Raw genomic sequence first — 72089 nt, 5'->3', positions numbered from 1 at the left:
AGTTAATCTTTCTTCAAAAGGACTTTGTGGCTCTTATTGTATTGATACACTGCAGGTGGTAATTTAAAATGAGATCATCTAAGAGTCATTAAGCAAATTAATAATTGCACAGAGGATCTTCCAAATTTACACTGAAATAAGAAATCCTAGGACTTGCTTGCATATCATTTACACAATTCCTACCAGAGAGATTAAATCCCTTCCTATAGTCAAACTACTTCCCAAGAATGATTACAGAACTGAAATTGTCACCAAATTCTGCTTTCTCAGCAATTCAAAATAAAGGTTCACAAAGCACTTGGTACCTCTCAACCTTTCATTTAGTATGGTATTTAAAATGTCATTGATGTCACATTATTAGGGTATAACGTTTGATGCCATGTTGCACTAAACTCCATTTAAAAGACTATAAAAATATGCAGGGTGTCTCCTTTTGACTTTTACTACCTTGGATACAGTCATCTTGAGTGGTCTTTTAAGTAGAAGAAATCAGTGATAGCAGTAAGCTACAGGAGCTAGAAAATCAGGCAGAGACCTTTGCATTCTGATTCTCTGGATCAGAAAACAGACAAGGTAGTAGTTGAGCATATGGCAAAGCTCCAAGTGAGAAATGATGAGAGTCTGGACAGAAGCTGGAAAAAAGGGCAGAGACAAGAGAAGTAGTTAAAAAGTGACTAGCACCAGGAAGACCTATTTGTGTTTGGGAATGAAAAGAAGAAATTGAGGACAGCTATAAGCCTTTTGTTTCTAGACTGGGTAGATCAGTGATGGCGAACCTTTTGAGCTTGGCGTGTCAGCATTTTGAAAAACCCTAACTTAACTCTGGTGCCGTGTCACATATAGAAATTTTTTGATATTTGCAACCATAGTAAAACAAAGATTTATATTCTTGATATTTATTTTATATATTTAAATGCCATTTAACAAAGAAAAATCAAGCAAAAATGAGTTCGCGTATCACCTCTGACATGCGTGTCATAGGTTTGCCATCACTGGGGTAGATGGACATGCTATTCATCCTGGCATGCTGGTGGGCTAGTTTTTTCTGGGTGTGTGTGTGTGTGTGTGTGTGTGTGTGTGTGTGTGTGTTTAAAGCCTAGAATTACTGCATGAATTCAAGAAGGTCTGGGACAGTTGTCCAGAGCCAGCTCCACCAGATACCTTGTGAACAAATGTGGTTTCTTTCAACCTCAGTTCACTTTGTTTTTTTTCCCCCACTGGCCCTGGGCATATAAATTGAAACAAACTTTTCTCTAATCACAATGGTGAGATCAGAAATTTTATTTACAAGTTTGGCTCAAGGGCTCTCAAATCCAGAAGAAAGTTTAATCCTACCTAGTTTACTGATATACTTCATTTAAGTTTTGACATACAGGCCTCTATTTTATTGTGAAGTAAAAACAAAACCATCACACAAAAACATGTCATTGTTTGAGAGTCTATGAACAAGAAATGACTCAGGACAGAGTTTCCAAACTATCTATGGTGAATAATCTATTTTTGAGTAAATACATATAATGTGGTGCAAACTAATACATAAAAGTAAATTATTAAAAAATAAATATCAATTTTACTCTGCCAAATTGCTCTAAATGTTTCTAAATACTTTTGATTGCTGCCTTTATCTTATGGTGCATGGTGGCAAAGAGTTCGCAGACTTCTGGTCTTCCAAACACAGTCCAGATAACATTGGATTTCAGAACCTGAACTCAAAATGCAGCATTTAGGTAAGCACCACTGATAGAGATATGACTGGGAAAAGTACATAAAATATGCATTAGCCCTGAATCACAGCTGAGATAAGGAAATTAATCTCTAATGTCATTATTAAAAATAAATTTCCAGGCCTCACAATTTAAGGGAGAAAGTGGAAACAACTAGACTTAAAAGTTTAATTTTGACTATGTAGAAAGTTATGTTAGAGAATAGGAGTAGGAGAGATTGAAAGACAGGAGTGGGATTTCTGAGTCTAAGATTAGAAATTTGAATTTCCTGTCATGCTTTTAAATCTTCATTACAGAAAATGTTTAGAATGATGCTATTTGGAGTCTCCTAAAATACCAGATTGTGTTCTTACATAAATGATCACCTGCTCTTCTTTCCAGCTTATAATTTCACCATTGCTGCTAGAAAGTTGTCCAACAGCAAATACCTTCTCAGTCCTTCACTCAGAGTAGACCCTTTCTCACAAGCAAATATTGACCAAGTAATCACACACAGTGTACCAGAATATTTTTATTTCTAGATAGCACTTCATGGAGGAATGATGACCTGATGTAAGATTATTGATAGACACTCATTAATCCAGTATTAAAAATGTTAGAGCTAAATTTTTGACATCTCTTCTCTCATTTTGGGGAAACTGTCTTTAGTATTTGTTAAAAATGACAAGTAAAATTTAATATTGAATTGCAAAGAATTTGAATTCTTGACAGATTTAACGATTTTGACAGCACCTAATTCAAATGGAGTTTCATAAATCTTGAGGGACCATAAAGTAAAGAAACTTAAATTATTCCCTTGATAGAAGAAGATCTGAAAATAGAATAAGTGGCATTTATCTGACTTGCCAACCTTTGAAGTCTAACCATGATCACTGAAAGGCCTCTCGCAGAAGTTTCTCTTCTCAAACCATTATTATACATAGGGATCCCTGCGAAAAAGCATCATCTTTCAAGAGTGACAGCTCAAGGGGTAGTATGTATAATGAAGATATTTTAAACTAGCAATTGCAAGAGTTTAATGGAAAACTCTATGGAGAAACTGAATATTTTAGCTTAGTGTTAAAAACTGACAATAAATTTAATCCTAAATTTTGGTGTAGGCTTATTCTATGTAACCATGTATACATAATCATATATGCCCACAGTGAAGGGGATGCATATATAAGAAGATATGAGATTTTCTAGATTTAGATATAAAAATAGAGTACTGGTATTATCTTTTACTTGAAGATGGTAATTATTCTAGAAATTATGTAAATCAGTCTAAAATTAGTAATAGCACTAATAGCTAGAGTAATAATTTAAAAAATATTCCTGGCATATTTAAAGAGTAAAAGGCACTGTGTTGAAAGCTCTACATGCATTATTAGGTAGTTACTATTGCTATCCTTTATCTTAAAAAGTTAAAATATCAGTGACCTATAGCATTGTATAAGTGTAAGGTGTACAACAGGCTGATTTGATACACTTATACTGCATATTGCAATGTGATTACCACCTTACATTAGCTAACACCTCCATCACTTCACATAATTACTATTTCTTTTTTATAGTGAAAACATTTAATTTCTTAGCAACTTCAAAGCATATAATACAGTACTGTTAACTATAAGCACAGTGCTGTACATTACCTCCCCCAAAGTTATTCATTTTCTAACAGGAAGTTTGTATTCTTTGACCAAAATCTAAAATCTCCCATCCCCCCTCATTACCCCAGACGCTGGTAACCACCAATCTACTTTGTGTTTCTATAAGTTTGGCTCATTTACATACCACTTACAAATTATATCATTGCAGTATTTATATTTCTCTGTTTGACTTATCTTATTTAGCACAATGACCTCAAGGCCCATCCAATAGCAAGGCTTACTTTTTAAAAAACTACATAATATTCCACTGTGTATATAGATATATCCTTTATCCATTCAATCACTGATAGATACTTAGGTGGTTTTTCATATCATGCCTATTGTGAGTAATGCTGCAATAAACATGTAAGTTCATATATCTCTTCAGTATTCTATTTTCAGTTCCTATGTATATATACACAAAAGTGGGACTGCAGGATGATATTGTAGTTCTTTTTTATAATATATCTTTATTGTTGAAAGTATTATAGATGTCCCCTTTTACTGCCATTGACCCCTCTACCTCACTCCCACCCCAAAGGCTTATCTTTGCCTTAAGCAAGCCCTGTCCTTATTTCCTGTGCATCTATCTATATATATAAAAAGCTAAGCGACCAGCCGGTAGCTATGACGTGCACTGACCACCAGGGAGCACAATGCAGGAGCTGCCGAGTGACAGCAACTTTGCAGAGTTCCCTCTCACACTCTGGGCCCCCTCGGAGGATGTCAGGCTGCCGGTTTTGGTCGGATCCCCGCAGGCCAGGTCGAGGGACCCCACCTGCTGTAGGGACTCTGCTCACTCTGCAGATCACAGACGCCCTTCGAGCCCTGGCACCACTCCAGGTGCAGCTGGCCAGGGAGGGACCGTGGCAGGTTGGCTCCAGGGCATGTCCGGCCATCTTGCCCAATCCCACCCCACCACCACCTTCTGATTAATTTCCTTTCAATGTGCACGAATCCGTGCACCAGGTCTCTAGGGTTAATATAACTTTGAAATGACTTTGAGTATGTTTTCATATGTCTCTTGGCCTTCTATATGTCTTTTTTCAAAAATTATCTACTTAGGAAAATTGCCCTTTTTTGTTATTGGGTTGTTTATCTTCCTTTTGTTAAGTTGTATGAGTTCCATGTAAATGTTGGAGAATAAACCATTAGCAGTGATAACATTTGCAAATATGTTCTACCATGCAGTGGGCTTTCTTGTTGTTTTGTTGATGGTTTCTTTTGCTGTGCTAAAGCTTTTTATTTTGATGTAGTCACATGTGTTTATTTTCTCTTTAGTGTCCATTGCCCTGGTAGTTGTATCCATGAAGAAATTTCTTCAGCGTATGTCTGAGACTTTGCTGCCTGTGGATTTGTCTAGTATTTTTATGGTTTCCCATCTTATGTTTAAGTCCTTTATCCATTTTGAGTTTATTTTTATGTACGGTGTAAGTTGGTGGTCTAGTTTCATTTTTTTGCATGTATCTGTCCAATTTTTCCAACACCATTTATTGAAGAGACTGTCTTGACTCCATTGTATGTTCTTGCCTCTTTTATCAAATATTAATTGAGCATAGTGGTTTAGGTTGATTTCTGGGTTCTCTATTCTATTCCATTGATCTATATGTCTGTTCTTGTGCCAGTATCAGGCAGTTTTGAGAACAGTGGCTTTGTAATATACCTTGATATCTGGTATTGAGATCCCACCTACTTTGTTCTTCTTTCTCAGGATTGCTGCAGCTATTTAATGATGTTGATTCTACCAATCCATGAACACAGTATGTTTTTCCGTCCTGTTTATGTCTTCCTCTATTTCTTTTTTTCAGTGTCCTATAGTTTTCTGAGTACAGGTCTTTTACCTCCTTAATTAAGTTTATTCCTATGTATCTTAATTTTTTTGTGTGCAATGGTAAATGGAATTGTTTTTTTAGTCTCTCTTTCTGTAATTTCACTATTAGTGTATAAAAATGCCATAGAATTGACCCCTTTCAGACCCTATCTTCTAATACTATGGTTTCAGATCCCTTCTTCTATTTTTTCCCCAAGAAGCTAAATAGAAACTAGAAACACCAATCATTAAGGATATATGCACCCCTATGTTCATAGCAGCACAATTCACCATAGCTAAGATTTGGGTCCCTCCTTCTAAAGTGTGCAAGAAAGTACAAAAGAGTTAAGATTATTGGCTCTGGCTCTGGCCTGGGTAGCTCAGTTGGTTACAGGGTTATCCTGATATGTCAAGATTGTGGGCTCGATCTCCAGTCAGGACACATACAAGAAGCAACCAATGTAGTTCTTTTTTTTTTTTTTTTTTTTTTTTACTCTTTTCAAGAATCCTCTGTACTGTTTTTCATAGAAACTAAGCTTAAACTTTTTTTTTCTTTTTTTTTTCTTTTTTTGGCAGTTAAGAATATGGAGAACGAGGTTGAGTAACCTACAGAATGTCATATTGATGAGCGACAGATCAGAGATTTGGGTGTTGCTTGTTCAGCCTCAAACACCTGAGCAGTGATCAGTTATATTACACTATTCTCCCAGTAACACAAGTGATGGACTGGAATAAAGAAAGTAAAGATGTGATTTTGATTCCTGAATCCACTATCTCTAAAAGGCTCTCACTTTTCTTATCTGTTAAAGGCAATGGCTGAAATAGATTTTAAAATCCTATCCAATGTGTTCATCTTATATCAAAAACATCTCACCTAATAATAGACAAACATGTAAATTGCCCATCCCTCTGCTACACTCACCAGCCACTCAGGGGAGTATGCAAATTAACCCAACAAAGATGGTGGTTAATTTGCATATGTAGGCATGAAGTGGCGGAGCAAAGACTGAAGGCTCCAGTTGGAGCAGTAAAGACAGAAGGCTTTGGCCAGAGCAGCGAAGACAGAAGGCTCCGGCCGGAGCAAAGGCCTGGGTCCTGGGTGCTGGAGGAAAACTGGTGCCAGCAGCCAGGCAAAGGGAAAGCCTATTGCACGAATCTCTTCATGCAATGGGCCTCTAGTATACTAAATAACTATCTACAATTATTTAACCTATTGCATCCTTACCATCATGCAGCCACTGGGTGAAGCTTAATAAAATGAATGGATGCAGACTGTTTAATGCAGTCTAGCACACCATTTACAGCTACCACTAGAAAGTGATCAGAATGGATTCCCACTGAAAAGATGCTTAAGTAGCAATTTCATAAACAAATGCCAAGTTGCTGAATATATATTATACATTCTAAAGAATGTGTATTACCTGATGTGAGTCTCAGAATTATCTAAGCCTTTTCTTCAGACTTTAGAGAATAACAACAATTTTATGTCTTTCTGAATAATTGGTTCCTAAGTGCTTTGTAGCAGAAACGACACCAGTCTGGAAGTAAGAAGGATGAGTCTTTAGTTCATAAATAAAAGACCACGAGGGTACACATTGCCCATTCTGCCAAACAGAAATCATATAATTTCAAATCAAAGCATGTATTTCTCAGTATACAAACTGATTTGACTCCTAAGTCAGGACAGCAAATCCAGTTAGCCATAGAGAGTGCTGCCTTATAACAATTCCATCACAACAATTTATCTGGATGTCTTCATCCAGAGACTGGCTGGAGAGTGGCTGAGTAATGAAGGATATCTGGCAATTGGATTTAGGAAAAAAGTTTCTAGAGGAATGTTGTTTCCCATTTTGACAAGAGTTCTTTGAAACACATTACTATTAGCAAGCTGCTTCTGATTGCTGAAATAGTAGATTACAAGGAAAATATCATTTACATATTGCTGACAAATGGATAGATCCTAAAATGCATATTAAAAATAAAATTAAAAACATCAGAAATAAGACTGTAACTATATCAAGTGAATTTATTTTTTATAATTAAAGAGAGTTCATCTGCTTCCATGTTTAGTCCTTTTAATATATACCAGTTGGCCTTATTATTTTAAGACCATTCCAATCACTCTTGCACCCTGAAATATAACCTGGGGAAAATTTACTTCCTTTAACGATAAAAAGTTTTCCTTCATTTGAAGTATAATTTCTGGAAAATGGTGAACAATATTTTCCAAATAAAGGAAATCTTTCTTTGTGTGGTTTCTATGTTATCCATGACATGTCCTATCATATTAAGAAAAAGACTATTAATAATATTAATAAAACATTTTGAAATATTAAAGAATAGAATGAGAATTAAAATTAGATCTAAAAATATCTTATGTAGTAGGAGAAAGAATCAACATAAATCAATCCTCTCAACTTTATAATAGTCTCCATCTCTCACTCTTTTACTGTCTTATAATGTTAAAAAATAAGCATAAAAATAAGCATTGAGATTTAATCATACACTGGATTCTGGATAAAATTCCTCTTAAAATGTCCTAATGAAAAAGGATTTTGAATATGGAATAACCAATAGAAAAAACACATTAGTTTTGGAAATTTCGAAAGAGGAAATAAGATATACATATAAGCTTTTAAATACTAGAAAAAAATAAAATTTTAACTTTAAATTTGGCATTATTTGAGAATCTCCCATTTTAATCTCATTTCATTTTGATTTTAACATCTTAAGAATACACCTTTTATTTGTCACACATTGACATGTATTTTAATTTACCATCTACATATTTATTACACACTTAAGAAATATTGTGATCAATCTCTGAAATTACTACATGTTGTTTTATTACAGCCAAAACAAAATCAATAGCTGAAAAGTAAAGCCAAAGATGATGGAAAAAAGCGTACAATACAGGACCTTTCTTATGAAAGTTTTTTACAAAAGGGTGCAATTATTTCTGAAAAATAATGAACCCCAATCTCTTAAACCACGTGACTTTATAGGCTGATGTAGATGTCTCATTAAATAAAAAATGTTGCCCTTTAACTCATTCCCTTTACCGTATACCTCTGATCAGAGTAAATTTTCCCTCTAGAGTCCTAATGAAGATAATGTATCTCTTTGTTTATTAATTCCTTCCTAACAAACCTTGCGTGTGGGTGAAGAAAACAGAGATCTTTTGATATTATGTGATGGATAGGAAACTGGAATTAACTTACAATATTAGTTAAACCTTGTTTCTCTCACCTCACACAACCTAAAATTAATTGATAGCAAATTATAGAAACTATTCATTTCCAAATGGTTTTATTTTAAGACACTATAGAACTGTTAATAAATGTATCAAGTATTCTACCTCATGTTATTTTTTTTAATTTACACAAAAACTTGATGATTTTGTTTGACTTTGTTGTTTTTCATAAATATTTATGTGTAATATAATTTCCCATGTAAACAGGATTTTTCCTGCCCAAAGGGAGGAAAAACAATTTGTGTGTTAATTTTATCTCACTGGTTTTGTTCAGCTTCAGTAGTTGTGTATATAAAAGAAGAGATTAGATAAAGGGAAATACAAGCAACCGCTGTTGCTAATGTAAAGAATTTTAATTAGCATAATGATAATTTTGCAGCAATTCAGGTATATTCTATACCCTTGCTTTTAGTGGAAACCAGCTGCTAAATGGTTCCTGTCAGTAGTCCTTCCATATTTATTTTGTTTAGATTTTGCTGCCCCCTACAGAATAACCAAAGGCATTCATGAGCTTGGAGTGTATCTTCAACTTCAGGATGAAGCATTTCTTTTCTTCTTGAGATTCTGGTATAAATAAATTGTACATGGTAGAATTATCATTACCATTGTTTGACACATTTTGTAACACATGTGGCACTTAATCAGAATTTTTCTCTTATAATTAAAAATAGAAATAAAAAGTATTCCTTTCAATAATTCTTTGTCTTCTCTACATTAAAAAAAAGGAAAAACTATGAAGAGAAAGGTGAGCGATGCTAAAAATTTCAAATAGTAACTTAAATGTATAATCATAAAACATTTATCTGTTTTTCTATATGATAAGACATTTTATTGTCCTGAGTGTCTAATAGGTACAGTAGGCCACGAGACTGACAGGAAACTGGAAATCCTTAATGAGAAAGATATTAAATTTTACTTCAAAAAATGTAATCTACATTAAGAAAAGTTAAAGGTTTATTACAGAGAGGGATATTTCTCTGCAAAAGTCCCCCCCGAGGAGCTTGGGGTCTCACCCAGGCCTCAATCCCCAACCCAGAGCACCAAAGCTGGGAGGGGCTGCATGGCATCTGGTAGTAAAACCACTAGGACTCTGTCTGCCAAGGAGAGAATTAGAAGCCCAGGTGCTCTCTTAAAGGGCCAGTGGATAGGATCTTGCTCTCAAACATTCACCTGGGACTCTGGTAGAAGGAAGGCAACTGGGAGCATATGGGAGTCATAAAGAGAATATCTGGGTGGCTCGGCCCCAAGGAGAGATCTGTAGTATTAGCCACCGAGGTCCCTGTGTTGTGTACCTATATGGCACCACCCTCAAGTGCCATCTTCCCCTGGTAGAGCACTTCTATTCTTATAGCACTAGACTGGAGAACACGCTAATCCCACCCTCATGTACTGGGACACCACCCTGCCAAGCTTAAGTCTTACAGAAAGGTCTGTTGGCTGCACCCAAGAGGGACCCTTAGTGCACTCTTTTACTGGAGAAGCTCTTGGCGGACACTCAGTCAGGAATAGGGGGCAAGGGCTGGATGGAGGTGGGCAAAGGGGAGGGAGTATTGGGAGTATCTGTAATAGTGTCCTTCTCTGACCATCACCACACTGCTGTCTGTGTCTCTGGGTTATACATATATGTATGTTCTTTGGCTAAGCCCTTGACTGTTTTTCTAGTCCCCAATTGCCCTCTCCCCTCTGACAGCCGTCAGACTGTTCCATGTATCCATGCCTCTGTTTCTATTGTGTTTGTCAGTTTTTTGCATTTAAAAAGCTTTTATGATCAGTTTATCCATTTTTCTAACAAAGCTTATCCATATTCTGAAAAGAATATTCGAAAAGATAAATTAATGTATAGGGAATTAATTTAAAACAGTCAATGAATATGGATTAATTGGTGATTCTTTATTTTAAAAAATAAAAGCTTTAGAGTTCAGAGGACTATTTCACTTTTTGTTATATATTTGGTATTTAAAAATCCATTTTAAATTTTAATTTGTTTACAGTTAGCATACAGAAATGAATTTTTAATATTAACGTAGAGTGCAAACTTTCTGAAGTCACTTATTACTTATCATAGTTTTTCTTTAAGGAGTTTTTAAAGTTCTGTTGGTATAAAATAATGTATTTTGTGAAGAAAGTGAATTTTGCTTCTTCATTTTAAAACTGCATCTTTTATTTCTTTTACTTGCCTTGGTGATTGCAGACCTCATGTTGTTTCTAAGCATAGAACAAAGTGTTTGGTGTTTTACCACTAAATAGGTTTTTAATAGATCAGTTAAAGGGACTACTGTTATTTTCTTATTTTGCTGAGAGTTTCATCATGAATAGGTGTTAGATTATGGGTCAAGTGATTTTTTAAAAATTTAATTTGAATGTATAACAGGTATTCTTTTTAATCTTTATTTTGTTAATGTGGTGATTACTTTCATCGATTTTCAAATATTAAATCAAACTTGCCTTCCAGCAATAAAACTCATTTGGTTGTAATAAAATCTTTTAGTTATTGCTGTATATGATTTTATACTATTTAATTAGATTTTTTTGTGTACTGCATTTATAACAAATTTGTGGTTCTATTTGTCAAATTTTTATATCATGATTACACTGGGAAAAAACCTTATTAGAGAGTGTCCCCTCTTTTATTCTCTGAAACACTTTTTTATATTATTATCTTTTCTTTAATTTTTGACATAATTTTCACCAAACCATCTGGGACTCAAGTTTTAAGTAAAATTATTTAATAATTTATTTGAAATTAGCTATTCGCAATTCTAGTTCTTCTTGCATCCATTTTATTATATCACGGTTTTAAAAAAAAATTGTTGCATTTCATATGTTTCTTTTGAGTTAATAAAGCTAATGTAATCTGCATGTATTTTTCCATACGAACAACTCCTAATTTTTTCAAATATCTAGTATCAGTAATGATTTTTTTTTTATTTCTTACAGTGATTATTTGGCTTTATTAATTTTTTTTATTTTACTAATTTTTTTCTATCACATTGACTTATGTTCTTGTCATAGTTATTCCTTTATTTGAAGGGCTAATCTGTCCTTTTTTATATTCTTAACAACTCAGAACATTAATTTTTAAATGTTCATATTTTGAATGTTAACTTTCTTTCTAAGCATCTCATTAGCAGCATCCCATAAATGTTACCAAGTTTCTAACACTATATTCAGTTTGAAAGATTTTCTTCTCATGTCTGGTAGTTTTTTATAATATGTTCGAAACTGTAGCAGTTTTTGCTATTGTTAGAAAGCTTTATTACTTAGTAGAGCAGATCCGTTTTGTTTTGGAACTTCACCTTCTGGTGTGACCCTTAGTCTAGGAAGGCCATTGTAAGGTGTGGCCTTCTGTGGGTGGCCTGTATGCTCAAGATGCTCAGCAATGAGGTCCTGTCAATTATTTGGTCTGGAACTTTGACCTCCAGCTTTGTTCAAATTCTGATGCCTTTTTCAGTTCTCATCTCTGCAGTAGGCATTTCTGCTGGGCCTTACCACATCTCACCATATGCTTATGCCAGTGATGGCGAACCTTTTGAGCTCGGTGTGTCAGCATTTTGAAAAATCCGAACTTAACTCTGGTGCTGTGTCACATATAGAAATTTTTTGATATTTTCAACCCTAGTAAAACAAAGACTTATATTTTTGATATTTATTTTATATATTTAAATGCCATTTAACAAAGAAAAATCAACCAAAAAAATGAGTTTGCGTGTCACCTCTGACACGCGTGTCATAGGTTCGCCATCACTGGCTTATGCAGTTATCACCCCTTATGTCCAGGTCCCTTTCTACAGTTTCAGTTACCTGAGGCCAACCAAAACTCAGTCTGAAAATCTTAAATAAAAATTCCAGAAATAAATAATTCATACTTTTTTTTTTATTACATGCCATTCTGAGTAGAATTATGAAATCTCACCAAGCCCACTCTGTCCTGCCAGAGTTTTGTCCAGTGCATCCACACTGTATGCACTACTTGACCATTAGTCATGTAATAGGAAATTTGAGTTATCAGATCAACTGTCATAGTACTGCAGGGCATGCGTTCAAGTAACCGTTATATTACTTAATAATGCCACATTCACATAACTTTTATTACAGTATATTGTGATATAGCCATGTGCCACCTAATGACATTTCTGTTGAGGACAAATTGCATATATGACAGTGGTCCCTTAAGATTATAATGGAGCTGAATTGCCTGTAGAAATGGAAGGATATATGGTTCAGGAGGAACTTATTTTTTTTCTCTGATGGAAGCAATATATTGGGGGCTTGGCAAAAGATTTCCTCTTATTCATTGCACCTCGTATTTAGAGTAAAAACATTACATCCAAATTCGTCAGCCACTGACCTATTACAGCACAAAGGAGCCTGTTCCCCAAGTGCTACATTTTCATAGGGTCCTTACAGCCCTCTCCATCAAGCTTGATGGTCTTCAGAGTACATTGCTGTAAATTCTTTGCTGAGGTCTTAAAATTCTGTACAAGGACACAGGAGCAACCTTAACAAGTATTATGTGCCACAGCCAGCACAGTAGGCTTTCTGTCCCTATACTTTGGATGTATTTTCAGGTTGTAATTATGTAAAACATAGATAAGTTGCATTTTTTTTCCCATTAGTTCAATGCCAGCAAGAGTCCTTTGTACCCGATAAGGTCAATGAACTCAAAATCATATTTGTCAAACACCTCTTAAAAAAAAAAAAAAGAATACCTCAAAGTTCATTAATCTGACCACTGCTCCAACATTCAATAGCCAAAGCCACATTGCCAATATAATCCTCTACATTTCTTTATTTCTTTATCTTGGTTTCTTATTCCTACTGATCCTGAGGCCGCCTTTCATTCCCTATAGTCACTATTCTGGTGATCTATGCATTAACCAGCCAGTTTCTCCTTGATATTTCTAATCAATCCAGCCCACATCCCTGTTCATGGAGCAGCACTGACAGGTTCAGTGTTTTATTTCTAAACCTGTCAGAAGGAAGCAGGGGGAGGACTTGTAGGACAGTGTTTATAAAGTCTACAGTAGTGCAAATAATGTCTTAGCCTTCACATTCACTCATCACTTACTCACCAGAGCAACTTGCAGTCCTATAAGTTCCATTTAGTTAATCCACTACACAAGTATACCATTTTTTAATCGTTTATTCTATTCTAGAGGCTCAGTACACAAAATTTGTGCGTGGGGTGGGGGGGTGTTCCTCAGCCCAGCCTGCACCCTCTCCAATCTGGGACCCCTCGAGGGTGTCAGACTGCCCGTTTAAGCCAAATCCTTGTGGGATTGGGCCTAAGCAGGCAGTCGGACATCCCTCTCACATTCCAGGACTGCTGGCTCCCAACCGTTCACCTGCCTGCCTGCTTGATCACTCCCTAAACACTCCCCTGCCAGCCTGATTGATGCCTAACTGTTCCCCTGCTGGCCCAATTGCCCCTAACTGCCCTTCCTTACCAGCCTGGTCACCACCAACTGCCCTCCCTTGCCAGCCTGGTTGCCCCCAACTGCCCTCCCCTACAGACCTGGTCGCCCCCAACTGCCCTCCCCTGCAGGCCTGGTTTCCCCCAACTGCCCTCTCCTGCCAGCCATCTTGTGTTCACATGGGGGTGGCCATCGTTGACCACATGGGGGTAGCCATCTTGTGTGTTGGAGTGATGGTCAATTTTCATATTACTCTTTTATTAGATAGGATTTTTGACTGTACCTGTTCTATATTGTGTTACAGTTGTCTACAGTATTCAGTACAGCAATATGTTGTACACATTTGTAGCCTAGAAGCAATAGGCTATTCCATATAGTCTAGGTGGATATTAGGCTATTCCATCTAGGCTTGTGAAAGTGCACTCTATAATGTTCACACAATGACAAAAGCCACCTAATGATGTGTTTCTCAGAACATATCCTCACCATTAAATGATAATTGTTCTATTTTATTAGTAGTTATTGCTGCTAATCTCTTATTGTGCCTAATTTAAAAATTAAACATTATTATAGGCAAGTATGTATAGGAAAAAACAGCCTATATAGGGTTTGGTACCATTTGCAGTTTCAGGCATCACCAGAAGTTTTGAAACATATGCCTTGCATATAAGGGGACTAATGTACAGCCCAGTGGTCAGCAAACCATGGCTTGCGAGCCACATGCAGCTCTTTGGCCCCTTGAGTGTGGCTCGTCCACAAAATACCACATGTGGGTGCACATGTACAGTGTGATTGAAACTTCATGGCCCATGTGCAGAAGTCGGTTTTCGGCCTGGGTGAGTCTATTTTGAAGAAATGGCATTAGAAGAAGTGGGGGTACATTTGCTGAGGTTGACCCCTCAGATTGAGGACGTTTTTAGCAAAGGCCAGCTTAGGTGTACCCTAATTAAGTTAATAACAATGTACCTACCTATATAATTAAAGTTTAAAAAAATTTGGCTCTCAAAAGAAATTTCAATCGTTGTACTGTTTATATTTGGCTCTGTTGACTAATGAGTTTGCCTACCATTGGTATAGCCCAATCTCTATCAAACACTCTCAGTGAATCCTCATGCAGATATCTGGTGTGCACCCTCCCTCCTCCTGCTCTGAAAATTCCTCTGCTTCGCTGCCTGGAACTCCATCTTCTTCTTGAGTTCAGAGAGACTACTGCTCTGCTTGGCCTTCACATTTCATCTCTGCTGCAATAATGTGCCCCTAGGCAAAAAAGGTTGGGGCAGGTGTAGGCCGCAACTATTATCTTTCTTTTCTCTCAAGATCACAGTGGTAAGCAGTCTTGCAGCCAATGCCCAGAAATGGATATTTCATATAATTTTTTTCAGTTGTGTACTTTTTATGACAGCCTCTGCCAAGTATAGCACCAGTTCCTCTGTCAAGATCCAAGGGGAAGTCTTGTCTTTTCATGACAAGTGGCAAAATAATAATATATGTCACCTATTACCATATCAAAACAATAATATCTGGTACATATAAACTGTAATTTTATAATTCAACTCAAGGAGGCATGAAGAATGGATTTGTTGCAATAATTCATTGAAAAAATCTTTCCTGAACTCTACTGGCACGTCTTTTTGGATCCTGTCTTTCCTCCTATAAACTGGGTTGTCGCGAGAATGTTACTTAACCTCAACTTTCTCTTCAGGAGAATGATGATGGCAGAATGGGCATCGACATCATAGGGCTCTGATGAGAATTAAATACTTACTTAGTACTAATAAAATTTATAGAAATAGGGCCTATAGTTTAAACTCTCTATAAAATTTAGGTATTGTCATCATCACACAAAATGACAATGTCTGTTTTCACATCTGTAATGTAAGGAGAGTGAATTAAATTTTATCTATGGCTTATTTCTACGATATTCAGACATGCCAAGTCTAGAGTCCTCAAAACAAGTATTTCCATTATGTTGCTCTTAGAAACTGGAAAATTTCCCCTTGAACACACATAGATTTGTGTTCTGATAATAATTTTTCCAAACAAAATATATTTTTAATAAGAAAAAAATAAAAAGTGGTGCAAGTGTTGACTATAGTGATATTGAAAATGCATGTGGCACTAGTTCAGCCTAAATAACAATTTATGTTCAGCCCTAAACAGTGATGCTGAGCCAACATGCACAAACACGGGGATGACTGCCGTAAAGAAGACAAATAGACCTCCGTTTGTTAGACAAATAAAATTTTTATGAGATTCAAAATCTCTTAAACATCATTATAAATTATTTGTCATGGGCAGTTGCTTCTCTTAAGGACAGCGCAGACTAGTGGGAAAGAGAGAATATTTCATTTACTCAAAGTATATTTAGTGAGTGACTATTATATGTTATACACTCTCTATAGGCTAAATAGACAACTGTCACAAAAATAGACAAAGTCCTGGCTCTAAGAAATTTATGTTTTATAGAAGATAGACAGAAAACAAGAGATAATATAAAATGTCAGATAGTGATAATTACTCTGAAGTATCATAAGGTCAAATAAGTCATCAAATTTTATTATTTTGTTGATATTTTCCAAAATAATATCCAGAGTACTGTTACCTTCCCTAGTTCCAGAAATATACTGGCTACTTGACCTTCTATATGCATATCTAAGAAAGAAGGCAAATCAAACATTTTCAAAACAGAAATTTTGGCTCCAATCAATTGCAATTTCAGTCATTCCCCAATATAGAAAACCATTCTGCCACTTATCCAGATATAGCACATACTTCACAGTCATTCTTGATTTTTATTTTCCTCCTTCTCTATCACACATAAGCCATCAGCATTGCCTCATATCTAACTATAAAGTAAATTCCAATTCTATTCACTTTGCTCCATTTTCTCAGTGGGGTTCTAGTGCAAGAAATCAGCATTTCTGACCTGAGCTACTGCAGGGGCCACCTAATTGGTCTTGTTACCTCCACACTCAATACTTTCCAATTGTTCTCCTTAGGGCAGCCACAATGATTTGCTTAAATCAAATCGGCTCACATCACTTCCCTCCTTAAGACTCTCCAATTCTTCCTCATTGCATCTAGGATTCAAATTAAAACTATAGCTCTGGCCTATAATGTCCTACACAATCAATATTCTAACATTTAAAACTTGTTCTGTAACATGCTGTTCCCAGGCTACTAACTTTAGTCACACTGGCCTCCACCCAGGACCTCAGAAAATGTGTTTATAAGTAAAGGTGGCAATTGTTGCTATTCTCTTTGCCTATGAAGTTCTTGCTTCACACTACTGGGTCACTGGTGTTTTTCATTCGGTTCTATTCAAAATGACTACCCTGTCTTAAGCACCATGTTTAGCCTATCTATCTCGGTCAAATTACCTTGCTCACAGTTAACAAAAATTTTCATATTTATGTTTTATTTACTAAGCTTGCACCACTCTCCATTGCCCACTAGAGTGTAAGTTCTTTAATAGAAAGGGCCCAGTTTGTCTTATTTTTCAATGTTGGGATAATAAATGGCAAATAAATTCTGTTTATTAACTATATACTAGACAATATATAGGGAGAGAATTAGCATAACTTTTAAACTAGATCATTTTATGAGCAAATCTGATTTTAGATAGACCAATATGGCAGATGTGTTAGGATCCACTGTAGAGATGTAGAACAGCTCATAAGACTTCTATAAAAGTATATAATAAATGATGAATATTTGAATTATGGTAGTAATAGTGGGAATACACAGGAAGGAATCTTTTTTTTTTCTAAAATGACAAAGAAAAGGAGAATCATGAGAAATATGTTTTTTAATGCTATAGGATAGGACAATAGAACCAGTAGACTATCTCAGCTGCCTAATTGCTTTCCCCCATATACTTCCACAATTCTTTTACTGAAAATATGTAGTAAAATGTGGGTAAAACTTCATGATAAAAATGCTCAGAGTGTTTATAATACAAAGAAAAGGAAATACAACCTGAATTTCATGACATCATAGAAAAACAGGTCAGGTTTCTTGCTGGGACATCTTCAGCTGAAAAGCTACATCAGGAATTCAACCTGGTCAGACTGCAGGATGTGCGAGCAAAGCAGGCTGTGGAATTCACTTTCTGAATTAGTATTTTTGAGATTTACATGATCTGTTGGAACCTGCCATGATGACTTTTTCAACTGTTATGAGTCATTGTTAGAAAAGATTTTAATGACACTTTCTGTTTCTAGCTGTTGAGGAGACTGGGAAGTGAGCAGAGAAGCTGTGAGTTTTATCTGTGTCAGGGATACTATCTAGGAAGGCAGGGGTGAAAGATGCTCACAGAATAAAAATAGTCCTTCTTCAAGGGGCTTTTGTGATACTGACTCAGGTGAGAAATGATGAGAGCTAGAACTGAAAACTAGTGACAGTAGTCATAGAGAGGAGAGAAAGGATATGAGATATGTTTCTAAGGCAGAAGAAACCGAACTTGGAACATATTTTATCAGGGAGACCTGGCATATAAAAAAGGAACATATTTTTTTTAAAGGGACATATTTTTATTATAAATACAAACTTATACAAATATACCCACTCCAAAACTCATGTTTATAATATTTTTAAATTATACCCAGGCAGACTATCACCCCCCCCCCCACACACACACACCAAAAAAACAAACAAACAAAAACAAAAAACAACAACAACAAAAAAACCATGATAGGGCAACTATGACATAAGAAACCAAGTCAAAAATATCATACCCATATATATTCAGCTCTTTCTGGCAGCTACACTCCCCTTACCAACACACCTAACACTAAGACAAATGCTTTTGCCAATGTGTTGTGCCTCTTAGCTTTGTCAAACAATGATTACAAAAGAGATTTGTTACAAGTGGAGAAATACAATGGAAAATATCTGGTTTCCAACTATATCTTAGTTTTTAGCAAAAAAGAACTAAAGCACCAAATAAAAATAAAATTAACCTGTTTTTCTGACATTTTGAGAAAAACGTTAGAATTGAGAGAATATTACCTGAAAGTTTGAGAAATAATATCACAGCTTCTTCCTAACATCTTTACTATATCTTGGATTGTGACCACTGCTCATCTTCTGAAAATTTTCCCAAATAAAGATCATTGAAACTATTTTTTTCATAGAATTGTAAAGTGTAGTACTTTACTTGAAATGATAAGCCGAAACCGGTTTGGCTCAGTGGATAGAGCATTGGCCTGCGGACTGAAGGGTCCCAGGTTCGATTCCGGTCAAGGGCATGTACCTGGGTTGCGGGCACATCTCCAGTAGTGCAGGAGGCGGCTGATGGATGTTCCTCTCTCATTGATGTTTCTAACTCTCTATCTCTCTCTCTCTTCCTCTCTGTGAAAAATCAATAAAATATATTTTAAAAAAATGAAATGATAAAAAAATAATTAGAAAACTAAACTGTATTGGTGAAAGAGCTAGACAATAGAAAATACTAAATTGGTTAAACTAAAAAGTAAATAAATGGTAAGTGGTAATAAATAAGTTGTTTACTGACATAGGTTGAGTAGATTGAGAGTGAGAAACATTGAGTAGCTAAGAAATTAAAAGAGAAGATGCGAGATAAGAAGGAAATATTTGAGCCTGACCAGTGTTGTCCAGTGTTTGAGCATCCATCAATAAACCAGGTTGTGCCTGTGGGGTGTGTAGGAGGCAGCTGATCAATGATTCTCTCTAATCATTGATATTTCTATCTCTCTCTCTCTCCTTCTCCCTTCCTCTCTGAAATCAATAAAACTATATTTTAAAAAATGTTTTTAAAGAAGAAAATACATAAGATTTATTTTTCCAGAATAAAAAAATACATCAATACTTTACCGTTTCAAATAACAATCTCTAAAAAACAACAACTTAAAAATTCATAAAAGAGTGCAACAACTGTTTGTTCAAAATTAACAGAATATTTTTTCTTGTACAGAATGTTTCAAAAGGCTATTAGATGAAAAAGATGACCTTAAAGTGATTTTTTTTTATAAAAACTATAAGTAGGTTTATTTCTCTATATTATAGCATTATTGCTTAATTTCATTGTTTAAAAATATATTATGTAATTAAAAAGGTAAATGAACTATCATGAAGAATGGACTTAATTTGTCCATTTGTTCTATATCTCAATGCCATTTTGAAACATCTTTAATTAAGTACATGAAATGACTCATTAACATTCAGCTCTAAAAATATGTGAAGAATTACAGCATGTTGACAAAAGCTATGTAATTTATTCATTGCTACCACATCTCTTCAAAAGGCAAAAAAACGAACTGAAGAAATTATGCCTCATAAAATTTGGGGAGATAAAAGCTTCACTTTTTTAAAAAGTGTACTCAAAACAATGTCATACACAGGGATTACAGCTATACACATGTTAAAAGTTAGCACTGCTCCCATCCCAAATTACATATTGGTTAGTAGTTATAAAGAATTCACTTTATAACTCTAATTTTTATATAACCAATATTTCCAAAATGTCCAATCATTTTTATTTATTCATATAATAAATCATGAGTAAAGCTATTCCGTTCTAATTTTATAACTGAAACAACTAATTATAGAGAAACTAATAGGCAATCTTAGAATTACACATAATAAATTAATAATGGGTGCAAAAATATAATTGAAAATGCTATGCATCCATTTATGGATCACAGGTATGAAAAAAATTAGATATATGGTTTCCAGAAAACTTTGGGTACCTTAAATTAACTGAAAATTGTACTACATTTGAAAAACAATTTATTAACATTTCTATTGTAAAGTATATCATTTTTTTCCTCTCTAACAACCTACCTCGATCCAAATTTCCCTTCACACTTAGGTTAGCTATTCACTTATAGGATCTTGTCAAATATTCTTTTTCTCAGAAAAACCATAACAACTAATGGATAACTTGAAATAGAAACATGCAAGATACTACCTAAAAGATCCTTTTAAGTGTGGATGTACATAAAGGCAACAAAATTAGATGGGACTGAATTATTTGGTCAGGCTCATTTTCTATGACTCACAAAAACAGTCTTGCAGGAATGGGTCCTACTGGATTTCACAGCATTCTTGGAGGTAAAGCACTTTTTCATGTCCAAGACTTTCTGAAAATGTTCTTAAAGATCATTATATATATATGGGTAACCTAAATGTATATATTAATGAATCAAGCCACGTGTGTGTGTGTGTTACATTATGAGTGTAAAAAATGCAAAAACAGAGGAAACCAAGATGGCGGCACAGGTAAACACTGTAGTTTACTGCCTCGCACAACCACTTCAAAAATACAACTAAAAGACGGAACGGACATCATCCAGAACCACAGGAAGGCTGGCTGAGTGGAAATTCTACAACTAGAAGGAAAGAGAAAAGCATACCGAGACTCAGAGGAGGTGCAGTACAGAAGTAAAATACTAAGGTACAGAGGCGCATGCGGAGTGGGCTGACGGCTGAGGATGAGGTTGTCTTTTTCAATCAGGAGGGAGTCTCAGGCTCTGAGCTCCAGTTCCGGGTGAGTCTATGGAGACCCAGACTCATACGGGAGAAGCGGGACTGTCTGCCATCAGTTGGAACTGGAGGGCAGCTTTCTCTCAGAGGTGCTTGCAGCAATTACCAGGACACTGAGAAGCAGAGCCTCTGAGGGCAGGACTGAGAGCAGCCATAACTGCTTGCTCCGCCGTGTGGATCCTGTGGGACCCGCCCCACCCAGCCCAAGCCCTGTACAGAGACTTTTGCTGAGTAGCCTCTGGCAAAGGCTAGATTAGCACCTCCTTAGAGATCCAGGAGCGAGTGTCCCCAGTGGTCAAAGTGGGACCATCCAGTTTGCACACTTTAAAGGACACACTCAGGGGCAGACCCAGTGAGCACCAAAGCCCCATTGAAGCAAGTCTTGCCCCAGAGGGGTGTCTCCAGCACAGAAGTTCTCCCACTGCAGACATAGCTGATTCTCACAGCCAATTGGCCTGGAGGTCATTCCCTCCCAGTGTTAACTACAACAATCAAGGCTTAACTACAACAAGACTGTGCACAAAGACCACAAGGGGGTGCACCAAGAGTGTCCTCCTCAGGTAATTGGGGCTGAACCACTGGGCTCTAGAGGACACTTAGCACAGAAAACCACTTTATCAACACAGGGAAGCATAAAAAATGTGGAGACAAAGAAACGGGACACAAATGACAGAAATGGAGGAATGCAAACTACTGGATATAGAGTTCAAAACCACACTTTTAAGGTTTTTCAAGAACTTTCTCGAAGCCGCCGATAAATTTAGTAAGACCCTCGAAAAGACTGGTGAGACAGCCGATAAATGTAGTGAGATCCTCAAGAAATCTAGTCAGACCCTCGATGTTATGATAAAGGACCAACTGGAAATTAAGCATACACTGACTGAAATAGAGGATATTATACAGACTCCCAACAGCAGACTAGAGGATTGCAAGAATCAACTCAATGTTCTGAAATACAAAGAAGCAAAAAACACCCAACCAGAAAAGCAAAATGAAAAAAGAATCCAAAAATACGAAGATAGTGTAAGGAGCTTCTGGGACAGCTTCAAGCATACCAACATCCAAATTATAGGGGTGCCAGAAGATGAGAGAGAGCAAGATATTGAAAACCTATTTGAAGAAATAATGACAGAAAACTTCCCCTACCTGGTGAAAGAAATAGACTTATAAGTCCAGGAAGCGCAGAGAACCCCAAACAAAAGGAATCCAAAGAGGACCACACCAAGACACATCATAATTAAAATGCCAAGAGCAAAAGACAAAGAGATAATCTTAAAAGAAGCAAGAGAAAGAAAGTCAGTTACCTACAAGGGAGTACCCATACGACTGTCACCTGATTTCTGTCACAGAAACATTGCAGGCCAGAAGGGAGTGACAAGAAATATTCAAAGTGATGAATGCCAAGAACCTACAACCAAGATTACTTTATCCAGCAAAGCTATCATTCAGAATTGAAGGTTAGATAAAGAGCTTCACAGATAAGAAAAAGCTAAAGGAGTTCATCACCACCAAACCAGGATTATATGAAATGCTGAAAGGGATCCTTTAAGAAGAGGAAGAAGAAATAGGTAAAGATACAAATAATGAACAACAAATACACATCTATCAACAAGTGAATCTAAAAATCAAGTGAATAAATAATCTGATGAACAGAATGAACTGGTGATTATAATAGAATCAGGGGCATAGAAAGGGAATGGACCGACAATTCTTGGGGGGGGAAGGGGTGAGGGGGATGCGGGAAGACACTGATCAAAAATCATGCACCTATGGATGAGGACAGTGGGTAGGGAGTGAGGGCGGAGGGTGGGGTGGGAACTGGGTGGAGGGGAGTTATGGGGGAAAAAAAGAGGAACAAATGCAATATGAACAATAAAGATTTAATTAAAAAATTATTTATTTTAGGATAAAAAACTGCAAAAACAAACAATAATTAGCTGCATTTATGGTGTGTCATATTGACAAACATTAAAAAATATTATCTCAATATGTGTGGTGTTAGGCAGTAAAACTCATATTCTTCTGAGTTATAAGTGATGGCCTTTTTGGAAATAAATTAAGAAAACTATACCAAATAGAGATACTAATACCAAATAACATCCCTTCTAGAAAACTATTCTAAATAGTATTGACAGGACTTCCACAGGAGCAGAGTGAAGATCACCATAAATCTACTCCTCCAGAAAAATTACAGAAACACTGGCGAAAAGTGTCAAAATCAGTACTTTCAGGACCCTGGGAATTAACCAAAGGCTTTCAATAATTGGAGGAATGCTTACTTTAGAAAAATGCTGAATTTGGAGCAGTAGGATTTGTGGCATTACAACTACACCTACTCTTATCCCTATACCTATATCTCTGCGGTAACCTCTTCTTTGCATACACTAAAGAAGACAGACTCAGATTGAAACTATTTAAAAATCAATCCAAGTGTATCATCACTATTTGAATCTTGTCTCAGAACTCTCTGGGAAAAAAAACATTCCCAGATGTTATTATTATTTGATTCATCTGGAATTCAGCTCCATTGGAGAAGTCATAGCTTCAGATGTTTGTCAAAAATAATCCAGTGGCAACTGTTTTTCATCATTGCTGCCCGAGGTTGTAATGCCAGTTGATTAAAACAAGTACCTGGATGAAAATATCTGGAGAATGAGATATGTTTAGGAAATTCTGAAAATAGCCAACATATTTTGGGGAATTCAAAAAGCTGAACATATATATTCACAGGTATTCAATGAAGCCCTGAGAGAGTACCAGTCTCTCACCACTGGCTGACTTGAGGTCATGTACAAGCAGAAAATAAAGATTTAAGGCAGATTTATAAACTCCCTGAGCCCAGCAGGTATATCCCAACACACATAAAGCACGTAGCAAAAGGCATAGACTTATAACTTAAGGATGTGGTCGGCAAACTGTGACTCGCGAGCCCCTTGAGTGTGGCTCTTCCACAAAATACCACATGCGGGAGCGCACATCCAGTGCTACTGAAACTTCGTGGCCATGCACAGAATTCGGTATTTTGTGGTAGAGCCACACTTCAAGGGGCCAAAGAGCCGCATGTGGCTCGCAAGCTGCGGTTTGCCGAGCCGCAGTTTGCCAACCACTGACTTAAGGTATTTAAAGAAAACTCTGACCAATTCTCTGACCTCTACAATCATATTTAGCTCTTGCTATCATTCCCTTTGGTTAATTATTCCTTTAATGATTTTTGTTGTTGCTTTACTGGTCTAACGCGAAGAGCTGTTAACTAAAAAGGAAGAGAAGAACGTGAATTAAATTTTTATTTGGTAGGACGAAGTGAGACATTTACTGTATAAGTCAGTAATGAAACAAGCAAGTCATGTATTTGACCTCTACATTGTCAGTTGAAACAAGTGAAATCAAAACAAACTTTGAATCCTACAAATAAGTGCATTAATGGCTTGCTTCTGACTCAACAGGAATATTAAAAATGAGTGGCAACACCTGATTATGTATTTCTAAATAGAAAGAGCTGTCTCCTGTCCTGTTGGGTACAACAATGCATTACTCCAATTTTCACATTTTCATAAATGTTTTCTTGAGAGGAGTCTTACCGTGTTTACAATGATTTCATAATTTTCTAGCTCAATTGCATGCTGTGACTTAAGTATTAGTGTGGGCTAATGGAATAAAAAAATACAAGGAAAAAAATCTCACCACATTATACCTAAAACCCAAAAATATACAGATGTAAAATTCAACATAATATTGCTAATCCATTTTCTATTTTTATGCAACAAAATGTGAACCTTGAGTCTAAATGGATTGTTACAGCTACATATATTGAAGATACCTTACTTAATACTGTTTCAGATAATGACAATTCCAGTGTTTAGACAAATTAGGTCCCAATAACATGGCAATAATAAAAAAAATATCAGTTATCTATGGAATATGTCCTGAAATACATTTTATTTATAGGGATATTATGTGAAGCAATTAATATTAATTTTATTATAATAGATAACTTTATCTGAACAAAATCAAAACCTGTAACTCTATTTTGTAAATGGTTTGTGAAGGAAAAAGAGAAATAAATTTAGTATATTTATTTTTAGAAAAGATTTTAAATACTAGCAATTTTAAGAGAGAATACCAAGAATGCTAACAATTAAAATATATATGTTTTGGGGTTTTTTTGTGGGGGAGAGCTGTTTCAGAATCACTGCTTATCATAATACATTTTAATAACTTCTGTTTAGAGAGAAGATTAAAGTAAAAGAGAAAACAAGGCAATGCTGGTTTAAATGGTCCACTATTGATGACTACTCACCTGGGCATCTTATGAGTCTCCTGATAAATATACTTTAGTCCATGAAATTTAGGAGTTTTCTCATCAAGTAAACAGTCTCTGACTTTATCATCTTCAACTTTTTTCTAATAGCAATCACCACATTCTTAGTGTGCTTCCTATTGTTCTGATTTAACAAGTATACTCAGTATCAATATCAGATCAAACCGGTAACTGGAAGGACCTAATAAAGTTTAAATTTAGTAGGTAACATATGTTCTCTTTTATTTAGTTATTCATTCATTCATTCATTCATTCATTCATTCATTCGTTTGTTGGTTTTTAGTTAGAATTAATAGTTCTGGACCCCATTAATAGATTCTTGTTCTGGACAAACCACTCTTCATGCAGTCTGTCTGTGAAATGAGAGTCCAGAATATAAAGTAATTTAAACTAACACATTTTTTTGGTGTGACTTTTCCTTAAGACCCTATATAATAAAAGCCTAATATGCTAAGTGTCCAGTCGTCTGGTCGGCCGTTCAACCAATCAAAGCATAATATGATAATGATATGCTAAGGATGCTCAACCACTCGCTATGACATGCACTGACCACCAGGGAGCAGACAGTCAACAAGTTGACCAATCACTATGATGTGCACTGACCACCAGATGGCAGATTCTCCCACCTGCAGATTAGCTTGCTGCTGGAATCTGGCTCATTGAGGACTGAGTTAGATGGGCTGGACATGCCCTGGAACCCTCCTGCAGCCCCTCCCCACCTGGCCAACTTCCTGCGTCCCTCCCCAGTCCTGATCATGCACTGGTGGGGTCCCTCAGCCTGGCCTGCACCCTCTCACAATCCAGGACCCCTCGGAGATGTCGGAGAGCCAGTTTCAGCCCCATCCCACAGGCCAGGCTAAGGGACCCCAATGGTGCATGAATTCGTCACCGGGCCTATAGTTTTATATATTCACCAGGGATAAACTAAACTACATAATCATTATATTTTCTATCTCTATTCAAAATGAGAATCAAGCCAAAGAAAAAGTTTCTATCTGGGACTTTAATAAGTGAATACCAGAGCACTCAGGCTAGACCTCTCTAGAGATTATTTTGAAAAAGAGATCTTAGGGATAAAGAAGAGATATAAAAAAAGAGAATAACGGAGAACACTTGAGTAATATCTGGTTGGGAAGAGGCTATTGCTCAATCACAATCAATGTCTTCACTTTTCAAAGTAATAAAGCCAATCTAGAGATAATGCTTAGTGAGAAATCCAACCATGAACACAGTGACCAATAAAATATAGAAATGGACCATTGAAACTGAAATCTACTTAGGGGATTTATCAGCCTACTTCTCACAAACATCCCTATCTAAAATAATTTCATTTCATTAGATACCTCCTCTAAGCATCCACACAATTAAAAGAGAATTTCATCAATAATGAATAAAACTTTCCAGATAGTTTTTTTTTCAATTAATACCAATTAGATAAGGTAGGTTGTTTAAAAAAATTATAAATTAATATGAATCATGTCAAGAAAATAAAAATTAAAAACAATATGTGAACTCACTTTTCTATATATTACTGAGTTTTGTTCTTTCTTATAAAAATTTATAAATATAAGACAACATAAAATCAAAAGTTTTAGAGAGTTTGCAAATCTTTAATGATGAATAATTTAGGTAGTTATCTAAACTCACTTAAGACAATCCTGATTTAGAGAGAAGAGGTCAACTTGAAATGGCAATTTTCTTTTTCATCTATCAATGCCACATATTGTAAGCATTCCTAAATGACATTTAAACTGGCTCAGTCATCTAAACAGTAAATGCTATGCATTCTCTGCTTAGTTAATAAATATCTCACTTATATAGAAAGAATATAAAAAGCCAATTTCACAACATATTAGGGTTTTAAAAATAACCAGTACTTACTCATCTGTTTTATTTTCTTGTTGTAATAGCATTTCATTCATCATCATCCCAACATTCTCATGCTTAGAGATATTCCTGAAGAATGAAAGGAAGATTATTGTTTGACACTGATACTGATTTTTCAGGTTGGCAATAGAATGCCAGGTGTTTGTTTGTTTGTTTTTTAACTATGGAAGATACAATAATTTTATCTTCTCCTTTAGATGTATTTTTATAGTAAAACCAAATAATAGTAAATTGGTTGATGAAAATTAAAGTTTTAGATTACCTAATTTAAGTGATGTAAATGATAGATGATTAATTTTTCACATAACTAGCAGCTGAAGTTCACCCTTTAGTACGCCTCTGTCATGATGTGATGAGACTAACTTAAATAGCAACTCTATGTACAGAACCATCCTTTTTCCTGCACAGTTCTGAGTAATGTAGGAAGAATATAAAAATCCTAGCTCTCCATTTTGACCTTTAGTTAAATATTATAGTTTCAAACATTTACTTTTTCAACCTTTTTACATATCTATTTAAGAGACATAGTTTAACCGCCATTGGCTTTTATTTTAAATCTTTTTGTCTCATAGATGCATAAGAGTGTTTTAGAGATATAAAAAAGAGCTAAATTTCAATATTTATTATATAAACAGCATTGTATAATTATGTAGTAATTATCATTCACAAGACACAGCAAAAACTATATCATTATATTAATTTCCATTCAATCTATTTCATAGTAAAATGAGACAAACAACCCTTGATGTATCAAAACTTGATAATTTGCCTTTTTCTTATATCATGAAAATTTACATTATCACACAGAAGTCTGCTTCATAATCCGTAATGTTTTTAAGGTGATACAAAGAGTCCTTTCATTAAATAAGATTCACAAGAATCTTATCTTATGTAATATAAAGCTTTATGAATAATTTTAAGAATTCAATTTATCTCAAAACACAGGTAAGGCAGGAATTAATTCAGGACTGCCAGACCATTCCAGAGTTACTTTCTTATTACATTAGAATGCACTCATGCCCTAGCAGGTTTGGGTCAGTGGATAGAGCATTGGCCTGCAGACCAAAGGGTCCTAGGTTTGATTCCAGTCAAGATCATGTACCTTGGTTGCAGGCTCCTCCCAGGCCCAGGCCCAGGCCCTGGTCAGGGTGCATGCAGGAGGCAACCAATCAATGTGTTCTCTCAATTTACGTGTTTCTCTCACATGTATGTTTTCTCTGTCTTTACCTCTCTCTTCTATTCTCTCTAAAATCATTGGGAAAATATCCTTGGGCAAGGATTAAAAAAAGGAGAATGTACTCTGGCTCAGATTTAGCATATGATATCATAAAGTGATATATGCAATTATATCTTTTGCACAGATGAGAGCTGTTTTAGTTGTAAAATGTTCTGTTTTATATTCTTATACATTCTCCAGGAAAACGTGTCACACAAATCCATAAATTCCATTATGGTTGTTGCTGCTGCTGCTGTTGTTGTTAGCAATCTTAGGCAAGGTAAGTATATTTGGCCAAAATTATTCCATGGTTATAGATTCTTCAACTGGTAAATACCTTCAGGAGAAGAGCTATATGAAGTAAGTTCCCATTTTTGCAGCTTTTGGCCTTGCCTACATGTCATTCACAGGGCATAGGTGACCAGATGGTGATGACAGTAGTAAAAAATAATCTTTCTGGTCAGGGAAACAAAACCCTGAATATGGGAAACTTTGGCCACTAAAGAGAAAGGGGGAATTCCAGAATGAAAAGAACCAGAAATGAGAAGGTCATATGCTGTCTACCACATTTCTGATTGATAACCGAATCACACATACGTGTAATACAGTCAAAGAAGTCATTACAGGGACAAAATGTCTGAACTATTACTGAATCTGGTACACAACAAAGTTTTTTTCAGTTAAAGTAAGGATAACTGCCTAATAAAACAAAAGCTCACAATTATCAGAAGAAAGCAGCATAATCTAGAATCTCCACAACTTAATATTTACAATGTATAGAACACAATCCCAAATTAACCAACACATGAAGAACCAAAAAAACCCAAATTATATTCTCAACATAAACTAAAAATCAGCCAAGAGTGATTCTAATATGAGCCTAATGTTGAATTCAGCACAAGAATGAAAAAATAAGTATTTTAAAGAGGCTCTTATGCTTGCACTCAGTTAAGTAAATGTATGAATGCAATGAAATTATATGCATACATACATAAGTATGTATTTATGTGTGTGCTGAAATTATCAAGAAAAACTAAAAATTAACAAAAAGTAGAAATTCTAGAAGTCCAATTTAAAATAACTAAAATGAGATATCTGCAGGACAAAATTAATAGCTGAATTGATTGGCATAGGTAAGAGTAAGTGAATTTGAAAACAGATCAATAAAAATTATTTCATCTGAAGAATATAGAGAAAAAAAAGAATGAAAAAGATAAGCATATCCCAGGGACTTGTTAAATAATACAAACTATTGAAAGTCAAAGATAAAGAAACAATCTTAAAAGCGTGCAGTGATGAGAATAATAATTGATTTGCCATCAGAAATCATGAAAGCCATAACAAAGTTGAATAACATTTTTTAAATGCTTAATGGAAAAACAAAACAAACCAAAAATGACTGCTCCTACTAACCAAATGAACACGAAAGTGGCAACTAGCAAGACAGCAAACTTTTGCACACTGTATTATTTCAACCAGAAAAAAAAATCTGTGGTCCTATCCCCTCTCAGTTCAGATAAAGCTTTGCAGGGTGCCTAGATTTGCATAATTTCAGTGCTGTATCAATAAGATTCAATATTCTTTTCTGAGTAGTATCAGAAAAGGCCAAGTAGTGAGCTGGGACTTTCATCCTCACTGGCCATTATTGAGACTCTATCTTCTTTTTTAAAAAATTTCTTTATTGATTAAGTTATTACGTATGTGTCCTTATCCCCCCAGTATCCCCCAACTCCAACTCATGCCCTCACCCCCTGTTGTATGTGTCCATTGGTTAGGCTTATATGCATGCATACAAGTCCTTTGGTTGATCTTTCCCCCTTAACTTCACCTTCCCCTACCTTCCCTCTGAGGTTTGACGGTCTGATCAATGCTTCTCTTTCTCTGAATCTGTTTTTGTTCATCATTTTATGTTGTTCATTATATTCCATAAATGAGTGAGATCATGTGATATTTATCTTTCTCTCACTGGCTTATTTCACTTAGCATAATGCTCTCCAGTTCTATCCATGCTGTTGCAAATGGTAAGAATTCCTTCTTTTCTACCACAGCGTAGTATTCATTGTGTAGATGTACCACAGTTTTTTAATCCGCTCATCTGCTGATGGGCACTTAGGCTGTTTCCAAATCTTAGCTATGGTGAATTGTGCTGCTATGAACATAGGGGTGCATATATCCTTTCTGATTGGTGTTTCTAATTTCTTGGGATATATTCCCAGAAGTGGGATCACTGGGTCAAGTGGGAGTTCCATTTTTAGTTTTTTGAGGAAACTCCATATTGTTCTCGACAGTGACTGTACCAGTCTGCATTCCCACCAGCAGTGCACGAGGGTTCCTTTTTCTCCACATCCTCGCCAGCACTTGTCATTTGTTGATTTGTTGATATTAGCCATTCTGACAGGTGTGAGATGGTACTGCATTGTCATTTGATTTGCATCTCTCGGATGATTAGTGACTTTGAGCATGTTTTCATATGTCTCTTGGCCTTCCTTCTTCATGAACATACAATGGAGTCAAGACAGCCTCTTCAATAAATATTGTTGGGAAAATTGGACAGATACATGCAAAAAATTGAAACTAGACCACCAACTTAGACCATACACAAAAATAGACTCAAAATGGATAAAGGACTTAAACATAAGGTGGGAAACCATAAAAATACTAGAGGAATCCACAGGCAGCAAAATCTCAGACATATGCCGAAGCAATTTCTTCACAGATACTCCTCCTAGGACAATGGAAACTAAGGAGAAAATAAACAAATAGGACTACATCAAAATAAAAAGCTTTTGCACAGCAAAAGAAACCATCAACACAACAAAAAGAAAGCCCACTGCATGGGAGAACATATTTGCCAATGCGATCACCGATAAGGGTTTAATCTCCAACATTTACAGGGAACTCATACAACTTAACAAAAGGAAGATAAACAACCCGATCAAAAAATGAGCAAAGGACCTAAATAGATACTTTTCGAAAGAAGAGACTCTATCTTCTAATATGGTTTCCTTAAGTCCAGCAGTGAATCCTGGACTTCACTCATACCCAGTGCTATGAAGTACCCTTCCCCATCCCCGCTGGGATACTTTCGAAGGAGGAAATTGAGGACTTTTATCACAGCCTAGTGGTAAGGAGGCCAACCCTATCCTGGTGTCAGTAGAGAGACCTGTGGCTAGCCAGAATTATCAACTCCAAACAGTTACAATGAGGAGCTTCCCCTTCTGGTGTCAATGGAAGCCAAATGAAGACCCTGGGCTTCTATATGCATCTGTCAATAATAAAATAGGGCAGCTTTTCTCCTGCCTGAGCAATGTCTAATAAAATCTCAATTAAAATAGAAGTTTTAAATAACATCTAACGTCTGACAATGTAAAAATATACATGACTGAACTGGAAATCACTTATACTAAAATCAGGAACCTCTCAAAATGAATATAGAATCACAATCAATACATATTAAATATAATATTACAGTGAAGTTATATAAATAAAGAAGAAACTCATTCAGATTCTTGGGAAACTGAGTCTTACATCCTGACTAGAAATTTAAATGGCAGAAAGAAGATTAGAAAGAAATTGATTCAAAGAAAGTACCATGCACAAAACTGAACAACATGAATGGCAGAAAGAGTATGGAGAATTAATGAGTTTTGCCTTATTTTTTAATTTTTTTCACATGCATAGATAATATTTTTGGATGTGGGTATAAGTGATTATATTAAGCTCAGAAGATAGGATGAAATGACTTGTGGCTATATTGGCTGTCATATTCAGGAAAACCTGAGAAAAGTAGTGAATGAGCTACTTGTTTTAAGAATAAAAGTTCACTATTCCAATGAATGTTTTAGAAAGGTTGCTTTAGCAAGAATATGGAAGATGGATTAGAGGAGCAACATATTAGAGTTGATCGGGGCTACATTTTACTACCACAGTAAAAGTTGAGAAAGGGGAAAGCCATGGGAGTGCTATTGGGAAAGGAAAAGAGAGAACATTTTCATTGTGTTTTAATTAAGCTGTTTGTGCACAGAGCCTAAAACATTGATCATACTGAGATTTCCATTTGGAGATATATGTGCTTTGACATAGGCATAATGCACTTCCAAGGAAAAATGTGTTTTCTCCATGAGCTCCTCAGTAGTTATCAGTGCTTTGCACCATCTATGGCCATTCTTTCAAATACCCACCACTTGGCCTTTGGTTGTAAACTCCACTGTGAAAAGAGGATGCTATATCCAGAGAATTAGTTGACTTTCACCTGACCTAAAGGTAAGATAAGGAGATGACCATCTCTTCAAGTAGCTTGACCTGTACTGCGCCTTCTTAATATGTTTTGCTTGTGATGATGTCTGTTGATTTAGTGGAAATATACATTACACCTGCACCTTGCCATACTCCACTTCTCATGTTTCCTAGTATTTGAAAAATGAATAGCAAAGGGTGCCTTATCTGTAAGGTCTTACCACTAGCAAACCTTTGCCTGAGAAAGCAGCTATAGCAGCTTTTTTTAAGTTCACAGCTCAAGATTTATGTTAAATGAACTTGGCAAGATTTTGCCTAGGAGCTGAAAAATCAAACTTACTGGCCTGCATGAAATTTTATTAACTGAAATCTCATCAATCCTTTTGCTGACCACATCCCCAGAAACAGGCAGCCGAGCTCCTGGGCAGCTATGTGAGCAAGCAGAACTGAGTCAGCTGTCAGCTTGCTCACGAAGGGGAACCTCCAGAGAAGAGTACAGTTCCCTTAGCAAACGCAGCAGTGCCTCGGAGCGTATATCATCCATAACCATTCCATAAACTGGCGTCTCTTCCATCTCCTATCCCATTTTTAAATCTAATAAAATGTATTTTGATCTGAAAAAGGAGACTGACAATGTTGGCTTTACATTCCTACATTTGGAATTGCAATGCCTTCCTACGGCATCTAGAGATGTTGCAGGTGTAAATCCTACACACACACAAAAATGTCTAATAACCTTTTCCCACTGAGAATGGCCTTGGAGAGATCAGTCTGAGCCTGCACTTCATTCTGACAAGTTATGGGCACAAATGATTGAACAGGGGATGTGTTTACAAGGCACCTAACAGTATTTGTCAAAGGCTTATAAGAAGCCCGGTGTATGAAATTCATGCACAGTTAGGGTCCCCAGGCCTGGCCAGCGATCAGGGCTGATCAGGTTCCCCGCCTCCCCGCCTCCCCACCTCCCGCCTCTTCCTTTTCTTGCTCCCTCAGCACCCTGCCAGCTGCTGCTAGTCGCCTGCCATGTTCCACGCTGCCCCCTGGTGATCAGCACACATCATAGCGAGCGATCAAAATCCTGTTCTCCTGATCGAACTCCCGAGGGGGAATTTTGCATATTAGCCATTTATATATAAACTAGTATAGATGACTGTTTCAAATCAGAGCTCATTTGAATCGTTAGTCAACAATAAAAGGATCATTTTAAAGATGGTTAAACTTAACCCCTAAAGTCACAATTTTCAATTACCATGGCTTATTTGGAGGAAAGGCAATTATTCAATGTGAGTCATTATCTTTATTTTAGTAAGACTCCCCTCCCCCACCCTCCCTGAATCTAATGAAGTCTCTTAAAAATTACAGCATAAAACACATAAAATTACAAGAGGATTAAACTTCATGGAGTTTTACTACTGGTTTTTATGATAAGTAGTTTCCACATTATATTTAAATTGGTTTGCATTTCTTTACGGACTCATTAACATGCTGAGAGCCAAATCATGTGGTCATAAACAGTCACTGTGACTTTTACTAGTTGCTAATGCTGCAACCATTATAAAATTTTCTCAATAAACTTTTGGAAGAAAAAGACATTATTATAAACTCAAAACCAGCTGATTTAATAACTGTTTTCACATGAAATATAATAAAAATATTATTTCATATAGCACACTTTATGTGATGCCATAGTGTGTTGCCTCTTGTTCAAAGATAACTGAGACAGCCCTAGCTGGCTTGGCTCCTTGGATAGAGCATCAGCCTGTGGACTAAAGGGTCCCAGGTTCGATTCCGGCCAAGGGCACATGCCTGGGTTGCAGGCTCGATCCCCAATGTGGGGCATGCAGGAGGCAACCAATCAATGATTCTCTCTCATCATTGATGTTTGTAACTCTCCTTCTCCCTTCCTCTCTGAAATCAATAAAAAAAAATATATATATATATGCCGAAACCGGTTTGGCTCAGTGGATAGAGCGTCGGCCTGCGGACTGAAAGGTCCCAGGTTCGATTCCGGTCAAGGGCATGTACCTGGGTTGCGGGCACATCCCCAGTGGGAGATGTGCAGGAGGCAGCTGATCGATGTTTCTCTCTCATCGATGTTTCTAACTTTCTATCTCTCTCCCTTCCTCTCTGTGAAAAATCAATAAAATATATTAAAAAAAAATATATATATATATATATATATATATATATATATATCAAAGATAACTGAAACAAAAGTAATAATCAGACTTGATCTATTCATTTAAAGATTCACAAATACATGTAATTTATAAAAACACAGGAAGCAAGAGAATAGTTCTAAGATAAATCCAGTATTTAAAATTCTTTTTTTTTTTTTTTACTAATTTTAAAATGAATTAGTATATAGTGTGACTGTAATAGATTTGCTTATGTGAAATGGTAGGAAAAGAGTTGGTTTTGTCCAACTTTATATTTAGGCCAAATTTAAATTATCATTTAACACATCCAGAATATTCCTCTCTATCTTAGGACATTAATTGTATATATTTTAATACCATCAATTCAGCAGGAACTTATATGCTACCACATGGTTCCCTAATTACTTCACACATCTTTTAACCAAAAATGTTAAAAGCTAGCATGTATTTAGTACTTACCAAGCACTAGTCCACAATTTTAGTGTGTATGTGTATTAATCACATTTAATCTCACAAAAACCTTATGAGGGAGGTCTTGGTCTTGTTATTATTCTAGTTTTATAGAATTAAAAACAGATACAGACATGTTGGGTAATTTGCCAATCATTTCATAGCCACTGAGTGGTAGAGTCTAAAGTGGGACTTAATTTTGGAGGGTCTTGGAGAGCAAAGGCCAACTCTAAATACAGTTGGTCTAATTACAACCAAAGCATCTTCTTGTGAAGCTAATTGAAGAGTGATTTTTTTTGCATCCACATAGTAATTTTTGGAACAGAGAGAATGGGAGAGTCGAATTTAGACTCCCCTCAGCAGTCTCCTTTTAATCTTGCAAGCAACCTTTTGAGCATAACTTTGAATTTTCAGGAATGAAAAGTCTCTGATATTAGAAGCAATATTAAAGTTTTCAATAAAGTTCTAGTAACCATCTCAATCTAATAATTATTTGTAAAGTGAATACAATAAAATATATAAGATAAATATGTGGCAAACATCAAAAGAAGGAAATAATTATATGAAATACTTAAACTCATGAATACATATAGGATATATATAATGGGTAGAAGTGGACCAGAAATTTCACTAACATCCTAAAGACAGAGTCAAACATAATCAGAAATGATTCTCAGGCAACAGGATAAAAATAAGAAGTTCTCAGAAGAAAGCTGATTTTTACCAGAACAGAACAATTTTTTTAGCACCTCATAAATATAGCAATGAACCATATTTATTTTAACACATCTACTATAAAATCAATATTCTTGATCCAACTAATCATCACAAAGTTAATTACTGTAACTTTCGGTTTTCAATTCTAAAATTATAAGCGAATAAGATAAATGTAAGCTCACTTTCAAATAGTATTTCAGTAATATGATTTTTAACTTTTAATAAGAATTTGTCATTGCAGTGTTAGAGGTTTAGAATTTTTGTGCAGAATTTGTGAAGGTGATAGTTTTCATTGTTTACAAGAAGAAGATAAAATTACTTTGACAGTTGACAGAAAGATGAGATTTTGTCTTTTAAATTCAAATTCTAAAATTTGATAATTTGTAACAAATATTTTTTAATTCTTAAAAAAGTTAAGATTGTTTCATAATCTTATCAAGGAAAATTATTAATGCTAAAATTTATGAAAACGTGTAATCTAAAATATGGTGGATCTGTAGAGCTCTTTTGGAATAAAAATTTTAAATAAACTTGAATTAAATATGCCAATCCCATAATGTTTATTTTTAATAATAGTGTTATTATAACATGACAGAATGATGATTCCTTCACATTAATTATCATTTTATATTAATATTTGCATAGTTTATAGGCAGCATTTTCATTATAATTTTATATTAATATTTGCATAGTTTATAAGCAATGTTTTCATGCTATTTTATTTTCTAGGAATAAACTCTATTATGTAAATGTCTTTTAATCTAGATTAATAGGGTCATTCATGTGTGATTTGGAAAGTAATTATGTTACACATAATTTAAATAGAATGTTGCTTTTAGCCTTCCTTACCATATGCCCCACATAAATATATCTCACTGATTTTTGGAGATGATGGTCAAGATGATCACAAAAGTTTGCTCTTACTGTGGATAATATTTCTGGAAAAGTACATACTGTATGTCATATTTAATTATAGTTAAAAGTCTGTTTAAAGAATTCCTTAATACAGCAGAAAACTGACCTTTCAAAATTAATTCCAGCAGAGTAACAACAAGAAAAAGATTTAGAAGGCCATCATCTTTATTTTAGAAGATTTATTATCATTGCCACCTTCATACTGAGTTACTTTCAAAGGTATCTCTGTCATCTTGTCCATGACTTCTGATGTTATGACTGTCTCCTGGCCCTAATTTACTCCTGGAATGAACTGCTATAAGTGATATGTAAAAATGGCCAAATCCCTAGATATTCCCCTAAGGCAGTCTAATTTGTAAATACAGCATTGATTCCGCTCTAACAGATTCTTTAGGAAGAAGTAAACATTTTTGAGAGGGGTATTTTAGTTGTTCACAGAAGCATGAGAATTAGGGAAGGAAAGAAGTAAACAGAAGTGCCTTGTAAAAGGAGTTTGCAGTGAATTATATAAGTACTAGAGGCCCAATGCAGAAATTCGGGCAAGAATAGGCCTTCCTTCCCCGAGCTGCCGGCACCAGCTTCCCTCTGGCACCCGGGACCAGGGCTTCCCTTGCAGCCTGGCTTCATCTGGAAGGACATCCAGTCTAATTAGCATATTATACTTTATTATTATAGATTTTTTAAATAGGTTGGTATAATTATATTTGTTTTAATAATATTTTTTTCTTCTTTACATTTCTAGTACATAGGTCTAAAGTGGGACTTAATTTTGGAGGGTCTTGGAGAGCAAAGGCCAAAATGTATACCATTCTTTCTCAATGTGTTCTAGTCAATCTCTAATGCAACCAGGCTCTTAATTGTTACTTTATGATAATGTTTACTCCTTTAAAGTTTCAGAGAAAGTTTTTCGTTATAAAGTTCCAGTCACTTTAAGACATAGCATAAATGTTTAGCAATTTAATTTACCATACGAAGCAATGCCAGTCTGTAATTCTTAAAATTTAAATTATGCTTCATCTGAAAACAACCAAACTCCTAATGTGATATAATTGCAAAATTAGTCCAAAAGATGTTTTAAATTTTAGAAATAAATTATGCTAGAAGGAGTTTCACACTTAAGAACACCAATTCATCTTTTGCATACACTTCTGAAGCAAATACAAGCAAAATCTCTGAGCAAAATTATGCTATCAGTAACTGAATACTAATTCAGGTCAAATATATGTTTCACACATGAAAAAGAATTAGTAATATGACCACTGAGATTATTTTTCTTCATGCTTAACCAACCAATTCTAGAAAACTAATAAAAATCAAGTGGAGAACCTAATGAAAATGCTTTAAAACTTAACAGTGACAATAAACTACATGCAATCTCAATTTAGACAAACTGAAAAAAGTTAAAACATTGAGAATTAAGAATCACAAATTTAGGGGAAACTAAGATGGCGGCATAGATAAACACTGGGAAATTGCCGCCTCCCACAACAATTGAAAAATACCACAAAGGACAGAGCGGACATCATCCAGAACAACAGGAAGGCTGGCTGAGTGTAAATTCTACAACTAGAAGGAAAGAAAAGCATACTGAGAGCCAGAGGAGCTGCGGAGGTGAAGTGCAGAGGTACGGCGGATCGCGCGCGCGGAAAGGGGGTGGCACCTGAGGACGCGGCTGTCTTTTTGAATCACAAGTTCCCAACTGCTCTGAACTCCAGTTCCGGGAAGTCTCTGGGGACCCAGGACTCATACGGGGAGAAGCTGGTCTGTCGGGCAGCGGGCGAACTTGAGGGCGGCTTTTCCCTCAGAGGTGCTTGCAGCAATTATAGGGTCACTGAGACTCGGGACTCCTTAGGGCTGGGCGGAGAATCAGCCATAGCTGCTTGCTCCGCCCTTTGATTCCCTGAGACCCCGCCCCACCCAGGCTGTGGCAGAGGATTTTGCATGTGAATGTACCTAACTGCAGCCGAGACAGGCAGACCCGGAACTTCCAAGAGAAGGCCCAAGGCCCCGCAGCGGCTTGCATTGCTTCACAGCTGAGCCTCTTCGTGGCTCCTGCTGTGTGGCCTCAGGCAGAGGCTGAATTAGCACCTCCTTAGATCCAGGAGCCACTGTACCCAGTGGTCAGAGGGGTACCATCCAGATTGCAACTCCTCAGATCCATAAGGGACACACTCAGGGAGCAGACTCAGTGAGCACCAAAGCTCCACTGAAGCAAGTCTTGCCCCAGAAGGGTGTCTTCAGCACAGAAGTTCTCCCACTTCAGACACAGCTGATTCTCACAGCCAATTGGCCTGGAGGTCAATTCCTCCCAGTGATCCTACAACAATCAAGGCACCAAGAGTGCACCAAGAGTGTCCACCCCAGGTAACTGGGGAGGCTATGCCACTGGGCCCTACAGGACACCTGGCGCGCAGGGCCACTCTATCAACACAGGGAAGCAGCCAAAATGTGGAGACAAAGAAACAGGTCACAAATGGCAGAAATGGAGGAAAGCAAACGAATGGATATAGAGTTCAAGGCCACGTTTATAAAGTTTTTCAAGAATTTTATGGAAACCGCCGATAAATTTAATGAATCCCTCTATAAGTATAGTGAGACCATGGAGGACATGAAAAAGGACCAACTAGAAATTAAGCATACACTGACTGAAATAAAGAATAATTTACAGAGATCCAACAGCAGACAAGAGGATCCCAAGAATCAAGTCAAAGATTTGAAATACAAAGAAACAAAAAATACCCAACCGAAAAAGAAAAAAGAAAAGATTCCAAAAATATGAAGATAGTGTAAGGAACCTCTGGGACAACTTCAAGCGTACCAACATCAGAATTATAGGGGTACCAGAAGGAGAGAGAGGGCAAGATATTGAAAACCTATTTGAAGAAATAATGACAGAAAACTTCCCCTACCTGGTGAAAGAAATGGACTTACAAGTCCAGGAAGCGCAGAGAACCCCAAACAAAAGGAATCCAAAGAGGACCACACCAAGACACATCATAATTAAAATGCCAAGAGCAAAAGATAAAGAGAGAATCTTAAAAGCAGCAAGAGAAAGACAGTTAGTTACCTACAAGGGAGTACCCATACGACTGTCAGCTGATTTCTCAACAGAAACCATGCAGGCCAGAAGAGAGTGGCAAGAATATTCAAAGTGATGAATAGCAAGAACCTGCAACCAAGATTACTTTATCCAGCAAAGCTATCATTCAGAATAGAAGGTCAGATAAAGAGCTTCACGGATAAGAAAAAGCTAAAGGAGTTCATCACCACCAAACCAGCATTATATGAAATGCTGAAAGGTATTCTTTAAGAAGAGGAAGAAGAAAAAGGAACTCTTACCATTTGCCACAGCATGGATGGAACTGGAGAGCGGATAAATACCACAGGATCTCACTCATTTGTGGAATATAATGAACAACATAAACTGATGAACAAGGACTGATCCAGAGACGGAGAGGCATTGATTGGACTGTCGGGCCTTGGAGGGAAGGTAGGGGAGGGTAGGGGTAAGGGGGAAAGATCAACTAAAGGACTTATATGCAAGCATATAGGCCTAAACAATGGACACGGACAACGGGGGGGGGGTGAGGTCATGAGCGGGGGGTGGGGGGGTAGCGGGTAATGTGGGGACAAGGACACATATGTAATATCTTAATCAATAAAAAATATATATATATAAAAAAAGAGAGAGCCTAAAAAAAAAAAAAAAGAATCACAAATTTAATTAAATGACATGTATCTTTGCCTCATGAGTTAATCATTAGGCATTTAATACGTATATATTGTGTGTTCTTTAATTTATTTTGGTTTTACATTTAAATTTATTGTTTAAGTTAATGAAAAGATTAAGTTATATAATGTCTAATTTGTTGGAGTACATCAATGCCAAGCAACCTTTGCAAAAGTCTTAACAAGCCCAATAAATTAAAAAGTGGAAACATTTTTGTCACTGAATTGTATTATCTACTTTTCCTTACGTAGGGTCGGGTTTTTTTTACACATGTGATGCACCCAAAGCTGACTGATGTAAATATTTTAAGTGGCTTGCATAAGTGAGCTCAGGACATTTAACACAGGAGGAATATCTACCTGCCATGGTTTTAAGTGATATAAAGAGTAAAAACTCACCAACTCTCCAGTTCCCAAATCACTGCACCTTTTCATATGTATAAGCTTTATTCTGGTCTAATTTTCTTCATAATTGAACCATAATTACCTGAACCATCACATTATTCACATTCTCCCTTACCTGACGTGTCTTTCCATCTTGTCTTTTCATCACGCATGCTATGTAAAACCACCACAACCATAAATAATCTAACCAGTATAAATCTCCAGCTTTTTGCTGAACAAAAAACACCAGAAATGTATGTATTGAGTTCATTACAATTCCCTGGACTATTATTCTAATTTGACCCTAAATGTTGTTTATAATATTTTTATTTTGTATCTCCTTACTAACTCTCCCAGTTTCCTTAATTTTCACCCCAAATTCATCTCCCCAAACTGCCTACATCCTTTTCATTCTATAGAAAGATATTTATCTTGGACATTATTGAAATAAATAGGAACCATTCCATAAGAACTCTCTCAACTTCCTTCTGCAGTACCTCTAAATTTTATATCATGACCATTAAATGCCATGACCTTTTCTGACATTTTCTCAAAATCAAGATACTACCTGGTAGCCCATGTCCATGTTTAATGGTTGCTTATACAGGAAGAGAGTACACTTTGCAGCTTTACTAGCATTTTGAAGTCAACGGAAAGATGTCTTGCTCTACAGGGTATCTATCTATATCCTGTCTAATAATAGACAAACATGGTAATTAACCATACCTCTGACACTCTTCCAATTGGCTAATCAGGGTGATATGCAAATTAACTGCCAACCAAGATGGCAGCCGGCAGCCAGGCAGCAGAAGCGAACAGGAGGCTTGCTTGCTCCAGTGATGGAGGAAGCCAAGGTTCCCCTCCTGCTGCTGCCGGCCTCTGAGCTGCACTCTAAGAAACAATGTTGCAATTATAGAAGCTAAAAAAACCCCAGAAACCTGCTTTCAGCCAGCCGGGCCTCAGAGCTGGAGCTGCAACAGTGTTTCAATTATAGAAGCCAAACAAACCCAGATACCTGCTTTCAGCAGCCGAGGTCTCAGAGCTGGAGCCAAGTCTCAGAGCTAAAGCCAGCTCTCAGCTCCAGTGACAGCCATAGAAGGTAAATAAATCCCAGAATTAAAAAAATAAAAAAGAAAAAAAGGAGAGGTTGGGAGCTTCAGTCACCCGCCAGCCTGAAAACAGCCCTCAGCCCCTCATCCAGGCTGGCCAGGCACCCCAGTGGGGACCCCCACCCTAAAGGGGGTGTGACCAGCTGCAAACAGCCATCAGCCCCTCATCCAGGCTGGCCAGGCACCCAAGCGGGATCCCCACCCTAATCCGGGACACCCTTCAGGGCAAACCAGCCAGCCCCCACCCATGCACCAGGCCTCTATCCTATATAGTAAAAGGTAATATGCAAACTGACCCTAACAGCAGAAGGACTGGGAATGACTGGTCACTATGACACACACTGACAACCAGGGGGCAGACACTCAATGCAGGAGCTGCCCTCTGGTGGTCAGTGAGCTCTCACATGGGAGGAGCTCTGCTCAGCCACAAGCCAGGCTGATGGCTGCCAGTACAGCGGTGGTGGTGGGAGCCTCTCCTGCCTCCTCAGCAGTGCTAAGGATGTCTGACTGCAGTTTAGGCCTGCTCCCCGCTGACAAGTGGACATCCCCCGAGGGCTGCTGGGCTGCCAGAGGGATGTCTGATTGCCATCTTAGGCCCAGTACCCTGGGCAACGGGCCTAAGCCAGCAGGTGGTCATCCCCTGAGGGGTCCCAGACTCTGAGAGGGCACAGGCCGGGCTAAGGGACCCTCTCCCCACCGACTGCACAAATTTTTGTGCACCGGGCCTCTAGTATATATATAAAACCCTAATATGCAAATAGACAAAATGGCGGACTAACTGAACTGGTCAATAAGATGTGCGCTGATCACCAGGGGGGTTTGCGCGTAGAACATGGCTGCCATTGGCAGCAGGTGGCAGAGCATGGAACATGGCAGGCATTGGCCATGGCAGGATGGTGGAACAGGTGAGCCAGGTGACAGACCAATGCGGGGCACCAGTAGCTGCCACAGGGGCGAGCCTCTGGTGGTTACCGAAAATTCGGTTCTCCTGCGCATCGTGGTCCCACCAGCCCTCGCACCTGCTGCTGTCACCGGCCCCGCTTGCACCTGGTGCCGGCACCCAGCACTGGCCCCAATCGCTCGGTGCCATCAGTGGGTATGAGCAGTAGCTGCCGACTCCTGTCACCTCTTAGGGCTTCTCCACCTACCACTGCTCCTGAGGGGCGACTGGGGCCAGCAGCCGCCTCTTACACCTGCTGCTGGTACTGGCCCCAATTGCTTCGCACCATCAGCGGGGACCAGGGACTGTGGCAGGATGGGCCGGTCGGGGGCATGGAGGATGGGCCGAGACCCGCCCCTGTGCCCACCACAGCCTCACAATCCACAGTTCCTTTCAAGGTGCATGAATTTGTGCACTGGGCCTCTAGTTAAATATAAAATAAAATGTTTAAAAATCAAGTCTTTGAGTTTTTAAGCATCCACACAGAAACTATTTCAACCATGTGGTTATGGTTTTACTTTGCTCCTCAGTTCCCACAAGTTCAGAAGATATAAATATAATAATGGAGATGGGATGAAGGGAGGAGGAATTGGTGTCAATGTGCTAGACATATAGTCATCTCTAACTCCCCCGAAAGTGTTGCAAATTATTTTAAAAACAATTTTTTTATATTTTATTGTTTAACAATACCTCCTGCACACTCCCCACTGGGGATGCGCCTGCAACAAAGGTACATGTCCTTGACCAGAATCAAACCTGCGACCCTTCAGTCCACAGGCCGATGCTCTAGCCATTAAGCCAGGGGTCCTCAAACTTTTTAAACAGGGGGCCAGTTCACTGTCCCTCAGACCGTTGGAGGGCCGGACTATAGTTTAAAAAAAAAACTATGAACAAATTCCTATGCACATAGTGGCAGCAAAAACACCCGGCTGGCGGGATAAATGTTTTTGGCAGGCCGCATGTGGCCCGCGGGCCATAGTTTGAGGACCCCTGCATTAAGCCAAACTGGTTAGGGCTGTTGCAAATTATTTTATAGTTGGAAATAACTGCTTTGTATTTATAGATTAATTTATGTAAACATAACTGACTAGGTTATTTTAACCTATTCTTCCACAAAAAATAAGTAAAAATGTTGAGTAAAATATTTTATTCTACAATTCTCAAGTGTTTATTTTATTATTTTATTTATTTATTTATTTATTTATTTATTTATTTATTTATTTATTTATTTATTTATTTATTTTATTTAGCATTCTATATGCTAATTTGTAACCATGTTCCCCTAAGTCCCTGCTGGATTCCACACTATAGTGTTAGTGACTGGAAAAGTTTACCATTTGCAGAGTGAACTTTCACTTAATAAAAACAGCTGGAAAGGACAATGTATTAATACCTAATGGTGGAATATTACTTAGAGCTCATGTATGAATTTTTTCTTGTTCATAATAACTACCATTTATTGAATATTTTCTCTGTACCAGGCACCATACTACATTGTCTCTTTTAACTTTTTAAAAATATATTTTTATTGATTTCTGAGAGGAAAGCAGAGGGAGAGAGAGAGATAGACACATAAATGATGAGAGAGAATCATTGATTGACTGCCTCCTGCATGTCCCCCACTAGGGATTCAGCAACCCAGGTATGTGCCCTGTCTTAGAATCAAACCGTGACCTCCTGGTTCATAGGTCAATGCTCAACCACCAAGCAACGCCAGCCAGGTGAATATTTTATTTTGCAACTTTCAGTTTAAATATTTCTTCAGAAACCATACACTGATGTTTAAATAATAAGCAAAGCTTTTGTGTGTTCCCTGTGGTGTTTAAGCATATATCTGTCACCTAATATTGAAGTGCTGTTATGGAAACATTTTGCTGATAAATAAGCATATGTTTTTCAGGAAACATTATTTGTAATTGTATAGTTCACTGTTGTAAATCGTCTATTCACATTTTTATTGCAATTGTCATTGCTTAATAGTTTAATTTATTCTAGCCTGAAACTTGGTTTTCAAATTCTTCAGGCAAATATTTTCATACTTAACGACTTTTATTCACATCAACCACATTTTACACAAAGAATATAAGGAAGTAATATGGCATACAATGCCTGATTCATCACAAGTTATTTAAATGTCTGGCTCACAACATGAAGATGGTAAATCATTTAAAGTAACTCAACCAGTTCCTTTACATAATAGAGAAAACAAACAGAATATGTGCATGTTATGAAAGATGAAAAGGGATAAAATAGACACTCAGAAAGAAAAGAGATAAGGCTAAAAAATGTAGGAAAAAGAAAGTTCACTGCCTATGTAACCTTTAATAACAGTATGGGGTAAAATTGAGAATGATGGCTTTCTCATTTCCCTCCAGTATAATCTCACTATTTAAAGTTCACTTCGCTTCATGTGAATAATGTATGTAGCCTGACATTCCAGGACAGGAAGAAATAACATGAGCCATAGTTTAATAAGCATTAAGTGAACAATAACATTTCTTATTATATTAGAGAAGGGGAAGTAGAGTTTATCAAATTGAGTCAGTAATTATTAAGCTTTTTAAAATATCAATGCTTAGATCAAATAAACCCAATATTTTGCTACTTAATCAAGTATCAAGAAAAACATAAAATATTATTCTTTAAATGTCAATTTTTCCATTTTATATATTTTCAGAGTTCTCTTATGTCTGGGTTTATCAGACATGAAAAACTGTCCTACTTATAGAAATTCTGTACTCCAAGTAAATTAATGATTAACAACACACACGCACAGAAAGCCCCACCAATCACAAGATTGTTTCTAATACTAAAGATCATTAGGAAAGTAGTGTTGTAACACCTCATGTATCAAGTACTGTAAAGCAGTAGAAATATTTAGCATAAATAAACTTTCTAAATATCTGAAACTTCTGACTTAACTTAAAATACACTTTATTTTATATGTCCTAATACTTGTGTTTTATATTAAGTTTTGCTATTTTAAGTTTCTGTACCTTGTACTTTGTCAAATTATTAGCTAGCCTTGACAATTGAATTTCCATATATATTTCAAAGTCAGTTTTTCTATTTTTATTAAAAACCTGCTGTCATTTGTATTGTGATAGCATTTGTTTATACATAAATTTGGAGGAAATCAACATTTTATAATATTGAATCTTTCCATATATAAATGCACACAAATACATCCATTTATTTAGAAAATCATAACATATCTATATTTCATTGTTCTCCTTATAGATACCTTTTATATCTTCAAATTCATATAATTTTTTAAAGTTTATCACCTTCCCACACTTCTCATTTAAAAATGCCTTGTGGTGAGATCTCATGAAGCTTTCAGATGTAGGTATTTGCCTATCCACATTCGGTACATACTGAACATGAAAAATGAGAATTTATCATAGTACCATTTCTCTCTCTCTCTTTTTAAAATATATTTTGATTTTTTACAGAGAGGAAGGGAGAGGGATAGAGAGTTAGAAACATCGATGAGAGAAACATCGATCAGCTGCCTCCTGCACACTCCCCACTGGGGATGTGCCTGAAACCAAGGCACATGCCCTTGACCAGAATCAAACTCGGGACCTTTGAGTCTGCAGGCCGACGCTCTATCCACTGAGCTAAACCAGTTAGGGCATCCATTTCTCTCTTTATATCCCACCAAAAAGGCTATTCTGGTAGTTGCATAGTTCAGGAAACATATGGACTAGAGCCATTTTTATAAAACCCAGATATTTAAAATAAATTATTAGAAACAAGGAATCTTGAAAAAAACAACATTGAAAGCCTGGCTTAAATCAGCGTTTTTATTATTTCTTGCTGCTTTTACTATATCACTTTAAAATGTTCATTTCTGCCATTTTAAAGCAAACTGTTATTGTTTTATGTTAAAATATTTTACAATCCATAGTAATTATGAATATTAACAATCTATCTTACACTCTTTGCATTTTTATATTTTATAAATAAAAATCCCTCACCCTGTGTGGCCACCAGGCAGTGTTACCTCTAATCCTTTCAGTGACTCTATCCATGTCCCCCACTTATTTCTTTACCTACATTTGCTGCCCAACACTAAGCTGAATGACTTAACCAGGATCCTCTGCAGACTGCCGGAGTTCTTTCTGTCCATCGTTCCCCTTCTGGTGCTCTGTCCTGTGAATTCTACTCACCTTGTCTCTAGGTTCAAGGTGTCCACTGGTTTCTGATGGTTTCCCACTCCCTGCAGCATAACCTGAAAACTCCTCCACAATAGTAAAATGGAGTAAATTTGTTTGCCACTGCTCAGGTAAATGTAATTTATTGCTTGATGTCCAATGTGTTGAAACTGGCCTTGAATATATTTGCCTGGTTTGGTTTATTTGTTTCAAGTAGGAGAGTGATTTCTAGCCCCTGTTAATTTCATTGTTTCCTGAATCTGAACAATTAAGGTTTTATTAAAAATTAAGCTAATAATAGTTTTCAATGGACAACTAGAAGGAAATACTAGTATGCCATCTATTAGAAAAAAACTCATATACTGGAGCATTTATATGACATATTTATACTGTCTTGTCCTGAAAAACTTTCGCAATTGATATACAAATCATGTCATTGAGTAAATAGAGTGCTAATTAGAATATGAAAAATAACAAAGTAATAAAGATGTATTGTGATAGCAAAGTAATACCAGTGTAAATGGTATCTTACTCTTTACTGCTCATAAATAATGATGTAATAATATTCTACAGTAGCAGATAAGTAAGTACACAATCAATTTTAAAATAATCCTAATATTAATTGAATAACACTTTATATCATTTTTATCCTAATATTATTCTTACTAAAATATTTTGACATCTTTGTCTTTGACTAATAAAAACTGAGATAGCTTCTCTTACCACATTTTTTCTGCTTCATAAACCATGACTCAAAATTTTTGTATTAAATGTTCAACAAATGTAAAATTTATATACTCAAGCATATTTACTTCATATACAAAATCAATTAATAAATATGTTAATATATTTGTTAAATTTGTCCTGGTTTTCTCTGAATCAGACAAATGTCAATAACTTATATTTAAGATTTTATCTCAGAAAATAAATGTTTGATTTAATCTATAACATTATTCATTGCAAGGCCTTCCTAAAATGCTTTTTTAGTGTATTATTATCAAAGGAATTAATTAATTATTGTGACTACCTGTATAGTTTATTGTAAGAATGGAGGGTTTAGAATCCTAAACACTTGGAATAACAGAATTAGAATTTTATGATTAAAATATTTAAATCTATTTATTTTTATTATATTTGTGATTTCATATGCAACATAGATAGAAGGCAAGGCATTACTATGATCTTTCAAGAAAAATTATTCCAATGAGTTTAACCCAGCAAACTCATTAGTCAACAGAGCCAAATATCAACAGTACAATGATTGAAATTTCTTTTGAGAGCCAAATTTTTTAAACTTAAACTATACAGGTAGGTACATTGTTATTAACCTAATTAGGGTACTCCTAAGGCTTAGGAAGAGCCACACTCAAGGGGCCAAAGAGCCGCATGTGGCTCGTGAGCTGCAGTTTGCCAACTACGGGTTTAACCAATTTATATTTTAGATTATATTAACTTACAATTTCAAGTAACATCGTCTTTGACATTACTGATTTATTTGAGACTAGAGGCCCAGTGCAAGAAATTCCTGCACGGGGGTGGGGGGGTCCCCCTCAGCCCAGCCTGCACCCTCTCCAATCCGAGACCCCTTGGGGGATGTCTGACTGCCGGTTTAGACCCGATTCTGGATTGGGAAATCCCTCTCACAATCTGGGACTGCTGGCTCCTAACTGCTCACCTGCCTGCCTGCCTGCCTAATCGCCCCTAACTGCACCCCCTGCCAGCCTGATCACTCCTAACCACCTCTGCCTGCCAGCCTAATCGTCCCTAACTGCCCCCCCTGCCAGCCTGGTCACCCCCAACTGCCCAACCCTGCTGGCCTGGTCGTCCCATGCAGCCTGCTGTTCAGTTGTTACTGTTATTGTGACAGCATCCTGGGCAATTTACATATTATATTATATATTATTTATATATTATATACTATTATTAGTATAGATAAGAAGAAGCAAAGATGAGTTAATGAAGGCAGTATGAAAATTCTGACACTTTACTTCAAAGAGGCAAAAGAAATAATACAGTGTCTGTAATTCCATATTTTTTCAATTCACGGATATTTTTCCTTAAAATACTACCTTATAAATTTGTTTAACATTTGTAATCATCTTATTGAGGATATACGAGAATGAAAGCAAATATTAATTTTGTCTATATTCTACAACATGTTTCTAAAATGCATATTATAACATGGAATAATATTATATTTTAAGATATATGCTAATAATCTTATAAACATATATGACTCATACACAAAAATAATATACTGGTGGTATTAATAAAAATTTTAAGGTCAGAAACATAAATAATTCTGAGAAAGGACAACTCACACTATAAATGGTTCACTTTTTCAGCCTTCAGGTCTTAACTTCAATGACACCTCCCCATAGAGCGATTTTTTGATTATTCTTTCTAAATATAAGTCTCCTGACCCCTTGTCAGTCTATTCAACATGTTATTTTCAGAGTCTAGCAGAATGCTTCATATACATTAGTGATATGATTAGCAAAATTTCTATTTGTTATTCCTGTCAAAAAAAAATGACTCATGAATTCACCAGAATAGTAAAAGCAAGGCAATAAAATTGTGGATATGTAGTATAAATTTATAAATATCTTTGAGTGGTATATTTAAATGGTAATATATTGCTACTTTTGAAGTTATTTATACAAATTTGGTGAATATTGCTGAATTTTTTACTGTAAGTAGCATTTTTACTTTATTATTTTGATTTCCTTTGCTCTAGAAACTACTCTAAAATATATCTCCTGAGTTAAATTTTAGCAAAGTATAAGTCACATACCAGATTTATATATTTCATAAATTTAGTCTTTAATGTATTTTACATGTGGTTTACAAAAGAAATATGTGAGTAATGTCATTAAATATTCAATATTTAATCAATGGAACACTTGAAAATAAAAGATAAATGCAAATCTGATGTTACACTCACAATTTATTCAGTAATTATTCAGAGTATGTAAATTTTTATGGAAAATAGCCCTCAGAAAAGAAATGAAAAGAAGCTGATTCAATATGAAATATTTTCTTTGTGCAACACTTTCAAATTTTTCATTATGATTTGAAAAAATTTAATAATATAAATTTTAAAGAAATTCAACTTGGAAAATACATTGAAAGCCATAATAATTGAAAGAATGATTTATGGTCTTGAACAGGTTAAATTCAATGTATTGTTATGACTTAAAAAGAAAAGTGCTAAGCAGGCAGTTTGCTACTAAAATATATGCATTAAACATCAAAGTAACTAAACTCACTTAGGAGAACTACACTGACTGTCAGGAAAAACTTGTTTTGGCTCTTGTTGTTAGGTTCTATAGAGTTTCTTTTCCTATAGCATTATATTATCAAGCATGTGAGGATAAAAGATGAACAATAAATGAATGAATGCCAAGGTAGAAATCCACACACATTAGTTCAAGTGAAAAGCAATTTCTGTTTGTGTCCAAAAGAATCTAAATCCCATGAAAAACTAAACCACATGCTTCAGGAAAATATTAAATAGGAAACCCCTAATGGTGTGAGCATCCAGACATTCTGATCAATCATCTAGAAGCAGCCCAATCACAATTCAAAATCTCCAGGAAGAAAATCCATTGGGCCAGATCATAAGTAGAAGTTGTGACTTAAAAAAGAATATTTCAACAAACATAAAATTTGAAACTGAAAGATATTTTTATGTTTTCTTTAGGTATTTAGGTACCATAAGTGTTAAATTATTAATGATAATACTAATTTAATTAGTAGATGCTTAGCATTCTCCTAAGCATATTAAATATTATCTCATTTAGTTTTTTTACAAAAACATTAAGAGGCACGTATTATAATTATTCCCATTTTTTCCACAGGGAAAAAAATGAAGCAAAAATTCTTACATAATTTTCCCAGGGCACATAATTTAGTGTGGGTTCGTGGCATACCAGAAAAGCTAGTACTGCATCCATTGTCACACTGGCAAGAAAATCTCCTGACCTCACATTCAGTAGGCTTAAATGGCATCACCCAGGCATTAGATCACACAGTTGTAATCAGTGTGAAAATAAGCCCCATTATCCCCACCTGACTCCTCTATTATGCTGAATCTCAGTCTTGATATTTCCCAGGAAATAAATAACACTACACATAGACAATGGGGTCACAGTCACCATTCTTTCACAAATCAGAATTCTGTATGAGTCTAAACCATAAATAGCATATACAGTATGTAATATCAGTACCTAGTATTCTTTCTCTCCCATGAAAGTAAGAAGATTGTGTATAAAAGTTTCAAGCATTACAAAATATACGTTTTTAAAAATGTTCTTTGTCAAAGGTAGTCCCAAATAACATTATCTGAGACTTGGCTTTTGTTTCACTTCTTAAGGTACTTTGTCGTCGTCCTCGTACAATCAAGCCAAGTTGTACATGCCATCCAGAGTAACCTCTCATTATCGCCACAGTCACAAACTGGATTATATCTTTTTATTGTTATGCCTAACTTTCCCATTTAATTTGTATTATTTTTGGAAAAAATATATTAAATCTCTGTTGCCTAGGACAGCACTTGATCAGTAAGTGTTTATTATTAAATTGAATGTGTAAATTAATTTGTGGTGGATTCTTAATTTATTCAGTTGTTTACTTAACATTTACTAAATAGCTATTACTTTAGAAAACAACCTTGGTGCTTGGAGGTAAAGATGAAGTAACTATAAACTGGTTTAGGGGAAATGAATAAAACAAAATAATTTAGTGAACTAACAATGGAAATATGCAGTATGTGAATCAAATCCATAACACTCAATAACAAAAAGTATGAATTTAAGTATATTTTTATATAAACACTTTTGATTTTAAGATGGCATTACATTTATGGAAACTTTGTAAGTATTTAAATGTTTAACTACATTTTGATCTGCAAAACCCTATCTTTTAAATTGTCTGAATTCTTACTTAGTCCTTTATAATAAAATAAGTTAACTTCATTTACATTTATAATTTGAGAAACTGATTTTATACTTAAATTGCACTATAATTGATTTACAAAGATAAGTAGTCTTCAGTGGTCCATTCAGATTGATGACATTCATCAGTATATTGTTGGAATAAACAGAGATTTATATTTTTCTTAATAAAAAATTACTCAATTTTCCAATAGGCATAACAAAAGATTATAGATTAGCACATACATACATATACAGACACATAATCTTTATAGCCCTCCTTACTTATTATTTTTCACATCCCAATATGTATCCATTCATTAACATTATTTTTTTAGTAATTCAAAGGAATCTGGGGTGTATAAAATTAAGGACACCATATGAAAAGCCTGAATATTTTACAAAATAGAATAAACTCAGTATTATCTTTTATTGTTAATTTAAGGTATTATTTACTTATTAATGTCTCAGTGGTAGGTCTAAGAAATTTGTTTTCCTCTGTCAGAAGTAGTTTTCTAGTCTTTACTTTCCAAATAGTAAAATGGTCTTGACAAATCACTGGTCATCTTAATATTTAAGTTCCCTAAAATAAATAGGGAATTTTTTAAAAATATATTTTATTGACTTTTTTACAGGGAGGAAGGGAGAGAGATAGAGAGTTAGAAACATCGATGAGAGAGAAACATCGATCAGCTGCCTCCTGCACATCTCCCACTGGGGATGTGCCCGCAACCCAGGTACATGCCCTTGACCAGAATCGAACCTGGGACCCTTCAGTCCGCAGGCTGATGCTCTATCCACTGAACCAAACTGGTTTCGGCAATAGGAAATTGCTAATACTTTTTTTATGTTCTTCACTTCCCCCATAAAATATTCTTAAAATAAGAAAGGATATTCAGAAGTATAATGAACATTGCTTATTATAAATTCCCTTGTCTGTCTGAGTATGTGTATCTCTTCCTTCTACATAATTTTATCTTTTCTTTTAATATACAGTGTCCATAAAGTTCTTTCTTCCATCCATATTCAAGATACAACTTCTTTTACTTTGCAACTTTGCACCCTCACATAATCTTTTGATCATTATAATTTAAAAGCACCTTAGAGAAATATCTGATTGTTTATTTATTATATTTACAGAAGTTTCATGTGAGATGCCCTGAAAAACCATTTCCCACTGTGACCCTACCATACAGTTAAATAACAACTTTGCTGTACACCAGAACTAATACAAAAAGAATACTAGATGTAAACATTGAATATATATGGGTCACTAAAGGAGGAGTGCATGAGATCAAAATTGGTAAGGGATTATAAATTAATTAGATCATCTGCAAACCAGAGGGCTGCCCAAAATGGCATCAGCAGCCAGGAACTGAGGAGTCATAGCTTTTAAGGGACTCTAGGCGGGATTTTTCGGTGGGAATTCTATTCTCTGGGTGGGTGGGATCTTGGGAAAGTCCGGAGGAGAAAGATACTGGTCGTAGCAAATGGAATGTGGTCTATGCAAAAGGGAAAGTCAGTTGCGAAATAATATACAGGTTAGTTTCCCAGGGGAGAGTGTTATGGAGTTGATTATTTGATCAGGCCTAACAATATTTTTTTGGGTAAATAAAAACAATCACTACCTTAAAAATTTAGATTAAAATACATATATGCTGTTTTCTAAGATGCATTTTTTTAATATAGTACTTTTAGGTACTGCAGGAAATTTAAAAGATAGGAATAAGTAATTTAATCATTTCTTTTCAGCCTAAAGCTACTCTAAAGTAAACAAAGTTGAGGAAACAAGAAAATTCTTATAAAAAGTCTGTAAGAAAGAACACATGCATTTTCAGTGCTTAAAAATCAAATTCCCTGAAATTCCAGTCTTGCATAACTTTAAAATGATATATATATGCTTGGCAAAATGTATTCCGACATATAAAATGTATTCTAATCTCTTCTTCACTTGCAAATTTATCTGCTAAGTGAAACTTCTTTAGATCATTAGGCAAATAAAATCTATTTAAATGTGTCATTGTGTTTGTATAGTTAAAGAAACCTAGTAGTTTCTTATATTAAATAAAATATATAGTAATAATATTTATAATTTATTAAATGCCTATTGAATATATGCAAGCCACCCCCATATGTTATTCTTTCAGATGTCACTTAATTTCATGTATATCACACTGATGAGAAATACATCATTAATATTTCACTAATGGGAAAAGGAAGGCATATGAAGAGAAGTACCTTGCCTACGCCACATAGTATGAGGCACTGAATTAAGACTGGAGTCCAGGACTATTACAAGTCATTGCTCCTACAATGTCCATGTTTTCAATCTACAATGAAGGTGTTTTGTCCGTTAACCTCTCAGAGGTCAAATCTTTTATGTAGGTTATCAAATGCTATATGTAAGCAAATTCACACTACTGGGCTTCCAGACATCATCTGGGACTCCGAGCTGGGATTCTCTCGATAGATCATGCCGGATCTCTAGGAGGGAGCATCTATGCATACTCTTGCATACTCTTGCCAGCCTATCAATTAATCCCCCAAGAATACCATACTAGACCTTTTTTACTATAAACATTTCTTTATTGAAAACTTGGACTAATTTCAGAAAGAAATGATGATGGAGAAAAAGGACAATTTTTCAGCGCTTTATAAGTATCCCAGGAGAAGTGGGTACTTAAATACTTGGCATTCATGTTTGCTTGTTTGTTTTAACATGGTTTTTCTATCAGTCAAGTTTAAGAAACAAATCCTAGACCTCCATCTGTTACTATTTAACGGTCCAGTTCAGATATGATAATGAAAACTTGTCTTTCCATATCTAGGATCATGAGGAAAATTTGAAATATCCTATTAAGTGCCCTATGACAAGTTCAAATAAAAGAAAGATGGGAACTTACCAAAACAAGATGGGTTCTGAGATCAATTTCTGGGGAACTCAGAACACTGCACTTCAGTAATGGAGAGTGGATTTGCTTCTTTGAAGGTTTTTGAGCAGCATTGGTGCCCAGGACTCAGAGTTATATGAGAAGCCTTTGAATAATATAAACAATTTAATTAAAATTTGTTTAAATATTAATAATAAAATATGAACATATAGCTTTATTATTACATATTGAAACATATTTATAAATGTAAAACAAATCATAAAGTCAATAACATTCAATTTGCAACATTATTTTAATGTGACAAAATATGCTGTCCTACTGATTTGTTTCAGCATGTTTAGGCGACTAAACGTGTCATATGTGATTAATTTCTCTCAACTTTTCTCTTTATTTGAATTACTGTGAACACTCTTATTCCTCAGGGTCCATAAACTAGGAAGAATCTTCTTTATGATTCTACCTCTGACCTTGCCCATCATTCTGCACCAATGCATATTGTGTGACTATGATGCTCTAAAAAACAATGTCAAGTCAGGCCCTGAAGTAGCATGATTGTATGTAATTGTAAGTTTTCTTCTTGATGACCCATAATGTGGTTATATATATTTAGAATATAATAAAAATAAAATTATTCTCATAGGAAACATGTGAAAGCCCAGTTTGGAGAACACATAGAAAATTCACACAATAATAATAGAGATTCAGCTTCTTAATTTTTTTTTAATTTGGACTATAGAAAACAACATACATTTTGTGTAAATCTGATAATGCAACTGGGGTTCAGTTTATTTTCTAGTGAACAGAATATTTTCAGACATCAAATATTACTTAACCTTTTCTACAGAAAGTAATTTAATTGTAAATTATAAAATCATCTCTCATATGTGTATTCCCAAAAGCATTTGGTGTTAACGCTATCATAATGCTTTCTACACTTTATTACTATTGTCTCCTGGCTTAGTGAAATCTCTAATCCAAAATGTATACTCTTCAAGAGTAAGCACCATTAATGTGAAAAAGTACCTAGTTTAATATCTGATATACACTGGCACTAATTAAATATTTAGGAAATAATTAATAGGCTATTTGAAACAATATACACCAAAATCCTATTTGTAAAAGGGCTTAACATACATTTTTAAATAAACATAAAGTTTCATTTTTTAAATAAACATAAAGTTTCAATTTGTCTGCATTATAATCTTTGCTCTGTAGGTGGTAAACTCCAATGTAATAAATCATCATTACCTATTCCATTATTAGTAGATTTAACAAATTTGTCTTAAAAATGGTAGAAGGCTACTACTGCCATATGTTCCATTTTGAGAGTTCTAAGTGCTTCTAATTTTTCGCCATTAGCAGTATACTGAGAAAGGCACAATTATGTACTGAGCACGACTGTTAAATCTGTAGCAACAGGCACAGATGGGACTCTCTCAGGTGTCTCTCTTTTTAATGTCAATATATTTTCTGCCCTCAGGCATTCATTCCTTTTAGACTATTCCCTGTAAGGCCTATGAAGCATAAAAGTTTTACCTATTTTTTTTGCCTTAAATATTAAACCTGAGAAAACATATAAGACATCTCATTCTTATTAGACTCTATAATGCCTTTGTATCTTTAGATAAACTACCTTATGTTAAATAACTATTAAAAAATGTCTCTGGGCGTTCCAGAGTTCTAAAATAGTATATTATCCCATTCCATTTTAATGTTATTTAAAGGGTGGAATGGACAGGGAAGAGATACTGTAAGTTTATATGGATTGCTTAATAAAGACTTGCAGTTATCTTTACATGGTGAAAAAGTTTCTTGTGATGAAACACAGCTGTAAATTACGTCTTCTTTCTTTGGCACGTTAACATGCAGTCCACATAAAGATTAAAAGTAATTTAAAGCACTTGTGGCAGTTTTCTGTATTCATCCAAAAGAAGAAACATTTACACTTGCTCTCTGTGTTTAAGAAAAATAGTCTCACAAAGATAGTTGGCACCGCCCAAGTTAGCAGCTTATTAAAATTCAATAGAAAAGGAACAAATCCATTTTTAAGAAAAAATGTGAAATGAATGTTTACTTCTCTGCAGCACTCAGACTTAGTTTCTAGAAAATTAAAAATTAGAAATTCTGGTCTAAAATGTTGGTTAATTACACATATTACTACTCAGTTATACTTAGTTGCGTCTAATTTGCACAGTGACATTTTAATAAAAGGGCAAGTATTTGAAAAAAATACCTTTTTATTAATTGAGCCCCAACCCTCTTGTGTAATTTTTATGGTATTTTTCCAGCAGTTCATACTGACAAAAAAACATGAGTCATATGTTATCTGTATGCATAAAAAAATACATTCAGGTGTCTTAAAAATGATGTACCTGAAATAAGTAAAAATCACCAATGGTATACACTGAGTGGCCAGATTATTATGACCACCTGATGTTTGTAGGCAAATTAGCTATAATTTCATGCTGAAGTTGCTAGAGGGCCAGACCATTATCAATAGGTAAGCAGGTTGTTTACCAGGACAGTAGAAGTGATTTTTTTCTGAAGATATGGGTAAACAACTCGATTTAACAGCCTTAGAAAGTTAAGATGAAATCATTAAAGTAATCCCTAATCCAATTTTTCAAAGACTTTACTTCCAAATAAGATCAATTTCACAGATACCAAGGGTTAGGGTTACAACATGTTTTCTTGGGGGAGGAACACTTTAAAACTACAATAATATACTAAAGATAGTATGTTAAATGTTGGTTAGTCTCAGTTTTCCAAACTAGTTTCCTTTATCTAAGAAAAGAAAAGAGAATTTCCTTTCTAAGTTATGATTTTAGTGTGAATTTTTACTGGGTTCTAGATATATAGAAAATAAGGCTCTTTATTTTGGGATATGATGCATACTATTATACATGGTAAATATAGAAGAAAAAAAAACACCATGGCATTTTAGTCACTAAATACAGTTTCTAATTTTTATATATTTCCCCTTCCTTTTACTTTTTCAAATGGTTTTTTTTCAATCTTTAATTTCTTTATTGATTAAGGTATTACATTATTTGACCTCAACCCCCCAAAACCACCCCCCTCACTCATGCTCTCATCCCCTTGTTGTCTGTGTCCATTGGTTTGGCTTATATGTATGCATACAAGTCCTTTAGTTGATCTCTCCGCCTTACCCCCACCCTCCCCTACTTTCCCTCTGAGGTCTGACAGTCTGATCGCTGCTTCTCTGTCTCTGGATCTGTCCCTGTTTATCAGTCTATGTTGTTCACTGTATTCCACAAATGAGTGAGATCATGTGATATTTATCTTTCTCTGACTGGCTTATTTCACTTAGCATAATGCTCTCCAGCTCCATCCATGCTGTTGCAAATGGTAAGAATTCCTTCTTTTTTACCACAGTGTAGTATTCCATTGTGTAGATGTACCACAGTTTTTTAATCCACTCATCTGCTGATGGGCACTTAGGCTGTTTCCAAATCTTAGCTATGGTGAATTGTGCTGTATGAATATAGGGGTGCATATATCCTTTCTGATTGGTGTTTCTAGCTTCTTGGGATATACAGTGGGGCCTTGACTTACAAGTGTCCTGAATAACGAGTTTTTTGAGATAACAGCTGTCTCTTGGCTGATTTTTTGCATTGAGTTGACAGAGTAATTTGAGTTAAGGAGCTCCTTAATGAGGCTCGGTCTCGGAACGGATTAAACTCGTAAGTCAAGGCCCCACTGTATTCCTAGAAGTGGGATCACTGGGTCAAATGGGAGTTCCATTTTTAGTTTTTTGAGGAAACTCCATACTGTTCTCCACAGTGGCTGCACCAGTCTGCATTCCCACCAGCAGTGCAAATGGTTTTTAAAAGACACTTTGGGAGGGAAGGTAGGGGAAGGTGGGGATAAGGGGGAGAGATCAACCAAAGGACTTATATGAAAGCAGATAGGCCTAATCAATGGACACGGACAACAGGGGGATGAGGGCATGAGTGGGGGGGATGAGGGGTAACGTGGGGATAAAGATACACGTGTAATAACTTAATCAATAAAAAATTAAAATATAAAAAATAAAATAGCAATTTGGGAATTACTATAATTCTTTGAATAAAAAAAATAAAAGACACTTTAGATTTACCTATATTTTTCATCTATAGACATTTTTTTTTATATGTAACATTTGGTAAAATCACTTATTTTTCCTAGTAATTGCTGATTTAGATTAACTGCAGTGTCATTAATTTGATTTTGTAAAAATTGATTATTATGTACTTTTAAATAAGATTTTAACATGAATATTTAAATCATTTGATTGCTATTGCTCTGATATGTACCTGAAAGTAATGAAAACTCAGTTAACTTAGGCTCTTTAGGCAGACTGATGAATTCTGTGGTTTCATCTATTTCAAAATTATCTAGATTCTTCTATTTCAGTTGTTTATTTAATAATGTCTTACACTTGTATGTTAAGTATGCTTCAATAAGGTTGTTCATTAAAAAAAACAAAATATACTACAATAACTCTGTTAAAAAGAAACAAAGAGAAGGGAGAAATTATAGGTGAAGAAAGTCCTTTAAAAACACAAACCAAAACAAACAAAACCAAAAAAAAAAATCAGTAACAATACCAAATGTCCATCATGACATGGGGCACTTAGAATATTCACACATTCATAATTTTTAATGGTACAGTTAGGGATAACTATTTGACATTTTTTTTTTCAAAATTACTCATTCTCCTAGTGTGTAACCCAATACTTAAACTCTCAGGCATTTTCCCAACAGAAGTTAAGTATATTCTGCTAAAAAAAAAAAAAGTACCAAAATACTATTTATAGCAGCCTTATTCACAATTGTCAAAACACTGAACATAATCTCAATAACTATCAACAAAAAAGTAGAGAAATTGTATGTTTATACAATAGATTACTACTCAATAATTTTAAAAAGGAACTACAGATAAACACAAAAATATAATGAATCTCAAAACAATGTGTAAAGTAAAAGAAGCCAGAACATTTTATGAAATTCAATATAAGCAAACTCATCCACATGTTATTTGGGAATTGGGCAGGGACTTGAATGACAAGGGATAATAATAACTTTTTTAGGATCATGGATTTATTCTTTAACCTGTTCAGTGTGGAGGGTAGAAGAATTTTTGCAGTTTTCAAAATTCAATGACTCACCACTTAAGACAACTATATTTTATTGTATGAAAATTATACCTCAATGGAATAACCATGCATATTATATAAAATTAACTATATAATTATCACTACATATACAATTATATATTAATTTCTCTTAATTTTTATTTTGAGCAGAGATTTCCCTGTTGTACAAGGCATATCAATACGTTATTTTTGTGTACCCTTTCCCTTTCTCTTATGTTCATCTATATCTGAGACTGAAAATGTTTAAAAGTACCTATTTCAAAGACCCTACCACTACTATTTTTCATTGTAGAAGTATACAATTATTCTCCTGTGCCATACTAGATCTTGCAAACCTCTATGCACTAAGATCCCTTTTCTAGATATGCAATACAGTATTTCTTCCCTCTGGGCTGCTAAGTCTTTCAGGTTTTCATTGGGGAATTTGGGCATCTATCTTTTCCGGACACAGATTCACAAATACATTTACCCTGTCACCTCCCTGAGACATGGATGACCAAGTTGGCTTCATGTTTCTTCTCTGTGTGAGCCATCCATTCATTCTCATTCTCATTCTTTCTCTCTCTCTCTCTCTCTCTCTCTCTCTCTCTCTCTCTCTCTCTCTCTCTCTCTCTCTCTCTCTCTCTCTCTCTCTCTCACACACACACACACACACACACACACACACACACACACACCTATCTATGTTTTCCTTTACTTCCCTGACGACCATCTTTGTCCATTTGGGCTGCTGTAACAAAATACCATAGACTGGGTGGCTCATAAACAATGGGAATTTTTTTCTCCTAGTTCTGGAGGACAAACAGTCCAAGATCAAGTCACCGGCAAATCTGGTGTCTGGTGAGGGCACACTTTCTGGTTCAGAGACTATGGTCTTCTCATTGTGTCCCAAATGGTTGAAGAGGCAAGGAAGCTCTCTGGAGTCTCTTATATTAGAGCACTAATCCCAAATATGAAGGTTTAACCCTCCCAAAGCCTCCCCTCCAAGTACTATCACATTAGGGATTAGGTTTCAACACAGGAATTTTGATGGAACACAGTCAGTCTATAAGTCTACAGCAACAGCTTTTTTTTTTTTTTCATTTACAAAGATATAATAATTTCTACTGGTGTGACAGGGAGTTGGAGATTACCTCTTATTCATCATAGTTTTCCTGAAACTTTTCTGTCTCTATGAGCCCTTTCCATTTTCTAAGAATTACATATTGTATCTAAAAAATGTTAACAAGTGATTCTTCTTTATCTTTGATTTAGCTGTCATTTCCCTCCATGAAATACTGAGCACTGACTGCTAAAAAAAAAAAAAAAAAAAAAAAGTTAACATTTCATTTCTCTCCCTAAATTATATATTATTGTTTTCCAAAACCATTCCAGAATGCATTACTTAACAAATCTCCATATGAATTTTTCAATATGTTATTGATGGAGTTATTTCTATGGTTATTTTAAATTACTATGTCCCAAACTCCTTTTATTTAACCTCGTAGAAAATCAGTACCCAATTATGCTTCACATTTATCCATTTCTCACCATCCTTATAGTCAGTGCTTATTTCTTACTTTGTCCTATGATCATCATTTGTAATCTTCCCACTTTATAGTCAAAACTTTGTGGTTCTTTAAACATGCCATAAACTTCATCTCCTTTGGAACATTACACATTCAATTCCTTCTATATAGAATGCTCATTTCTTTTCTCAGTAATTAACTCCTACATATTCTTTGAGTCTCATCTTAGATGCCACTTTCACTGTGAAGTTCTCCAAGATACTCAATGTGGATTGCCTTGCCCTCTTAAACTAAGGAGCATAATAGTTCTTATTGCATTTTAATGGCATATTATCTGTCTCTCCCACTAGGAATTTGAGGGTAGAAACTATCTCATTTATTGTAGCACTCCCAATATTTAAAAATAACCTTTATAATTAGTATTTAACAGTATTAGTTGAAGCAATTAATGAATAAGAAAAGTACAATTAAAAAATCCAGAGAGCCTGGCCTACATGGCTCACTGGTTGAGGGTCAACCTATGAACCAGGAGGTCACAGTTAGATTCCCAGTCAGGGCACATGGCCAGGTTACAGGCTTGATCCCCAGTGTGGGGTGTGCAGGAGGTGGCTGATCAATGATTCTCTCTCATCATTGATGTTGCTCTCTCTCCCTCTCCCTTCCTCTCTGAAATCAATAAAAATATATTTTTAGAAAATTCAGATGAAAGTTAGAAATCAAGATTATTTATTTCATATATATTTCACTAAGTATAACACCAAATATTAAGATAAAGCATGAGTGTAACTTTTCTGATTATATTGCAATACAAATTAAGTATTTGCTTTTTGTGTACTTTTAACTTTATCTAATCATATAGGTATAGTGCAGAGGATTTTGTTGTTGTTAATTTAACATGCATAATTCCATGTTTCAAGTTCTAGATTATTCTCTACTGATTATTATAAAAGCAATATTGAGGTGTTATCTGTTATATGGAGAGATGAGATGGACTGCTAAGTTGATCTGTTACCATTATCCCGGTATAGTGTGCAGTCTTCTACCCACACTTAAAAAAGTATATAATCTAAGAATTTCTTATATTACATAAATTATCCATAAAAAATATAAATAGTGTCCTTACAATTTTCTTATACAGATTCAAGTGATTAAATTATTTTAATGTCAGCTAAATTACTGTCAAATGTAAAACAGGATTTGACATAGTTGTTTAAAATTTGTCATTCAGGTTTTAGTTGAATTATTTTTAAAAAGGCAACAAAGAAATTTCAGTACAAATTTAGCCAAAATAAAAGCATGTGGTGTGGTGTTTTTTTTTTAAACTTCCATGACTAAATTTTGCCTTTTGTGACCTAAGGCAAACCTTTCATTTTTCATATTCACCATAAGGTTGATGGGTGAACAGATGGGTTGAGTACACCATTGGGTGTCCTTTCAGCTGTCTGCAATTCTCTGAATCACCATTGGATAATAAAGTGAAAATGGAAATGTCAGAGCTTTGCACATCCAAGTCAAACAATGCTGTATTCTACGTTGTTAGAAGTTCAATTTAGGAAGTTCTACTGCAAATTCTTATATTTAGAATACTTGTAAATATATAACTTGGCTTCTTTTGCATCTAACCATGTATAGAGCAAAGCATTTCAGGATAACTCAAATGTCATACAGATGCATACCAGCTATTTAGTTTTAAATGTCTGCCTAGAGGGTTGACATTGAATGACTTAATTATCTTAATTATTGATTACAATTTTTAAAATATCACAGCAATCAGAAATAAGAAGCTGAGACTACTTATTACTCTTAATCTATTCACCTGTTATTAAGATGTTGATTAGGCAAAATAGATCATCAACAGAACTAAGTTTAACTTTTGTTATACTCAGAATTAATATCTAATAATTTACTCTGTCATTAATCATATATTATTAATACCAAGGCCAATCCTCACTTTCAGAATTAAAATTGCTGATATGTACTAAACTTACAAAGCCATTTGCCAGAACAATATTCTCAATATAGAAAACACAAAAATTACTTTTATTTATTATATAACTAGAGACTTTAGTCTCTATATCACAAACATTCATTTTTTTTCCAGTGTATATATGTCTCTTACATATCACTTATTTGTCTGTAGTGAATCCATAATACTTATGGCAAGCATATTGGTAAATATAGCATTTGGTCACTTTTCGGTATAATCATCTATATATATAAAAAGCTAATATGCTAAGTGTCCCTCCACCAGTCTGACTGGTCGCTATGATGTGCACTGACCACCAGGGGTCCGGTGCTCAACGCAGGAGCTGCCAGGCTGCAGTGACTTGGCAGTGGTGGTTCTCAGGTGATGTACCCCAAAGCCAGAGAGGAGGGAGCCCGATTCCTCATGGGTCCCGCGATTCCACCTTCAGCCATGGTTTATGCTGTTGCTGGGGCACTGCTGGCCCTGAATCTGGTTTACTAAACACTTGCATTTGCATTCCACAACCTGTATGACAGCAACTTTGCAGAGTGCCCTCTTGCACTCTGGGACCTCTGGGGTGATGTCAGAGAGCCAGTTTCAGCCCAATCCCCATAGGCCAGGCCAAGGGCCCCGCTCACTCCGCAGACGCTGGGGAGGGACTACGGGAGGTTGGCTCCAGGGTGTGTCTGGCCCATCTTGTCCAGTTCTGCCCCACTGGCCACCTTCTAATTAATTTCCTTGTAATGTGTATGAATCCGTGCACCAGGTCACTGGTGTGTAGATAATATCCCAAATATATTTGAGCAGCAATCACAAACTTTCCAAAAGAAGGTTAGAAAATTACAGACTGAGTAACTGGGCCCAAACATATCTGAATTCTATATTGGTTCTGTCACTTTATAATGTATGACCTTAAACAAATTACTTGACACCTATACACTACTTTGTCCTCATCAATACACACATAAAAATATCCATTTCTCTGTGTTATTGAGAAAATTTAAAAGAATTATTGATGTAAACTGCAGTTTAGAAAGTCAATAAATAAATAGGCTACATTTGCCTTTATTTTAAGGAAAAAGAAGAGATTATTGAGGTTTAAAGTTAAGAGAATAATATTGTCTTTTGAATGTTGAATTATAAAACCAACATGTGTCTTATTGACACAGGGATAGCAAAATTACTAGAAAGAAACAAAATTTAATCTGTATGAAATTGAATGTGTTATCTTAGTCAAAAGGAGAATGAGGAGGAAAAGATGGGGTTCAAGACTTAAGTTTAAGAAGCAAGCATCAGCCATGTCCATCTAAGCTGTCTCCAAGAGAAGAGGGAGGTATCACATATAGGCTAAATCTTCCTAGCCAATGCCTTTTGGATCTATTGACAAATGATTTCAGAAGTCTAGGTATATGTGTCATATGCACTTAGACATTTGATTCATCTCTATGTTCATGCTCATTCACATTTTACTTCATGGTTGTAATTCAGCTTCTCATTTAAGTGTTTCATAGAATGAACAAACATTATTTACATAGTCTTTAAGAAATCTTATTATTTTATGACAGATTAAATTTTTTTTTTACTGTCATTAATATACTATTGGCAGAAAAATATTTGAAGGGTAGGAGATGGTAATTTTGCCTGTCTTGAGAGTTATCTCAATCCTAGAAAACATATTGAAATATTAAGCTTATATATACATAAATATATAATACATAAAATATGTGTATATACCAATTTATATAAAGATGTAAATATAGATATGCCAATAAACTCTTCTCTGTGGACTTAGGTTGTACTTTCTTATTTTTATTTGGGATCATAGTTTTTGTAGCACTAACCTTCACAGGGATATTACAAAAATGTTACTGTAAATCAAGGGTGCCCTCCTGCCTCAACAACATCTCCATTAACATATTGGACCAGAAAATTTAAACACCCTTCATTATCTGATTGTTAAGAGACAAATAATTGGTCCAAACAAGTAAATAAGTATTTCCCTTCAGCAGGAACAAAAGTAGATACACTCATTTCTTGATTTTTCTAATTGGTTAATTTTACAGTGTTCCTCTTTATGTAGTCTAGAGCAGGGGTCCTCAAACTTTTTAAACAGGGGGCCAGTTCACTGCCCCTCAGACCATTGGAAGGCCGGACTATAGTTTAAAAGAAAACAACTAGTTGGTTGCTAAGCAACAGGCAGCTGCGGCAAAAACACCTGGCTGGCCGGATAAATGTTTTTGGCGGGCCGCATGTGGCCCGCGGGCCGTAGTTTGAGGACTCCTGGTCTAGAGATTTCACTGCTCATATAGTCAACAGTGCTCATTCCTCTAAAACAGAGAGACTTGATTTCTACATAATCTATGGAGCAGTCTTGCAAGCATTGAGTTTTCTGCTTTTGTTATCTAGAAACATTTGTGTGTGTGTGTGTGTGTGTGTGTGTGTGTGTGTGTGTGTGTGTGAAAAGAGGATAATTTCTATCATCATCATGCGAGGAATCTGTCATCACTGTTTCGATTTTCTAATTTATTCCAGAAGGATTCCTTTGTTTTTGCAAGGCAGAGCAATAGGTGATTGGTGTAGGGGAAGAGTAGCTAGTCTCGAGATAGGTATGAACATCCAGAGGTCTCAAGCACGTGTGTGTGTGTGTGTGTGTGTGTGTGTGTGTGTGAGAGAGAGAGAGAGAGAGAGAGAGAGAGAGAGAGAGAGAGAGAGAGAGAGAGAGAGAGGTTCTGAGCAAATGTGTTTTCTAAGAAATATGAAGGTGAGCAGGTTAAGAATGATGAACTAAGAAGTTTGATATTTATCATGGAATCAGAGATAAGTCAGAGAAGCACTTTAAGCAGTAAAGTCTTGATTAGATTAATATCTTATCACGTTAACTCATATCAACAAGGACAATTAATTGGTAAGCGGGATTGACAAGTATTAAATAAACAGTTTTAGAGTAACACTAGGTGATAATAAGAACAATGAGAACATAAAATTGGGAGCTATTTATATTTGCACTTCAGATTTGATTCAGTTTCTTGTAATAAAGAGAGGATGGAGAAATACCCACTGTACACATTGAACACTATTCACAAAGCAGCTTCCTGTGTCCCAATTTTTCTAACTCTGGGAATTGCAGCCATTTGATACTTCCTCATGTTACCTCTATGATGTTACCTCTATGATGCAGTAAATATTATAGTCTTTATTCTTTATTTAGAGTATAGTTAGTCAACAATTTCTTTGTATAGCAACTCAAATCTCAGTTTGCAGTTTTTAATTTTAGGTAGATAAGGCTAACTTCTTGATCATGAGTTATGACTGGAATATCCCATCATCTTTATTGTAAATAACTGCAGCTAGTACTGGTTCTTTCTGACTCATACACACCCAGGCCAATAACATTTAATTCTTACTCAGCTATAGCCCATTTATTCAATTCCTAGCTAATATTTCCTACTTTGTACTGACCCTCCCACCTCTATTTTTTCTAAATTTTATTTATTTTTCTCTCTAATTGTATTCATCTCAGCTGAACTGCTTCCTATATCCCATGACTCTATTGAATATTTTGTGTGTGTGTGAGAGAGAGAGAGAGAGAGAGAGAGAGAGAGAGAGAGAGAGAGAGAGAGAGAGAGATGCACCCTAAATGGACCAGTATAAGGAGATACAGTCCAGAAGGTTAAAATATCCTATCTAATAATAGACAAACATGGTAATTGACTCTACTATGCTTCCCATTGGCTAATCAGCAGGATATGCAAATTAACTGCGAACAAAGATGGCGGCCAGCAGCCATGCAGCTGAAGCGAACATGAGGCTTGCTTGCTCCAGTGATGGAGGAAGCCAAGGTTCCCCGCCTGCCGCGGCCCAGCTCTGAGCTCCAGAAGCAACAATGTTGCAATTATAGAAGCTAAACAAACCCCAGATACCTGCTTTCAGCCAGCCGGGGCCACAGAGCTTAGAGCGCCAGTGATGACAACAGAGTTTCAATTATAGAAGCTAAACAAACCCCAGATATCTGCTTTCAGCCAGCCGGGGCCTCAGAGCTTAGAGCGCCAGTGATGACAACAGAGTTTCAATTATAGAAGCTAAACAAACCCAGATACCTGCTTTCAGCCACCATGGCCTCAGAGCTTGATCCGGGACTCAGAGCTGGAGCTGGCTCTCAGCTCCAGTGACAGCTATAGAAGGTAAATAAATCCCAGAATAAAAAAAGAAAGAAAAAAAGAAGAGGCTGGGAGCTTTAGTCACCCGCCAGCCTGAAAACAGCCCTCAGCCCCTCACCCAGGCTGGCCAGGCATCCCAGTGGGGAGCCCCATCCTGAAGGGGGTGTGACCAGCTGCAAACAGCCATCAGCCCCTCATCCAGGCTGGCCAGACACCCAAGCAGGACCCCCACCGTGATCCGGATCATCCTTCAGGGCAAACGAGCCGGCCCCAACCCGCGCACCAGGCCTCTATCCTATATAGTAAAAAGGTAATATGCAAACTGACCCTAACAGCAGAAGGACTGGGAATGACTGGTCACTATGACACACACTGACCACCAGGGGGCAAACACTCAATGCAGGAGCTGCCCTCTGGTGGTCAGTGTGCTTTCACATGGGGGAGCTCTGCTCAGCCACAAGCCAGGCTGATGGCTGCCAGTACAGCAGTGGTGGTGGGAGCCTCTCCTGCCTCCTCAACAGTGCTAAGGATATCTGACTGCAGCTTAGGTCTGCTCCCTGCTGGGAAGTGGGCATCCCCCGAGGGCTTCCAGGCTGCCAGAGGGATGTCTGACTGCCATCTTAGGCCCAATCCCCTGGGGAGCAGGCCTAAGCCAGCAACTGGTCATCCCTTGAGGGGTCCCAGACTGCGAGAGGGCACAGGCTGGGCTGAGGGACGCCCCTTCCCCCTGAGTGCACAAATTTTTGTGCACCTGGCCTCTAGTCTTTATAATAACATTAATGTATTATTTCATTTTTAATGCAATTTATTCTCTCATGAGTGTACAGTGGACTGTTCCACAGACTACATGGCATATTCATAACTACCATAGCCATATTTTCTCTATGCATTTCAAACAAAGAATGGTATTGCATCAGATGGATTACAGAGTGAAACATGAACATTCAGCTTGCTTCTATGAAACTAAACACTAGAGGGAGTTCAAAACTGTAGAGCAATGTGTGTTTCTTACATTTGTGAAAACACTATCTTGCATCAAATATTTCTGAAAACGTATAGTGGATTTTTGCAATATTTTATACTGTTCTTAGTTTTAATTTCTAATAGAGTAAATATTAATAAATACAACAAGTGTTCCTCTTCATATAGTGTAGAGCTCTCACTACTCATATAGTCAACAGTGCTCATTCCTCTAAAACAGAGACTTGATTTCCACATAATCTATGGAGCAGTCTTGTAAGCATTGAGTTTTCTGATTTTGTTATCTAGTTTCCTCTTGTTAAACTTCTTCTAGTTTCCTCAATAATTTTTAATACTATAAAAGGTCCTTGTATGCTAAAAGTTTGAGAACAATATCCTGAACGACACTTAGAACTCTAAGAAGAATTTAACATCCTTGTTATAGACACTGGTATCTTCCAAGTATATAACTATTGTAAAATATGACAAAGACTGAATTCTTTCCCATCAGCTGCCATTGTTGTAACCATGCAACATATCTTCTCTACAGGATATCAATACTGTTCATATTAGAAAGCATCATAGGAATGGTTAGGAAGAAAAGTGAGCCTGTGTGTAATTCTCATCATTTTCAGAACACCATCTAGTTAGACTTTTAACTGAGAAATCTTTAAATGTTGCTTTATATCATCAGCTAACGGCAATTAGGAAGTTCATGCTGAGTTGGTGCAACCCCAATTTTGAAGATAGATATGGTTAAGAACAAGTAGCAAGCATAATCTCAAGATAAAGATATCAAGATAATATAAAAGCAAATATAAAAAATGAATATATTATTTTCATGAAAAAAATCTCAATGAAGTAGATTTTAAATATCTCCATCAGAATACATGAATCCTTTTCTTTATACCTTGACTCCTATAGTTATTTTTGATGATTTCAAAATCCACATAAAATATAAATGTAATACCTTGGTCTCTCAGGTCCTTGACCTTCCTAGCTTCATATGTCATGTCTTTCACTTCAAGCAAGCATTTTTATGTAGGGTCATGTTATTACCTTTTCCACACTACTTCTAAACCACAATTTCAACTATCCTAATGAGAGGATGAATTTTAATTTTATATTAGGAGACTCAGTACAACAGTAGTTGAGTGATTTTCATAAGTCCACTTTTTATTTTCAACACCCTCTAAGACATGTTGACATAATGTCTACTAATTATGTGTTCAGTCTATCACCCTTATTTCTATAGCAAATCACTTAAAAAAATGCTATATCATCTGTTCATACTCTGGGTCCCTGAACCTTGTCCTGGGTCATTACTTAGCTGAATGTCATGTGTTCTCAAAATCTGTCTCTGTCCTTAACAAATATGGCCTTTTCTCTGCCTCTTTCCCCACATGGAGAAACTCCTGATTCCTTAGGAAACTGAAAGTCATACTTTCCCACCTTCAATCCCTCCACATTCACTTCTTTGTTTTTATTCCTCACAAATCTTAGCAAGTTCCTATGCAAAGCTATATTTTGTCATCATCTCACTATCTTATGAATCTTTCTTTTTCTTTTTAAATGGTCTCATTTTAGAATGGGTTATTTCCAGTGAGTACCAACATTCTTCATTTCTTGCATCTATGTTTGCTTTTTTTTTCTGTGCTATATTTAATCTTGATGAGTATCCATACATTCCTATTCCCTCAGCTTGTGTCCATTAGCTTAGCACTTTCCTTTGTTTCCATCACTGTTTCCTCTTCTTTTCTACCTTTCAATAACAAGTAAATTGCCCTCTCTCTATATAGTTGCCTTTCTATGTATATTTACATCTATATCACCTCTATTTATATTCATATCTATCACTTGTTTTTTCTTCAATATCATCAGTCTGAATTTTTCATCTCAATCACTGTCCTCAACAATAGCTGGTTGAAGTTTTTTGTTTCATCTTAGTATATTTTTCACCTCCCTTATTCAACTGTTTCTTTTGGGATCTCATTGAACCATTTTATCTTCTACTTCAGAGAGAAAAGGGAGTTATGTGCCAGTAAGTAATTGAACTTTGCTTTACTCTATTTTCAAACTTTCCCCTTAAACTTTCTTCTTTTTTCTCTTCCCATTCCTTTCCCAAAATATGAGGAGGCATTTCTCATTTACCCTAGTGATTTAATACACATACATTTATTATATATGTTTATTATATTTAATATATAGACTAAATCACTAAGTAAATAAATTAGTATATCTATATAATCAAAACATACTTATTGTCAGCTTACAAAAACAGAGACATATAAAAATTTTAGATGAATAGGCACCTCTACCAACCCAAAAATAACTGATATTTTAATTTGTATATTATTTCTTCTCAGGGTTTACTAAAATACTTTTTTAGATAGTAAATTTAATTATAGGTTTTATACATGCTTTTTTGTCCTGTTATTGTCATTTAATCTAAGTCTTATGCTCTAGAGACCATTCATTCCAGCCAGACTTGCTCCAAGCATTTATTCATTGCATCATTTAATCTTTACAAGAACCCACTATAATAACTATTATAGATGAGTGTCTTGAGGCTCAGAGAGGGAAGTGATTTGTTCATGGCAACAGAATTACTAAGTAACTGAGCTAACATTCAAATCCTGGGTCTTAGTACTAGCGCATCAGTGTTCTTCCCACTCTTAAACAAAGAGTAAGGGGGCAGGTGAAGAAAGAAACAAAAGAACCATAAGCCAGGAGATAGTTGGAAAGTGAAAGGTCACAGACAAGCTCAAGAATCAATGTATGATATTAATAATACAATGTATGACACTGGAAACAGAGAATGGACCATCACCAATTTTATACACCAAAACTAATAGAGTGAAATAAATTATATTTCTGTAGTGCCTTATAGGATTTGTGTGTGTGAGTGTGTGTATATTGCATCACAGCAATGACCCACTGCCAGTCTGCCAATCCAAGT

The sequence above is a fragment of the Myotis myotis genome, unplaced genomic scaffold (assembly GCF_014108235.1).
Source record: "Myotis myotis isolate mMyoMyo1 unplaced genomic scaffold, mMyoMyo1.p scaffold_m19_p_7, whole genome shotgun sequence".
NCBI lineage: Eukaryota > Metazoa > Chordata > Mammalia > Chiroptera > Vespertilionidae > Myotis > Myotis myotis.
This window is presented reverse-complemented; position numbering follows the sequence as displayed.